General features: G+C 37.6%; 1 long non-coding RNA gene across 1 annotated transcript; it reads right to left on the bottom strand.

Annotated features, from left to right (window-relative positions):
- Positions 1-12508: 12508 nt before the first annotated feature.
- LOC135969513 (uncharacterized) lies at positions 12509-54477 on the bottom strand. Its single transcript, XR_010584776.1, has 3 exons — positions 54343-54477; positions 13044-13203; positions 12509-12720 (listed from the first exon to the last, which is right to left on the bottom strand). It is a non-coding gene; the product is annotated as an uncharacterized lncRNA (long non-coding RNA).
- Positions 54478-65727: the final 11250 nt, after the last annotated feature.

The raw sequence follows: 65727 nt of genomic DNA, 5'->3' as shown, positions 1-65727 counted from the left end.
ATTAGTGCATCCATTGTGGAAGAATGTGGCAATTCCTCAAGGATCTAGAACCAGAAATACTGTTTGATCTAGCAATCTTATTATTAGGTATATACACAAAAGATTATAAGTCATTCTACTATAAAGATAGATGCACGTGTATGTTTATTGCAGCACTATTTTCAATAGCAAAGATGGAACAAACCCAAATGCCCATTAGTGATAGGTTGGATAAAGAAAACGTGGCAGATGTACACCATGGAATACTATGCAGTCATAAAAAAGAATGAGTTCATGTCCTTTGCAGGGACATTGATGAAGCTGGAAACCATCATTGTCAGCAAACTAACACAGGAACAGAAGACCAAACACCGCATGTTCTCACTCATAAGTGGGAGTTGAACAACAGGAACACATGGACACAGGGAGGGGAACATTACATAGCGGGGCCTGTCAGGGAGTCGGGGGAAAGGAGAGGGAGAGCATTAGGACAAATACTTAATGCATGTAGGGCTTAAAATCTAGATGATGGGTTGATAGGTGCAGCAAACCACCATGGCACATGTACACTTATGTTAACAAACAGGCATGTTCTGCACATGTATCCCAGAACTTACAGTAAAAAATTAGTAATAATAATAAAAGAAATCTAGGTGGGTGGATCGTGGAGTCAAGAGATCGAGACCATCCTGGTCAACATGGTGAAACCCCGTCTCTACTAAAAATACAAAAATTAGCTGGTGGTGGCATATCCCAGCTGCTTGGGAGGCTGAGGCAGGAGAATCGCTTGAACCCGGGAGGTGGAGGTTGCAGTGAGCCGAGATCATGCCACTGCACTCTAGCCTGGCGACAGAGGAAGACTCCGTCTCAAAAAAAAAAAAAAAAAAAAAAAAGAAAAAAAGAGCTGATTTGCAAATTTTTAAGTTACATTTTTTAACTGTGGTAATATATGCATAACATAAAATTTACCGTCTTGTTACTAAGTTTACAGTTCCATGGCATTAAGTACATTCATATTGATGTGCCACAATCACCACTATTTGTCTCCATTTCATCATTCCAAACTGAAATTATGTGCCCATTAAACAATTATTCCTCATTCCCCCTCCCCCAGTCCCTGACAATCACCATTCTGGTTTTTGTCTCTATGAATTTCACTGTTCTGGGTACTTCATATGAATTACTTTGCATCTTTAACTCTCCACTCTCGAAGGGATCTGTAAACTTCTATTTTTGCTGCAGTATTGTGTAAATTCAGTCTAATATTATTTGATTAACTTTAATCTCAGAGGAGACTCCAACACTTAAAGTTACATCTTTATTTAATCAAAAACTAATCTTGCAATAGAAAGTGACATTTGAACTGAAAAGATTTACAAAGTAGTTAAAAATTATCCATGAGCAAACACCTCATCAATAATAATTATTCCCAGGACAGAATATGTACATACATGAGCACATTAGCTGGGTGTGTAAAAGAAAAAAGTTAATGCTGCATTAATCATCCAAATGAAGTAGTACTATATCACTTTTATGTCATCCAACAGCTTGCATTTGAACTTATTAAAACCAGACTATAAAGTTTAAATTATTAAACAGAATTACGTTGCCATTTTACACTTAAATCTCTTTCTTTACATTTTACTGTAAACAAACACATTTTAAATGTTTGTTTATTTAGCATGCATCAAAGTTTCTAGAGGCCTGTTAAAACTGCTCTCAAAATTAAAACCAGTAATAATTACTAAATGATGCTTTACATGGCCAATAAATTCCACCTTAGAAACTTATCTATCCGCATTTCAAGTAATACTGGGTTGACATACATTATCTAAATTTTAAGCAACCTGGTGAAGAGAGATTACTTCCACTTTACAGAGGAGGACAGGAAGATCCAGACATGTTGAATGACTTGCCCAAGTCATACATGTCCAGTTTGGGACTCAAATTCAAGTCTGGCCCAAAGTCCTGGACCTGCTACTCTCAAGGCTCCTGCGCTGCACAATTCCAGGGTCATCACTTTCTCTACACACCTGCCCCCTTTCTCTTTTCCATGTCATCATTTCTTTATGGCACTACTTCTTTCAGGTTACAGTATAGTGGTTTACCAATGTGTCTACTATATTCTACCAGTTTTTCATCTCTCTGGAGTCTGAAGTATTCTCAGTTATCTCAGTGTTTTCCACAGGACCTCACATGTCACTCACAAAGTGCTTTTGGAATTGAGGCAAGGATGTTGTAGTTGCAGAGTGTGTCATGTGAGGCTATCTTCCTGGTGCCAAAATGTTAAGCAAAAAATGTGAAAATTTTAGTCAATTATCTGGATGCTTTTCTCATAAACTTCTATTTGGCAGTAGACACATGGATGCATCTTTCATCTTTGAACAGTAAGATTAATGATGTGTGGCAGCATCTTTACTGTTATCAAAGTTGTCTTCATTGCTATGTAGACTAGGATGTCTTCATGATGTCCAATTAAATTATTTAAGGATGCCTATTGAACAATATCAGGAAGATGACTTGAAGTTGACTTGGGACAAATTCCATTGTCTCCTTAGTAATGGAGTTGATGCCCCATTATGGACCCATCCTGATATAATTGCTGATTTCTATAATTTAGCAATAAAAGATAGCCTATGAAACAGGTTATCAATAGTGTGCCCAAGTGGCAAAGTCATTATGAATTTAAGTTACAAATTAATTAAATCCTGGACATTTCAAGGTACTTAGGTCTAAAAATTGTTTTATATTTAGGACTCTCTTGAATATATATATATAGATCTATATATCTCATGTATATATGAAACTCTGAGAGTCTACATATTCTTAGAAGCCAAGAGCAAACTAAACCTACTCAAGAGCTCCTCCACACACACACACATATATATATATATATATTCAAGAGAGTCCTAAATATAAATATATGTATTTCATATATATGAGATATATATATCATATGTAATATGATATAACTGAATACTATATATACATATCATATATAACTGAATACTATATATAGTATATATATACTACATATATACTAACTGAATATTACATCTAGTATTCAGTTACATCATACAACTGAAGTTTCAGATTCATCTTTCCTGCAGAATGCAAAGCCATGTGAGGGCATCAGCATAATGTGTTGCATAGATGGCCCATCTGCCAAGTATTTCTCGTTTTGGCACCTCAAGAACAGAAAATTCACTGGAGATTAATTGAAAATCTGTATGTCTTGTGTCTGCTATATATTATTTGAGCCTATATGTTCATTTAATTAAAATTTCATAAAACCTAAGATTATTCTCTCTCCCTAGACTATGAAAAACATACTATCTGCTGAATTCTATGTCACTATAATTGTATCTCCTCTGCCAATAATAATGCTTTATATTCTTTGGGCTTTAGACAAGCATTAATGTGAACTTTCTCCCCAGATATTTTTACAGCACCATATAACACAATTAACAAGCTAAATTTTATAACAGTCTTAAAGAAAAGAATGTAGGAACTGCTAGCCACAAGGGAAAGTGATGTTTCTGGATGAGATCAGATGGAAGACCAGGAGTCAATGTAATGTCTGTGGCTCCAATATCTGCAGATCTCAGTACCAGCTCCAATTAGTGTTAACCTGGTGAAAGTACAACCTCCTAAAATCCTAAATGACCTTTGGAGAAGAGAAAGTTGTTAGCAATTCTCTAATCTGCAGAAATGGAATTCTAATTGCTTGAAACCAATTGGGACTGAGGAACTGAGCATTTCTCTGGAGGTCTTTGATTGAAACTGGATAACTGAGAAGTTACATTTGTTTTGGTTCTTTCTATATAACCCTACAAGATGGGTGCCTCGAATGAGCACTGCCCGTTAAAAAGTCCTGGTTATGGTTTGCTGAACATGAGGGCTGCAGGTGAGGAGGAGCTCTTGAGTAGGTTCAGTTCACTCTTGGCTTCTAAGAATATGTAGACTCTCAGAGTTTCATCATACATTTTATTCCTGGTTTCATTTACTTTTCTTCTCTTCTCCTCTTCGTACCTCTGTCAAACTTTCATCCTATATGGTCCCTTGAGGTACAGAGTAACATACAGGAGGGAAATGTGCTTATCATGACAAAGGTCAGGTTGAGTATAGAAGGGTAAAAGGGAACTATTTTGTTTTTGTTTTGTACTCCAGCCTGAGTCATGCAAATGTCTAACAGAGCCTTCTGAACACAGGCTTCTGAACACACTTCCTTCAGGCGGAAAATTCTCCCAGATAATAGAGGCAGAGCATGAGCATCTGAAAGGAATAAGCCATATGAAGAAATGTTCACTTGACAATCTTGGGACTATCTCAAGAAGGAAAACATATATCAATGCTTACTAAGTATTAGGTACTATATTAAGCCCCTCACGGGCATTACATCATGCATGTCTTACATCAACGTTCTCAAAGGAGGTGTTATTTTTATCCTCATTATACAGATGAGGAAACATAATTAGAAAGGTTAAGCTATGCAGTCATGTTTCTCTGAATTTGCTGCCTAAGCTCTTAACCCCTCCACTATACCAGCTGGTTGTGGGCCCCTTGACTTTGGTTTTTGTGACCTGGCACTCATCCCCAGCTTTTCCCACTTAGTGATCTCCCAACACTACTGAAATTCTAGCACAATGTTTTATTTACCATGCTATCTCTACTGCTCAGATCCAGCTTCGTGGCAACCAGCTCCTTCAGGGCTGCAGTGGATATCTGGGGGCTTGCAGACCAAGCAGCTCTTCCCCTTCACTTTCCAATGAAAGTGAAGGGAATCTCTTCTTGTCCAATGAGTATAGGCTAGTGGGATGATTAATCAAGCAGCTCTTTTTTTCCTTTAGCTGAAAAGTGGGAAAAAGACCCAACTAGGAACACTAGCCCTCTCTCCTTGGAATTAGCACATAAAGTAGAAAACCTAACACCCAAAAATGATGGAGTCCCAATAACAATGATTTATCCCTACCATGTAGATTTCAAGAGATCTTTGGGTTTTGCCTGTTTCAAAGACTGTTCTTCAGTTTTCTGCTCAGTGCTGTGAGTTACCCCATATCATACCTGTATAATTTTTTAAAGGTAGTTGACTCAATATTCATTGTTTAAAGGAAAAGAAACTCAAATGAAATAGGTTCAGCAGTAAAAACCCTGGAAACTTCAGTCATACTATTAGAGTACTTTTTAAGTTTCAACAAGGTAAGCCAAGCCATTCATGTGTGTCTTCTTCTCCTGCAGTGTTCATATTGAGACTGAGGAAGGTAAACTAGAAAAACGCTTTTTCACTAATCAGTTCTCTCTGGAGAATGGGCAAACTGAAGGTCAAACACACAGGAAAGGCATTCAAGAGGCCAAGATATAAGATATGAGAAAAATCACAACGGAGAGAAAATGAAATTCTAGAGAAAGAATCAAAGATGAGAAATCCATATTGAGATGCATATGTCTTCCATAAAACAGCTTCTCTGGTACAGTCATCACTGATATGTATGCCCTGTTCAGTGACATTACTAATGCTGTGCTGTGTGACACTTATAATCTTGTGCAAGTTGACTGGCCTGATCTATCAGAAATGACACATCAAAAATGGACCCCGTCAGCTTGAGTAATTGAAAAAGAAACAGCTCTTTGAAATTTCATTTTTAAATGAGCTTTGAGAATGTTAATAAACTTGATTACCAACATTGAAATAAAATTTCTTTTTAAAATATTGCTCTTTTCTGTCTCCGTTGAAAGCCTGGTACTCAGCAAACCAAACATTCAGAGTCAGTAATAAAGTCCCAGACAGACTGGTTGCTTCTGTGTTCAGTCTCATTGAATTCATATGCCTTAGATCACACTCTTCCAAGAAATTATCTTAATTTCATAGTTTGAAATTTTGATATTTAACACATTCATTTAGCTCTTTTCTTCTCCCAACCACTCCCTTTTTGGAGAAAAGAGTTACCAGGATAGGCATGAAGCTGTTCTTCCCAAACAATTTTTCCTTCTTTTAAGTCCATTGTGCAACACCTGTAACAGTTACACTCCTTTCACTGTCCTCCTTGACTTTTTGCTAAAATGCAGTTGACTGTTGTCTATCCTCTGTTTGAGCTTCAAAGTCAACATGGGTATAATGGTTTGCCTGCATTTTGTCTCCTCAAGCCTAGATCAACTGAGATCGCTGCAGGTATGGTTTTGTACAACTCTGGGGCCATTCTAGGGTAAGGCAGACAGTACATGGAAGTAGAAGGAAGCTGGATTTAATTTTGGCTGCGTAGCCACTGACGGGAGCTCTGGACATGTGCAAGCATATCGTGCCATGGCATTTTCTTGACCCAGCCACGTGAGCTCATCATGACTAGCTGCTCCTCTGCCTCAGTGCTGTATGTATTTTTAAGTTGGATATCTAAGTTCCTGCTGTAACCACAAAGCTGTCCTCACAGCCTCAGCCCACTTGGCTGAGACCTAGCCTTCTGTCTAGTCTCCCTTTTCAGGGATGACTTTTAAAAATCCCTAGTCACCAGATTTGGAACAGGACTAGTTTTTCTCTGAATAGCTCAGTCTACTCACAGTCTTTGCACCCTCTGCTGCCTGATTTCAAGGCTCACGCATTGTCTGCACCTATCAGGTTGTGCCCCACCAACTGAACTGGACCTTTTAATGCTGATAGCAGACCCCTCAGATTGACCAAAACTGGATGCTGACCCTCAGAGGGCAGTTCCATGTTCCAATCCAATATATTAGATCCAGACTCATCAACGTGCAGTTTCTCCCTACATTTTCCCACAACACAAATATTTTAAATGATTTTAGCATACCTATATTAGTCCATTTTCATGTTGCTGATAAAGACATTCCCAAGACTGGGAAGAAAAAGAGGTTTAATTGAAGTTACAGTTCCACGTGGTTGGGGAGGCCTCAGAATCATAGCTGGAAGTGAAAGACACTGCTTATGTGGCAGTGGCAAGAAAAAATGAGAGAGAAACAAAAACAGAAACCTCTTATAAAACCATCAGATCTTTTGAGACTTATTCACTATCACAAGAATAGCATGGGAAAGACTGGCCTCCATGATTCAGTTACCTCCCCCAGGTCCCTCCCACAACACCTGGGAATTCTGAGGATACAATTCAAGTTGAGATTTGGGTGGGGACACAGCCAAACCGTATCATTCTGCCCCTGGCCCCTCTAAATCTTATGTTGTCACATTTCAAAACCAAGCATGCCTTCCCAACAGTCCCCCAAGTCTTAACTCATTTCAGCATTAATCCCAAAAGTCCATAGTCCAAAGTCTCATCTGAGAAAAGGCAAGTCCCCTCTGCCTATGAGCCTGTAAAATCAAAATCAAGCTCGTTATTTCCTAGATACAATGGGGGTGCAGGTATTGGGTAAATACATCTGTTCCCAATGGGAGAAATTGGCCAAAACAAAAGAGCTACAGGGCCCACACCAGTCCAAAACCCAGTGGGGCAGTCAAATTTTAAAGTTCCAAAATTATCTCCTTTGACTCAAGGTCTCACATCCAGGTCACACTGATGCACGAGGTGGGTTCCCATGGTCTTGGGCAGCTCCATCCCTGTGGCTTTGCAGGGTACAGCCTCCCTCCTGGCTGCTTTCACAGGTTGGCATTGTCTGTGGCTTTTCCAGGTACACAGTGTAAGCTGTCAGTGTATCTACCATTCTGGGATCTGGAGGATGGTGGCCCTCTTCTCACAGCTCCACTAGGCAGTGCCGCAATAGGGATTCTGTGTGGGGGCTCTGACCCCACATTTCCCTTCCACACTGCCCTAGCAGATGTTCTCCATGAAGGCCCTGCTCCTGCAGCAAATTTTGCCTGGGCATCCAGGCATTTTCATACATCTTCTGAAATCTAGGTGGAGGTTCCCAAACCTCAATTCTTGACTTCTGTGTGCTCTCAGGCTCAACATCGTGTGGAAACTGCCAAGGTTTGGGGTGTCCACCCTCTAAAGTCACAGCCTGAGCTGTACGTTGGCCCCTTTAAGCCATAGCTGGAGCTGCTGGGACACAGAGCACCAAGTCCCTAGGCTGCACACAGCACAGGGACTCAGGGCCCAGCCCATGAAACCACTTTTTCCTCCTGGGTCTTTGGACCTTTGATGGGAGGGACTGCTGTGAAGGTCTCTGACATGACCTGGAGACATTTTCCCCATGGTTTTGGAAATTAACATTAGGCTCCTTGCTACTCATGCAAATTTCTGCAACTGGCTTGAATTTCTCCCCAGAAAATGAATTTTCCTTTTCTAACACATAGGCTGCAAATTTTTCAACCTTTTATGTTCTGCTTCCTTTATAAAACTGAATGCCTTTAACAGCACCCAAGTCACCTCTTGAATGCTTTGTTGCTTAGACATTTTTTTCCACCAGATACCCTAAATCATCTCTTTCAAGTTCAAAGTTCCACAAATCTCTAGGGCAAGCACAAAATGCTACCAGTCTCTTTGCTAAACACAAGAGTCACCCTTGCTCCAGTTCCCAACAAGTTCCTCATCTCCATCTGAGACCACCTCAGCATGGACCTTATTGTTCATATCACTATCAGCATTTTTGTCAAAGCCATTCAACAAGTCTCTAGGAAGTTTCAAACTTTCCCACATTTTCCTGTCTTCTTCTGAGACCTCCAAACTGTTCCAACCACTGCCTGTTACCCAGTTCCAAAGTCACTTCCACATTTCCAGGTATTTTTTCAGCAATGCCCCACTCCACTGGTACCAATGTACTGTATTAGTCCATTTTCATGCTGCTGATAGAGACATACCATGGACTGGTAAGAAAAAGAGGTTTAGTTGGATTTACAGGTCCACATGGTTGGGGAGGCCTCAGAATCATGATTGGCAGTGGCAAGAGAAAATGAGGGAGAAACAAAAGCAGGAACCCCTTAGATCACCCCATCAGATCTAGTGAGACTTATTCACAAACACGAGAATAGCATGGGAAAGGCCGGCCCCCATGATTCAATTACTTCCCTCTGGGTCCATCCCACAACATGTGGAAATTTTGGGAGATACATTTCAAGTTGAGATTTGGGTGGGGACACAGTCAAACCCTATCAATACCATATAGCCAAGTCTCACCCTGAGTTATGTTGGGCTCTTGTGCATCAGATCATGGAGACAGAATCATGCATTTCAAAAAATAAGTGTGGCAGAAAAGTTGTTCAGAGTGTCTGTAGAGAAAATTACAAATTACAATTATCAAAAGCACCCTAAAAACAGAAAAGCACAAATCTTGTAAAATAAGTGTTATAAATTACATTTTGCAGGTGAGAAAAATGAGGCTCTCTGGAGTTACACAGCTGTTACTCAAATATATTTATGTGTTGAAGATTTGAACAAAGGGTCTCTGATTCCAAATCTCCAAATTCTTGTGCGCTAGCTATGTTGTCTCTTTGTGAAGTGGTATTGGTATAGGAGTTAAGAAGCAATCACTTAGGCAGATAGCAAGAGTATGGGAGTTCTCAGTGAGGCTTTCTTTTTAATGAAAAGCAGCCCCAAATAATTTTCTAACAAAGAACAGCCTGTAGAGTCGACCTGCAGACATCCATAAGCAAGCCAGGAGCTTGCATGAATGAATGCCACCAGGAACTAGAGACTTCATCTTCAAGATGGTGGCTCCATCTTCCTTTCTGTGTCAGCCACTTGTACAGTAAGGAGCAGACAAGATGGTGCAGGCCAAAGAGAGAGTTCATTTGCATAGGGAGGGTTGACCAACCTTCCCCACACACTATGTAAACATCACACTTGATCAAACCAATCGGTGGACCCTATGTAAATCAGACACCACCATCTCAAGCTGGACTATAAAATCCGGCGCATCCACGGCCAGCCAGTCTTTGCACTCCGACGACCTCTCTATAGACAGAGAGCTGTTTTTCTCTGCTCCTAAATTCCTCGTGTGTGTCTGTGTTCTAAATTTTCCTGGTACCAGACTATGAACCCCAGGTATATACCACAGACAGCGTAGCCGCTTCAGCATCTTAGGCTGCAGCATTCTGTGTTACTTCCATCTTTCAGACATGCCCCATGATCCAGAATTATCCTGCTACCAGTCTCAACATTTTCATTCAAATAACCATCACTTTATAAAATAAGGAAGAAACATTAGTGCTCCTGCAGTTAAACCCTCTCATTTTACTGATGAAAACAACAACCACCACAAACGTAATCTCTAAGAGGTAGAGTGATTTGTCCATGAAAATGAGCTAATTCATAGCAGATTCAGAACTGGAGCCTATTTCCTGATTTCTAGTTCAGGGCTCTTTCTATTGGTCCCAATATTTCTCTGTCCAATTACAAGGATTACTTAGGAAAATTTTGTCACATAAGTTAATGTGATCTATAAACCAAAAGAGAGCCGCTGATGATTTCTGTTTGACAGACTCTCACAGGAATATCTGCAGTTGAGATAAGATTTAGGAAAGACTGACAGGAACCACTGGACTCAGAACTTTATCTTTTTCTCATCCTTCATGCCACTAAAACAATAGTAAAAAAAATTTTTGAATGCATAAATCCATGAGGGCAAATAAAACAAAAGAGGAAACAATAGTGGACTTGAGATTTTAATAAGAGTTTAGAAGATGGAAAGCAGACACCTGGAAGAACTGCAAAAATTTAGTATTTTGAGAATGGGATCCCCATGACAAGCACACTCATTCATCAGAAAGCATCATATGATTCCGGAATAGAGGCGCCAGGGACCATAGAGCAATAGAGTAAGGAGTGAACTAATCGAGACATTCGGTTAAAAGGCTCTAGGGGTAGTCAGGCCCCCAGCTCCCCACCTCTAATCTATGAAACCAGGTGAATGCCATCTCCCCAGCAGGGGATTGATGGGCTTATTTATACTCTGGGGAAATTTGACCAGAGATCTTTTTAACTCAGAGAACAGGCGGGTGTAAGGACCCAGGCTGAAAACAGAGGAATTAGTTAAAAGTCTGAAGGTTGAAAAGTGAAATCCCAAGCTCACTTCCCTTGACAGCCTTCCAGAATATCTGTGAAAAGCTTCCACCTCACCAATTCTCTCAGGCAGAGGCAGATTGTTTTCTGGAAAAGCTGGGGAGTTTCAGGGAAAAGACTTACAGATACTAATATGTTGGGGTCCCTCAAGGAAGAATCAGCTCTCCATCAGACCTCTCAATGAAGTCTGCTGTTTGGCAAGTCCTATCTCTGCACCCAGAGTTTTAAATATGGATTTAAATGCTTCACTTTTAAATAAGAACAGCCAAGTGGGAACCGGTTTTACTGGAAGTATGCCACATGGAAGACAGAAGAAAACAAATAGAAAAACACATAACCTGACTTGCAAAATATATATGGAAGAGTGAGGACAGATATCTCTATGAAAAGCTTCTACAAGCAAATATGCAAAGATAAAGCATTGTGTTTTAGAGCTCAGCCTCATGGAAGAGTCAAGTACATGTTATGGGTTGGCAATCTGTAGAACACACATGTGAAAATGGCCTGCAAATGAAAGAATGTTCAATTTTAATAGTGATTGGGAAATGTTATTGAAGACACTAAAAATGCTTCTTAAGGCTGACATGGGAGGATTGTTTGAGTCCAGGAGTTCAAGATTGCAGTGAGCACTTAAACCCCTGCCACTGCACTCCATCCAGGGCAACAGAGTGAGACCCCATCTCTTACATCAAAAACAAAATAAACTTCTTAACTGATGCATTTAAAAAAGATTTAGACTGGCAAAAATGTAATAAGATTGCTAATCTCCAATATTGACAGGGGTGTGAGGAATTGCGATCCCAAACACACAAGGATATAAATATAAGGGTGCTCATGGATAACCAGCTTATTGTCATGGGGAAAATTTGGAAAAAAACTTAATATTCATTGATAGGAGAAATAAGGTAAATTAATTTTGTATAACATTATATAGCTGTTAAAAGAATAAAAACGATATGTATGATTCATGGAGGAATGTCCACAATACATTACTGAATTTAAAAATTATGTCAAAAAACTGTATGTGTAGCATTATGACTTTTTTTCAAAAGAAAAAACACTATTAAACAGTTTATATTTAAACACACACACACACATTGCACACAGAGAGAAAAATGACTGCAGAATTAACAACAGATTATTGATAGTAGGATGGGAATGGTGCTCATGGGAAAGGCATTTGCTTTTCATGTTGTCCTCAAGCATTTTTAACTTATTTTTTACAAGCATGTATTAATCATTTACTTTTAAACAATTCTTTTAAGCTTAATCCATATGAACAACTATCAAATAGTGTTAGTGTAAAGGTTAGAACAGTGCCTAGCTCAAAATAGCAATCAATAGTTACTATCTGAACAAATGATTTCTAAAAATCATTACCGTTTGTGAATAATTCAAACTTCTGCTCAAAAAGCCATTGTTTTTGAACCTTTTACTAAGACATTTTCTTATGAAAATTGCAAGCTTAATCTGGTTTTCTTGTGGCTTGTAAAAGCAATTTAATTCAGAGTTTGGTCATACACACTTATCTGTGTTAGCAGTATCTTTAAAACCAAGAGACTAATAGGAGTGCGACAGCAAAAAAGCTTTAATTACTGCAGAACCAGTGGCAGGAGAAGGAAACTGTCAGTTTTCACACCTCAGTGAAGGCTGTGCAAGGGTCTTACAGGTTCAGATGTATGTGGTCAAGTGATAAATGGCAGGCTCTGGTTTCGGTTGTGGTCTGAGCTCAGCATGGGGGCAGGAAACAAACAGTGCCTTTAGCTCTTGTCTGACACCATCCCTGGCAGGAAACAACCCCAGAAGGAGCTATGCACAGTAAATGATTTTCCTTTTCATCCCTGTCTATCCTACAGCAGCTGGAGTAGCTGCTCTAGGAGGTTGTAATTGATAGCTTTGATTTACTGAAGAAAAATAACTCTGGGCAGTTATCTAGTCCAGGGACAAGCCCTTCTGAATGTGAAAACGGTGCCCTCTCAGGAACAAGGGACTGTTACATAGATCTTTAAACTGTCATTTCTGCTATGAACCAACCTCGACCACGTATGGGCTTCCCTCTGTGTATTCCTGTCCCTGATTTAGTCCCAGAACACTTTGGAAACTTACCAGGTCTGCATATCAGCTTAATATTGCCCACCACATGCACTCTCTTTCTTTGCCACCCTTACGGATTGTGATTCCATTTGTGTTGTATGACTTTGCAATTGTGATTTGTTGTTTTGTATTGTTTTCAAGTTGTGTCAAGCATGCACATGTAGTTTCCCACCTTAGAGACAATTTGTCAGAGGAAAGAAAGAAACTATTAATGACAAGCAAAATATTTCCTTTCCAAAACTCTTTTCACTGAATAACGCTGCCACTTCTCAAGAGTGTGAGTTTTGTTTTTGTTTGTGTTTGTGAAGTAGAGAAAATATATTTGAAGGCATAGGCAAAGGAACTTGCTACAACCTTCAATTTTTTGAAAATCATGTAATGTACATTAAATTTCTTAACATTTTGCATTCTTTCCTATTATCTGTGTCTTTATTTGAATAAAAAATTAATAATTAAAATTATTTAATATAGAACTAAATAAGTCCTCCAGGAAGAGGGAGATTTCTCTTTTGTGGCTTCTGATTTTATACCCAGGCAGTATTGAGATAGCCAGGTGGGAGGGAGTCCTCAGAGAATCTCCAGGCAGCCTGCCCACTGAGGTGGAGCCTTGGGAAGTTTATGATGTTTGTAGCAGGGAGGAGTCTGGCTCTTTCTCTTCCTGTGTGGAACCTGGGATTCTAACAATGGGCATGAAGTGCTCTAGAAGGGACTCTGACCTAGCAAGAGTCCCTGTTTCCCCCCTTTTCTTCCTCTTCATTCAATAAAACCCTTTCTCACTCATCATTCAAATTGTCTGTGAGCCTGAATTTTCATGGCCGTGGGACAAAGAACCCCATCTTTAGCTGAATTAAGGAAAAGTCCTGCAATAGTGTGGTGTAGGATGTGCACAATCCTGGAGATCTGGAGAAGCCAACAACATCCCTAATAGGAAAGCACTAACATGTTCATTTTAGTAACAAACAGAACCCCAGGAGTATTTCTCAAGTTCATGGACTAACACCTAACTCCAGATGCAGTCATTTCCATAAGACCATGCTATAGAAATTCTCTTCTATTAATTTTATTTCTCCTCTTTCATCTCTCTTAGCATTACACTAAATAAAGTGTTTTTTTACATTAAGTATAACATGCATTTAAAAATTATTAAATGATAAGTTCTCTGATAACTTGTTTAATTTTTAGGAGCAGAAATAGGGTTGGGGTAAAGCAAAGGCTTCATCAAAATACCTATATAAAATTTTGGGAAGTGTGTAGTTACAGACACCATAGTGGCTGCATTCTTTCTCATTGACATTTTTGGCAGAGTGACTGAGTGGCAAATCACCAGATCCAAGTTCTAACTTGTGATGCCACCAAATAATTTCCTGTGCATGGGAGAGTCATAAACTCTCTTATACCTTTCTATCACGCATATTATCGAGGAAGTGAGGGCTGAAATCAGTGATCTTTGAGGTCTCCACACTGTTGTTTTACTCCAGTGGAAGATTCAATTGAGGATGGAGAAAATTCGCACCCCCTAGTCTGGCCTTTTCATAATGTTGCTTGGGCTCATTCAAGGGACAGTGCACTTTTTTTCAGCTAATGTTTTTACTTCACAGTAACACCATGATATGTATTCCATATTTTATTTTCTTCTTTCAGTTTTTCTTGATGTCTACTGCTCTACTATGACCGTTTAAATAGAGAACAAGATTAGTTCATCTTTCATGAAGCTTCCAAATGCTGGCAGGCCCATGTCCACTCTTTGGCTCCAGCTTCCTTTGACTGTCAGCTGCTCTGGCCATGCAGCAATCTTCATTCCCAGCTGCAGCAAGAGATGCAGTGGAGTGCTGGCCTGGCTCAGATGCAACCTACAGTGTTATTTTTATAATCTGGAAGTTCTAGGCAAAGAAAGCAACTCTTCTTCCATCAGCTACTAGCTACCCCCTACTGTCCAAGAACCTATGGTTCTTCAATGACTCAGAAGGCAGCAAAGTCTAATCTCTTGACCTTGCTATTCAGCTTCCTTCACTGTAGTGAAGGTGATTACAAAGGATCAACCATTTAATTAGCCTCTGGGGCCTACAGTTTGCAGTTTTACATTTCTCTTTCTCCTCATTGAATATTTTATTTAGTACTCTTTGGGAGAGCAAACACCCAGCCACTGCCAGCATTTCCTGGTGAATGATATGGAATTGGCTTTCAAGACTTATTTATTTATTTTACAAGAAGGAGGTAAAAACTAATTGAAGTTTATCTGTTTTTACAAATGCAGAAAATTTCTAGGAAGCATTATTAAGCTATCCAGTTCTATGTATTTTAGGTTTGGGTGCAAACTATTGAATTGTAATAATTAATTAGGCTCAGGAACAGCCATCTTTGGTCATGCTTTCTAAATCCTTTAGCTAAACTCTGTTAATCAATATTCACTTAAAAGTGTGGTGTGCTCCTCAACCCCATCTTTCCCTTTCCCTAGCAATGTCCAATTATTTCAGGTGAAGGCAACTTTGTTTTTCTAAATATCTTTAATATAAGTTTGCTTATAAATTCATCAAATACTTATTTCGATGGCAAGATATTTTAACATGTCAATCATATATAAATAAGAATATGAAAAGATGTTTAACATGACTAGTCTTTAGGAAAATGCAAACTAAAACCATAATAAGGTACTACTGGATACCTATTAGAATAACTTTAAACAATGACAATCTCAAGTACATGAAAGGATGCAGAGTAACTTAAGCTATAATACATTGTTTTTGGAAAACAGTTTCCAGTATGTTATTAACTTAATCATTTCTTATAATATGACCCAGTGCCAATACAGTTAGGTGTTTGCCCAAATGAAATAAAAATTATGTTGGCACAAACATATGGATGATTTATTTTCCATCAAATGAGAAACAAGTCTGATATCTTTCAACTGGGGCCTCGATAAATGCTGGTATATTTGTACCATGGAATACTGCTAACGAAAAAACAGAAATGTACCACAGTACTGATACAACCACAATAAGGATGAACTTCAAACACACTATGATAAATGAAAGAAGTCAGACTCTAAAGGTTACATACTGTGTGTATGTGGTTGCCAGGGGCTGGAGTTGTGAGACTGACTACTAAAGGGCAACATGAAGAAATTCAGGGGGTGATGGAATTGTTCTATATCTTGATTGTGGTAGTGGTTACATTATGAACAACAATGTTCAGAATTCACATACAAGGTGAAATTTATTGTATGTAAATGACTCCTTAACAATAAAAACAAAAATAATTGAGGAACTGCTATGTGCTGTTGTCCCAGAAGTGAAAAGACAGTCCAGGTTCTTGCTTCCTATGATCTCATTTTCTTGTTTTGTGTTCACTCTTACGTGTCCATTGTCAGCACTAAAGTCCATGTTCTTTTCGTCTCTTGCCTGCTCTAACCTTCTATATTTATCACCTTGTCTTCCAACTCTCCTCTTCTCCAATCCATTTTCAATAATGCTACCAAATGAATCTTTTTATGATGTCAATTTGATTATGCATCTTCCATGTGGCAGTGGATAGTTTCTATGATTTGTAGCCTTTTAGCTTCTTTAGAATACCTTTTCTATGCTTGAAATTTCTCACATCATGGGTTCCTACATAGAAGCTAGAAATTCACTTTCCAGTCTCCCTTGCAGCGATGGTGCTGGCATATGACCCGGGCCAATCAGAAGAATATGAGCATGACTTTGATTTGGAGAAAAGCAATGGGAGGAAGGAGGTGCTGTGTGAAATTCATTTCTGTTGAGGGAGACAGGAATGGCTTTCTTAGAGCACTGGTGGAGGTTTTGCTGACTAGTGCCCAGGGTCTTGATGTGACTGCTAGAGTATGTGCTCAGTGGTCTTTGCTGGAGCCTCTAAGTCTGGACTCACAGTCTCTCCCAGAGTGTCTCTGAACTACTTAATATTCTTTAATAAATTCTTCTTTTTCTCCTTAAGCTAGAGTGGTTACTGTTTTTCACTTACTTTGCCTCTGAATCTCAATGCATACACCTGTGTATAAGCCTTCACAGACTTCCCATCACCTTAGGAAAAAAATTAGTACTCTTAACTATGGCATCTAAGGCCTTCAACATAGGGTTCATACATACTTTCCAGTTTAAACTGTTCTCAACGTGCTCTATGTTTTAGTCACCCTAAACTTGCTGTTTGTCCAACAATTCATTCTCATGTATACCTTCATGACTTTGCAGATTATATTCCCTTTGTTTAGTATAATTTTTCCTCTTTTCTCATCACTTTGTAACCCTCTCTTCATGTTGTCCTTATTTATCCTTCAATTCCATTCAAAATATATCTTAAATACCAGGAGCTCAAATGCCCTTTGTGAAGCCTTCCTTGATAGCCTTACCATGGTCCCAGTGCTCAAGGGCTGTTTGCTTCCTCCTGTATCTGAGAACTTCTCGTATTATATTATGATGTTTTGTTTATTTAGTGATTCATTCAATAATAATTATCGAGCAAATACCATGTGCTAGGCACAGAGCTAAAATCTGAATGATAAGTAGGAGTTAATTAGGTAAAAATGGAGTAGAGTGTGTTCCCACAGAGATCAGCATGGAAAGCAGGCAGGCAGCTCATGGAGAATGTGAACCTCCAAGTGAGGGCAGCTGTAGTGGCTAGGGCTGGGGAGCAGGTATGCCCCCTTCAGTCTTCTGCAAGTACTTTGAGGCACGAGCCCAGTTTTATTCATCTTTGTGCCTCTAGTGAAGCCAAATCAGGCATGGAGTTGATATTCAGTGAAGGGTTGTTGAATTAATAAATACATCACCAGATCCTGTCTTTCCCTAAAACTTTTATCACACAGCTTGAACCAGAGGAGATAATTTAGGCTTAATTTCCTGTGCATCAAATCATTGTCAGGACATAAGAAATACCTTTAATTAGGAAGCAAAGTCTCCCACTTCCTCACACTAATAATCCAATGTTGCATTGATGTAATAGTGGCAGATCAACTTCAAAAGTGTTTTCTTGGATAATTGTTTGCGTGTCATCGGTTTACTTATCTTTAAAAGCCGATTAACACAGCTAATATCTCCAATCTGCTTTTTCATGTGATTCTGTCATCATAGCAACCTCACAAATCAACTCTCTGATGTGTCTTAACATTATAGCTTGGGCAAAAAGAGGCAAAATAATTTTCTAGTCATTACACAGAAAATCAGTGTCATAATATGAGCCATTTCTTCCCAGACCTTTCTTTCATGGCCAAGGGTCATCTTTTAATAGAAGTGGTGTTAAATGAGGCAAGAGCTGCATGTTTATATCAATCTGTGTGCAGTAGTGTCAATACCTTCTTTAGCCCTATATCCACAGGATACAGAGCATCAGCTTCCTGGTGAGTGTGAAACTGGAGGCACCAAGCTTCAATGTCATCCACAGGGCTTGGAATTTAAATGCATGTTATTGCTGCTTTGGATAGTTTTGAAACCCTCTCCTACCATCAGACAGCAATATCTTTCCTTTGATTTGGCACCAAAGAATTTTAATCACCTCCTTAACGCTTAACTTCACAGAGAAACAGACTAAGCATTAGGGATATCTTTCTGATGTTTTCAATGAACCAGAGGCACAGACTTTGCTGTCATCTTCAGCCAAGGACAAATTGTAATTGGCAAGGCTGGCAAATTGCTTCTTCTTATTGGAAACTGCCATTGGCACATTAGATTGAAAATAAGATCCTTCCTGTATGGATGTGATGTGGTTCTTCACCATGCAGTTGTAAGTGAAAAGTTGTTTTTCTAAACTAATGTTTATAGAGGTAATTCAGTTTGTGACACTAAGGGATATAAATTTGGGATATTACTGAGAATGATTCAGCTTTCATTTTTCACTTGAACTCCTGCAGTTGCCCTTTCTTCTTCCTCCTTAAAGGCATGATGGTACATCCGTCTTGTTAGGAACATCCTAACAAGGGGATAAAAATGAGCAGTCTTCCTTAAGAGGAAAGTGAGAATTGAAAGGAGGAATATGCCATCATCACAAACATTGCCCCCAGATTACAGACATGGGACTTCATATTGACACCATTAATAATGGTGGGGCCCTGTGGCTGGCTGCTACACAGCTCTCAACTAGACTTACTTTGATGTGTCCATGAGGCTCATTTTTGAATGTTAAAAGTGGTTGACTCTGTGCTCTGTTTTAGTGGAGACTCAGGGCAATGGGAGTCTCTTTCTTAGCCTGAATCCAAGGCACCCAGACTATTTTTAAATTAATAAGCAAGGTATCAACAAGTTTCTGAAACAGAATATAAAATGTTCTTCAGATGCAACCAGCATTGTACTCACTCCTAGCTAAATAAGTAAGTAAGTAAGTAAATAAATAAATAAATGGCTAAATTTAATAAGACAGAGATGGTAAAACTTGAAAATCTATTTTTTATAGTCCTATCGATCCTTTCAGAACTTCTTATTGTCTTTTATATCTGTACCAGAGATAAGCTTTATAAACAGCCATTGTGATACAGCAGAAACAGTAAAATTTGGAAGCAGATGGCTGTGCAAATCAGGCTCTACTGAGATGAGACAAAATTGTGTGGTTAATGGACTTTTGCCATGGCACTTGGTGTTCATCAAAATCTAAGGATAATTTTGTCCTCAAAGAAAATATGAAGAGTTAAAGTCAGCGTTCAGATGTCTTAATAGTGCCACCCTAAGATCTGGGGTTCCAGTTTCTTTAACTATGTCCTCCTATTCAGTGGGCTTTGAAGTCAGCATGCTGGACTTTCCATCAGGGCCTCACCACTTACTGCTATGTAGCTTTCAGCAAGTTATTTGACCTCAATTGCTTTATCTCTAAAATGGGGATAATAGCAGTATGGTATGGTTTGGCTCTGTGTCCCCACCCAAATGTCATCTTGTAGCTCCCATAATTCCACGTGCTGTGTGGTGGACCCAGTGAGGGATGACTGAATTATGTGGGCGGGTCTTTCCTACACTGTTCTTGTGATAGTGAAGGGGTCTCACGAGATCTGATAGCTTTAAAAAACAGGAGTTGCCCTGCACAAGCTCTCTCTTTGCCTGCAGCCATCCATGTAAGACATGACTTGCTCCTCCTTGCCCTCCACCATGATTGTGAGGCCACCCCAGCCATGTGGAACTGTAAGTCTGATTAAACCTCTTTCTTTTGTAAATTGCCCAGTTTTGAGTATGTCTTTATCAGCAGCATGAAAATGGGCTAATACACAGTATCTACCTCATTTTTGTGAGGATTAAATAATACCTGCTAAACACTTAACACACAGTACCTAGCTTATGATAAGGACTGAATAATAGTGACTATTTTCTTGATCTTGTAACATCTGTACAAGTAGAAAATTCATGTCTCTAAACTCCAGTCCTATAACTAGGATTTGGTTTAACTGTCAGTCTTCCTGATGTCAAGAGCTACCTACCTGATGTTCCTGAAGTGTTTTGGGGTATCAGGTGGTAAGTGGACTCACTGCCTGTCACTGTAATTGAACGGTATCTATAGGCCAAGGGAGGCTGGAAAAGCACTCAGGAATTAACTCACTGTGAGACAAACGCTTTGTGTGTGTATGTGTATGGGGAGGAAGGGAGTGGGGAATTAAATTCCTGAAAGATGCGAAATTACGTGGTTAATAACTTTGGGCATCTTTGTGGTCAGGTATTGATTATTTTAGTCAAAGGCAAAGCATTGTTGAAAGAATCATCTAAAGTATGAAATTGTTAGTCTTTGAGGGGATATGCAGAGATACTAATACCAATTCAGTAAGTACAGAAAGGGTTGAAGCTTGATCTGTGCCATCTGCTCATGAATTACACAAGCATTTACTTTAGATATCAGCCTGAATGGAGCACTGTAATTATTTGCTAACATGGCTAATTAATGATGAGCTCCCTGAGAGAAGGAACATAGCTTATTTGATTTTGAATTTCTGGTGTTGGCCTAGCACCCGGCATATAGTAGGTGCTCAGCAAATATTGGCCAAATTAATGAATGAATAAATGAGACCTGAGAGAAAAGATTCTTTATAAATCAGATGGGGGCTGCATGGTGTCAAGTTTTGTTTCATTATTGGGTGAACTCATCCTCCTATCCCTACCCTTGAGGAATCAAGATCAAAGTAAGGCTTTCTGTCTTTGATGTTTCTATTCTCTTGGGAAACTAACTTTAATTTTCTGAGCAGAGATAATCTTCTGATTTGGAAGTAAGTCATATAACAAACCTGGAAATGGAATAAATTTATACAAAAGTCTGGAATATCATTATATCATTGTTAGTTATACCCTATCCAGTATTGTGGGTGAGATTGTGTTTCATCTGGTGGTGATTAATCCACCGAATCAAAGATTGGAATACTTGCCACAAATGGTGTGACTGGATCCCTCTGTCATTCTTTAGAGTCATCAACTCATTTTTAAGTAAATAATTGTTCTTAGCATGGATGTGTAAGATTAAGTGAGTATATGTAAGTGTCTGAATTTCAGAATTAATGGGACAGAATTTCTTCAGGAAAGAAATTACAAGCAGGATGTCAACACTTGCGAGCAACAGTTAAAGAAGTGAAAGCTGTTTTTGCTATTGATGAGGTGATTCTGGACAGTGAATCAGTGGTTGTTCCATGTTACATTGTCGAGGAGACAGTTATAGACATATTTTTCTACACAAACATCTTAAATTGCCTGAATCTTTCTTATTAATGTTGAAACAATTATGCTAATGAACCAATCTGAAATTGCACAGAACTTTCTCACTCTCAGAAACTTTCCATGTCTTCTAGAAATGTATGTACTTTAGGAACTCTGTGCTAGGTCTGAGATCATAATGAAAGCCACTTCCAATAGAGTGTGCTGACATAGATCGCAGAGGTATAATTAAGATTTACAAATGCATAATTGTACAAAAATTCATGGACAATGAGCTGGAAAATTTTCCATGTATTTCTCCTTGTGAGATCATATAGCTTTCTTTGTTATTTTCGAGATTAAGTTAAAAATTAATGACAATCTTAACTTATTGGAACTGGTCCAATAATTCAGAGATCAAGAGCAAGGGATATTTTAAAAGAATTATCATCACATTCAAAACCTATAATTTTCTACATCTCTTCTTTGTGGTAATGAAAAGTTATAATCCTGAAACCCTGTTGGAGAGGTGAAGTCCTGTCTGGATAAACCTGTGCTTCACAATTTGAACTATTCTCTCATCTGAAAAATGAGAGAGCTGGACTAGATGACTCGTTAATATCCTCAGGTCTAACATCCTAAGGATGCAGGATTTTATATCCCATGAAGTTTCATTTCTGGGAATATCCAAAGAACAGATGCTCACAACAAGAAAAACATGCATTGGCGTGATGGTGATATATTCACCTTCATGGGACCAAGAAGTCTTTAATTAAAGGATCGATTGATTTATAATAAGACAATATTCTTTCATTAGGTAAGTCCTTTTTGTTGCCTCTGGTATTCCTGATAGTATATTAGCAATTGTGCTGGGCAAGTAATGCTGACACAGTCAATGTTTCCTTCGAACATGTCAAAGGAAAGTGCCTTGAAGTTCTTCTCTCTTTTTCCACCCTCAAGCTCCTGCCATCTCTATCCCCACTATGTGGTTTCCTGATTGACTTTTCCAGAAACCAGAACCTCCCATTCCAGCATCATAGATCTATTCTTCACCATGAGTATATGGTAATTTATATAGTTCAAGTCCATTCATTTTAAATCGCAAAGTCATAAAACCCAAAGGTTGGAGGTTATTAGAGAGATCATCTATAGTAATACCTTAATTATTTGAGTGTTCCTGTTTAATCATGGCATGTGGATCAGGGATCCAGATGCAGATGCCTCCCCAGCTGAACTAGCAAATACTCTATCTCCAGCTCTCTCTTTGGACTGGGCCTATGCAGCCAACCTGAGAATAGGCCTAGATATTGTGTAGATAGGTGAATCTCTCCCACAGAGTTAAGAGGGGACTACAGCTTTTGGGGATCCATCTTGTATCCCTCTCTCTGAGAAGGATTCAAAAATGGGCTAGAACAGGAAGAAGGAAGTCTACTGAGTAATAACCTGAGAACTTCATTTAAGCCGTGGGAAGAAGGTAGACTTTAGCTACACAGAAATCTGCATGAACAATTATCTAAAATGGCTCTCCTGTACAAATAAGCCATTCAGTTGTTTAATAAGACATTTTAGATAAGAAGATAATGGACAAAATATAGATATTACTGCCCTATAGTATTGATTTTACTTAAAATGACAAAGTCTAAAAATTTAGTGACAGTATCCTATGAAGAGGAAATATAAACCCCGAGTATCTCTTTAGAAGATAGAAATAAAGCACACTATTTTCAGTTGTAGACTCTTGGTTATGATTTCCTGAGTAGTAGATAACATATAGCCAGAAAGTGTTGGCAAGCTTTCCTAAGTGAGGCAATATGTACAGATAGTTTTAATGTGTTTGAACATAAACACAAGTGTACAGAAGATGGAAAAAGAAAATAGAGCAGGCACCACTTCTAGCCATGTTTTCCTTTTCTTGCTGCAGAGAAAAATAATGTTATTTTATAAAATAAAACAGAATCTAATTATGTATATGATTTTTTATAAAGTGGTAAAATGCAATATTTATAATGATGAAGATATACATGTCAAAGTGTAGTCAAACATAACAGCCATTAAATGCCTGGCTGGAGAAAGATCATTAATTACACAGGACATTAGATGCAGTTGAATTGAGACGGATTATTGGCCAAGTAAACAAAATTATTTTTGAGGCTAGATTCATGTTATTATACCTGTGAATAGAATCAGGGTGTACATTTTCAGCCACATTCAGATTTTAGGCACCACCAGGCTCAGGCTTTCCCTCCTGGGCCCGTGATCACTGGCTTTGCCTTTTTAGAGGGACATTCTCATGGTCACTGAGGCTTTTGGGAGTGTGAACTGTCAAAATGGTTACCGATGCTTAAAAACAAAGAGCTCCCAGAGGCTTGTTAAGTAGGAGAGTTGATAGCGTAGGAACAAGAAAAATGAAAAAGCAAGGGTAGATAGAGGGCAGGAAGGGCCCCCATTTTTTATCTTGGGCTCTAGGGCAGGACTTCCCTTTCTTGGAAATGATTGGCAAGAACAAAGCAGTCTTCCAGTCCTAGGAGCTCTGGAAGAATGATAGGCTGAGTGAGTACTGGTGGGCTAAGAGTAATAATATTATTAACTAAAATGTATTGCATGCTTATTCTATGCTAAGCCCTGTATGCATTTCTCATCTAATCTTCACAAGGATGTGATAAAGTAAATATTAGTATTTTGCCTATTTTACATATCAGGCCTTGAGAGTTTAGGTGACTTGCTCAAGGTTGAGCAGTTAGGAAGCGAACTTTGGGTGACTCACCATCTCCATTTCCCTGTGACTGAGGAATTTCATGGGATCCTGGACTTTTTGGTGCCGAAACCAGGACAATCCTAGGCAAACCAGGATGGTTGGTCACCCTAAAAGTGATGGTACTGGGACTCAAACTCAGAGCCAGAGATATTAATCCTCATGCTAGCTGTTGCCTTCCCAAGGCAGGGATTCAAGTTCAGCACAACAAAGCAATGGGTCCAAATGACAAGAGCCTGGGACAGAGAGGGGATTGTCTAAGGTTCAACTACCATGTTGCCCAGAACAACCAGCAGTAAGCTTAATATTAAATCACCTTCTAAATAAGAGAAGAATGGCCCCAGAGCTTCAGAAGGCAAAGGGCTGAATTTGTAGGTCTGGTCAAGAAACTATGGTTATAGAGGAGGCTCCTGAGAGCAGAAATTCCTGCCGTTGTGATTTCCCAATCAGAAACATCTGAAGCAACAGTAATATTAACGCTTATGATTTCCACCAAACATTACTTTGAAACTTATACAATACTAGATAACAACAATAATAGATGATGATAAAAACCAATGGTATTGAAATGCCCTTTTGCAGGGTTCTATATCCTGGGAGTTGCTCTGGCAGGTGGCCCTACTGTGCTCAAAAACCCAGGAGACAGGAGCTGCTGGGTTGATGCTTATTAGGTCCAGTGTGACGGTCCAGCACCCTTAGCTGCCGTAGAATAGAGCCTGGACAGGAGACAGTCCCAGAGTTTGTTTTATATCCATTCTTGAACGCTTTTTACTGCTTTGTTTATTTGAGGCCTTGAGGCAGTATGGCAGAAATTGCACAGGATTTGGGTTCAGATAGTTTTGTCTTTGAGTATTTATTCTGGCTGTATGCCTTGGGAAATTGACTTAACACTCATTAACCTTATTTTTTCATTTGTAAAATGGGGATTAAAATCAATAGAGATATCTCAGTCCATTTGGGCACCTGTAACAGAATACTATAGACTGGGTGGTTTATAAACAAGAAAAATTTATTTCTCACAGTTCTGGAGTCTGGGAAGTCGAAGATCGAGGTGCATGAAGATTCGGTGTCTGGAGAGGGCATGCTTCCCCATAAATGGTGCCTTCTAGCTGTGTCCTCACAAGGTGGAAGGGGCAAACAAGCTCCCCTGTGCCTTTTTTGTTAAGGATGCTAATTCCATTCATAAGGGCTCTGCCCCATGACTTAATCTCCTCCCAAAGGCCCCACCTCTTGAAAACATCACGATGGGCTTAGGATTTCAATATACGAATTTTGGGGGAACATAAACATTCATACCATAGCACAGGGTTATTTTAAAGACTAGAAATAATGTATGGTAAGTGCCTAGCATATAGGAGGCACCCAAAAAATAGGGGCTGCTATATTACTATAGGCCCCAGACACAGAATTCAAAATGGAGACTTCAAATCTTCATTTCTTAAAATTAAAACTATTTCCCAGCATTGAATTTATCATTTTAGCTTGAGGCTGACACCTTGTGGAATTCTCTGATAATTATGAACTTATTTCATGGTCTGTGTACAATAATAAATTCTTTCTGGAAGCTGAAACAACAATGCAGATTTAAGTAAATATACTGGCTATATAAATCAGAGAAAACAGGCAAAGCCTAAGCAGAGTAACTTATTTTTTTGAAACCATTTTGGGAGATTAATTTTAGGCTTTAATTTAATTTTATTATTATTACCATTTTTTTTTTTTTTTTTGCTCTTTTCCCAGGAAGAATATTATTTAAGTCTCCCCCTCCCCTTGCCTAAATTATCTACCTCCTATATTTTATTCAAAGTCTGGATTAAGTCTTTCTTTTTCATTTGCTCCTTGACCAGCTGTGCATGCAATGCCTGCCCATCTGAAGACTCCCATATCACAGGCAAGAGTAGAGACATACTTTGTGGAGTCCAATACAAAATGAAAACATGAGACCCTTTGCTTAAAAATCATTAAGAATTTCAAGATGGCAGCAGCAGAGCATTAAACCAAAGGGGCTTGTCTAACTGTCTCTTATTAATTGCTTTTTAAAATAATTATCTATTTAGTTATAATATAACTTGTTCGCTAGCAGAAACATAATGTCTTTTTATTCATTCCTACCTTTGTTCTAATTTCTGACACAACTTTTCTCTTTCTCAAAACTCCTCCCTTAAAAATATTATGTAGAAATTCTACTTAGGTCACATTTCTATATAAAGAAGTCTAGAGAAGACACTGGTTTTTGGGGAGATGCTAAGTGATGGGCAACCCACCTGAAAGTTGTATCAAAATAAAAAGCATTCTGTTTTTACTTATATTTGTATGGCTATTTAGGTGAGGCTTTAGGAGTTACTGATGTAGATTGTGGAAAGGGTAATTATCCACAAACAACTGCTTGTGCAAACTCACATTCATCCATGTAGAGTTTAGCCTTATCTTCAACTGCATTGATCTAGATGCTTTTTGGATTTAGACTTCATGGGAGAGAATAAGAAACCAACTCTTGGGAGAGACACTGGTGATGGAAACTGCTCAATAGATGCATTGACCTTGGTTCATAATGACCACTTAATTTGAATCAAATTACTTAGGATTTTGATAGAATCACTTGTCACGGTGCTTAGACACACAGCAAGTGCTCAAGAACTATTAATGGAAATAGGGCTCTCAAATAGTTAATCATGATTGTTTGGTCAATTGAGAATCTGAGTGTTTTTGATCTTGGCTATTCTCCAGCCCAGTGCTGGCAGGCATTTATGGTGAGAAAACCTGGCTGTGTGGCTAGAAACACATAATTTTAAATGGTGGCATTCACCTTTCTCTCCTCTGTTTTCCCTCAATTCTAGCTGATGCTCCTATAACTCTGACCTGCTTATAGCTCCCTGGATACATCAATTTCTTTCTCCCTTTCAGGCCTTTGCCTAGGTTGCCTGCTCTGCTTGAGCTGACCTTGCACAGTCTCATCCTCCTGGCCCACACCTGCTCATCCTTTGAGACCTAGCATGAGCATCACAGTCTCATTGTCGTAATTATTGTCAACAAAAGGTTTCTGTTCAGATGTACTACTGGGATAATATACTTTTCTATTATTTTGGAATTTTAGAACTGTTCTTGTAATTTCTTCTGGTGCGTCATAGGAATGATACTTAAAAAAGGGAAAATGTGATGATTTTGACAGGGACTAAAAGAACTCATGTAATTTCAGTTTTCCAAAAATCAAATGAACTGTACAATGATAGAGTTTTATTAAAAATCTTTAAAGATCTCTTCCAACTACAAACTGTGGTTCTGAGTTCACTTGAAGTTTCCTCAAATGATCTAAGTTTATGTAGAAAGTTTTTATGCTGTGGTCCTTATTTAATTTTCTATACATTTATTTAACTATACCAAGACTTAAAGTGTATTATTTGCACACTGGGAACCATAACTATCTGCGAGAAGAGGTGCAGTGAGATGCATACTGACGAAGAGGGCATCTTTGTGTTTTTTTTGTTTTTTGTTTTTTGTTTTTTTGAGACAGAGTCTCACTATGTCACCCAGGCTGAAGTTCAGTAGCACGATTTTGGCTGACTACAAGCTCTGTCTCCCGGGTTCACGCCATTCTCCTGCCTCAGCCTCCCGAGTAGCTGGGACTACAGGTGCCCGCCACCACGCCCTGCTAATTTTTTGTATTTTTAGTAGAGACAGGGTTTCACCGTGTTAGTCAGGATGGTCTCGATATTCTGACCTCGTGATCCGCCTGCCTCGGCTTCCCAAAGTGCTGGGATTACAGGCATGAGCCATTACGCCAGCCCAAAGAAGGCATCTTTAACATGTCCACTAACATGCCCACCCACAGGACTTCTATAGGCATCAAAACAAATGGCCAGGAGCAGGTGAAAATGCATTTGTAACATGGTCCAGTCAGACACTTCCCTAGAGTACCATAAATTAAGACAAGTATCTTTGCCTTATGGAGGTCCTAGGTAGCTGCAATGACTCAGTACAATGAGGACGAGAGGTAATTTATGGTTTTAAAAGCAGTCTTGTATGTATATGTGTATAACCTGTTTCATACATGTAAGAGACTGCCTTAACTTATTTTTAAAAACAAGGTGGCACATCCAAAATAGTTTACTGTAGATAGCTTTGTGAAAGCTGTTTATAGAGATTCATAAAGCTGTTTATAGAGTGAAAGTTTTTATTTATTTTTTATTTTTATTTTTTTTTTTGAGATGGAGTCTCGCTCTGTCACCCAGGCTGGAGTGTAGTGGCATGATCTTGGCTGACTGCAAGCTCTGCCTCCCAGGTTCACTCCATTCTCCTGTCTCAGCCTCCCAAGTAGCTGGGACTACAGGTGCCCGCCACCACACCTGGCTAATTTTTTGTAGTTTTAGTAGAGACGGGGTTTCACCGTGTTAGCCAAGATGGTCTCAATCTCCTGACCTCGTGATCCTCCCACCTCAGCCTCCCAAAGTGCTGGAATTACAGGCGTGAGCCACCGCGCCCAGCCGGTGAAAGTTTTTAATAAGCGATAGTGATGTACCCAAAGTCTAGCAAGAATGACATAATATTTTTACCAGAGTATGGCTGTGAAAGAGAGACTACGAGCAGGAGCTGTAGCCACAGGGGCAGAGAAGGAACAAGAAGAATAAATATCCTGACGTCTCACTCTTCCTATTTTCCCATCTTCCCAGACACCTCCCATTATGCCAATTCTAACCAGGAAGCCAGAGGCAAGGAAGCCCAGGCTCAGAACAAGACAGGGAAGTGTGGAGAAGGGATGGGATGCAGGAGCTGATGATGATCTCAAGTAGTCCTTAAACAGCATCAGGAAGGGTTTAGGTCAGCTCTGCAGAAGTCCATAGGTTTGACTGGTAAGGAGACAATGAACACAAATTGATTTGCTCAGTTGATTGCTGGTGGGACAACAGGCAGATGAGCTTCATGTTGGCTTCAGCTCCCCTTACTCTCCAGTTTCCATGGCGCCCATGCGAAGTCAGGTCCTGGTGGATACTGCACTCACTGTGAGTTGTGTCACAGCTGAGGAACACTGAACTTAGGAAGCCACTCAAGAGGGATGCTAGAAAACATCTTTGTCCCCTGGGGAAGAAGTTATCTATATTATCCTGGTCAGGAAACAAATCTTCCCTATCTCTATCCTAGAGAGGTACGCTACAGACTATATCTACTTTCCAAGGCTGTTTGCTATGCACACGTCCTTGAAAAGATCATCCTAAACAAAAGCTGTCATGAGACTCACAGAAATGCTGTGGAGAGTTACCTCCCATCAGGTGCAAATGGAGATTAACGAACACTCGTTTAAACACTTTTAATATTTACATAATCAGTAGGCCTGGCTGGCTGACTTTGCTCTGAGCTCCACCCTGCTCCATGCTTGAACCTAATATTGCCCATTTGCCACAGTCATCGCCTTTTCCTTCCAAGTCTGCTTTTTTTTCATTTGTTTTTTTATCACATTGTATGTGGAGTAAGGAAGTAGTACATCTTAGTGAACAGAAAACTGACTTTGGCTTTTGACAGATCTGTTAGATTCCCCTTGACATTGGTTCGCTGATTGACTTTGTGTTTTCTTTTCCTCTGTCAAAATGAGATAATCACACATATCTTTATGTAAATTTGTAAGGATGAAAACCCAAAATGTTAAGTATCAGCCCAGAACGGGGTACTTGCTACTGTGGTTAATAGCCTGTGTAGGAAGGATAGGCAGACCGGTGATTTGTTCTTAGGTTTCTTAGGACAGTCGTGGATTTTTCCATACAGTGGGTGAAACCCAAAAGGTTCCACTGATGTTGAAAAACCTGGACAGCACAGCACAAAATGACTGCAAAATTCCCCTATGACTTAGCATAAACCAGGGCTACTGCCTACTCCTGCTATATAGACACACATACTGACTCATCCCTGCCTTGTAGTTGCTTTCCACAGAGCAAATGAAAGAGGAAAGGCTTGAGCTATTCTTATTCAAGTGCTTGAGCTTGGATTCTTGTTTGGAGGATAAGTATACATTTTAATAACCCTGTGGATTCAGTGAAAAAATGCAACATGCATTGACTTGTTCACTGTCCAAAATGGAGACTGTTTATAAGGGATTTATGAAAAATAGAACCTTGGGGTTCAAGACCAAATAAATCACTAAAACTCTTTTCATAATGTGAACTTCTGTGGGCCAAATAGTAAGAGAGATGGATTTATATATTTTTATTATGATTAATGATTTGGAAGTCCCCAACTTCTTAAGTACCATGGTTAATAGTTAGTGAAGTACCTTTTTCTAAGCCATGTGCAAATTAATGTCAGAGAGAAAAAAATATGGAAAATGCATATGTATTAAAGCAGAAAGACTTTCCAGTTACTTAAAACCAGACAGATGGAAATGAATTACTTTTCCTTAATTGTGGCTAGAGGCAAGGCAGTGGCTAGATAGTAAGTCTAAGAATAGAGAATGCAGAGATTTTCTAATCAGATCCCCCAGCCTGGCTTCCCGATGTTGTATCCAGCCTCTCTTCACCAACACCATACATACACACACGCGTGCACAAACACATACACACACACACACACGTCTCTCTCTCTCTCCATTTCAAGGTTCTGTCCTGGATAGTACTATCATTCCTAGTCCTCTGGATCATGGCACATGATGGTATTTCCTTGCCCCTTTTTTCTTACATATACGCCCATTCTTTAAAGCCTGGAACATACTAGGAAATGAATACATGTCTGCTAAATGAACTGCCCATACGTTTATTTGAGCTGTAATGATTTTTGTAGGCATGGCAGGAGGAACTGTTGGATGTCACTCTTTTTTTTGTTTTGTTTTGTTTTGTTGAGATGGAGTCTCACCCTGTCGACCAGGCTGGAGTGCAATGGTGAGATCTCAGCTCACTGCAACCTCTGCCTCCCAGGTTCAAGTGATTCTTCTGCTTCAGCCTTTTAAGTAGCTGGGACTACAGGCGTGTGCCACCATGCCTAGCTGTATTTTTAGTAGAGACGGGGGTTGCACCATATTGGCCAGGCTGGTCTCAAACTCCTGATCTCATAGTCTGCCTGCCTTGGCCTCTCAAAATGCTGGGATTACAGGCGTGAGCCACCGTGCGTAGCCTGGATGTCATTCTTGTCTTAGCAACTTGAAGCAGTTTCCCGGAACAGACCATTTATTTAAAGTTTTGCATAAAGGGGTGACATAACATCCCCATGAATTGCACATGTTTATCATAACACATCTTCACATTTCACCTCCCCCAGGGCTTCAATAAACATGGAATCAACAAGCACATGGATCATTTGGGAAACTATTTTACTCTCTCTGCATCTCATACTTGATGTGATGGATTTAAGCAAAAGTATTCTTACTTATAAAATGAGTAGCATTATTTCTGCTGTAACTATTCTGTTTGTGACTTGAAGAAGAGAGTTGAAATCCAATATTAAAGATGTTTCTTGTGATGCTTTACAAAAGAATTGTAAAATTCTGCTTAATTTTGTTCCTATCCTCAAAAACCTATTCAAGTATTGTAATTCTATACATAAAATATTTACTGATTTTTAAATGTTTTTATTGCCTCATATGGAGTTGTATCAGAATTTTAAGTAAGTGCAAAAAATAGTAAACTGTTATTCTGTCTCACATTCACTTCCTTCACAGATTCATAGACTCTCAGGTCTAGAGGGGTCTTTAAATTTTGTCGCTAGCTCTAGACCACAGTCATTCTGGATTGTACACATTCTAAGGGCATTGCTCCTTGAACAGTAATGTGCATACAAATCACCTGGGACTGATGTTAAACTGCAGCTTCTGGAGTGAGGCCCAAGCTCAGATTTACTCCTAAGAACAGTTAAGAAAGATTATTTTCTAGCTCCTTTTTCTGCAACTGATTGGAATGCAAACAGATAGAGACAATGGCATAGGGTTGTCAGATAAAATTACTCTTAATCAAATCACGTTTCAGATAAATAGCAAATACATTTTCAGTATAAGTATGTTTCAAATATTGCATGGGATATATACTAAAAAAAAGTGTTGTTTATCTAAAATTAAAATTTAACTGGGTATTTTTATTCACTAAAATACAGCCCTACATGGGCATAAAGAAAAAAGCAAGGGCTTTGGTGTCAAGACCTCGCTGATATTGAGTACTGTCTTCTCATTTACTTGTTGCATAATACGAGTCAGTCTTGTGACATCAAAGCCTCTGTTTCTTCATCTGTAAAAAGAGAGGTAAGAGCACTGGGCATGCTGGGTTGTTATAAAGAGTAAATGAGTTGATACTGGTGAAATACTAGGCCCATAGTAAGTAATTAATAAGGCCAACCGAAATCATATTGATGATTGAGGTTTGTCCATGCTGACTCTGAAAAAAGAACATTGCATTCATTAGGAAATAACGTTTGCAATGTATATTATCATGTTGCCTCAGCGTGAAAAACTATTGTCTGATTTTCATGCAAACTTGATTTTCTATCTCAGTGGTTCTCACCTTTTAGCATGCAACATAATCACTTATTAAAACACGATTGTTGGGACCCCCTCCCTAGAGATTATGATTCAATAGGTCTGAGGTAGCGTCTAAGAATCTGCATTTTGAGCAAGTTCCAAAGTGATGGTGATATTGCTAGTCTGAAGACCAACATTTGAGAGCTTCTGATCTGTGTCAGAATTACTCTGGCTTTTTCATGGTTTTCTTGCTTTGTGTGGTTAAAGTAATGCCACCTACTGGACATAATTGAGAAGAACTCTCAATAGAAACAAAACATTTTTTTTAAATGATTAAATTCTGAGGGTCCTGTCAAGAGCTTGAAAATTCTTGTGCTTTTGACAAATTGGGAATAGACAAAGGATTTTTACTGTGCCACAAGAATATCAACTTGTTTGTAGGATTTCTTTTTTAAGTAAAGAAAATATTAAAAATATCTCCCTTCTGCTTATAGCTAAATGCATAAGAGCAATACTGACACGAATTGCTGCCAATTACTTGTTGATTTCTAGTTCTCTCAATTTCATGAAAGAGAGAACCATATCTTGGTACAATAAGCACAAAAAGTCTTTCTCGGTCCTATGTATTCATCTAGACAATGAGAAGAGGTGAGATAATCTCAACAAGTAGTCTCTAATATTCTGTGATTCTGTCCACAAGACATTTTACTTAGCTTAATCTCAGAAGGAGAAAGAATCTCATTTAGAATGAAAGCCTGTTCCCTGGCATTATACGACCCTTTCGTTTCATAAAAACTAACCTAAATGTGACTCTTACCCCAAATGCAGTCATATTCTGAGGTACTAGGGAATAGAGGTTCAATATATGAATTTTGGAGAGGCATAATTCAGTCCATAACAGTATTGTGCAAATATTGTTTTAAAATAGAATCTTATCCCCTTGGGGTTCATTTTCCACATTTGTAAAACAAGGAAGTTTTCCTGAGGGAGTTCTGAGTAACTTGAAACTCAGTATTCTGTTGTGCTCTCATTTCTTTAGCCCCTCAGAGCTAAGGAGAAGCTTCTCCAGGAGCCACTGTATACCAGGTTTCAGGAGAGGAGACCATTTGCATTCATGTAGTGTTGTGAAAAGAGCATGGCATCAGCTGGCTGAGTTTCATTTCGGCTCAGTAATTTTCTTATTAAGAAAGCTTGGATATAATACTCAATCTTTCTGGGTCTCAGTTTCCTTCTGGGCAAAGTGGAGCTTGTAAAACCTGTCTAGAGTTGCTCTGAAGGTAAGGCGTATAACATTCATAAAGCACCTGACACGAAGATTGCTTAACAATGGAGGCTCAGTAAATGGTAATTACACAGTGCACACTCAGCCTTGTCTTGCCTCCCCTAAGGTGGAATGAATCTTGCAGCGGTGATGCCTCAGTGGTGTTTAGAGACTGTGCCTCATACTTCCTTGGGGTGACTGCGGCTATGGTGCTTCCTTCTGAGCCATACTGCTGACATGGAAAGCAAGGAGCAACCTGTCTTTCTCCCCATTGCAGAGCCACAGATCCCTTTCTTGGGGCCAGTGAGAACAATGGTAATTCCAACAACTATCCATCATTACAGCCTCATGTACTTTTTGGATGCGAGCTCTGGAATTGTAACACTAGAGCCTCACTTTCGAGTAGCCAGTTCTTAACAGCTTCCTCAAGGAAGGTAAGAAATGCTGCATCAGGTCCAATAGCAACTCTAGAGAAAGCTAGCTCTAGACACTATGCTAGGTCAATTTTCCCATTGCCTGACAACTTGCTTTGGTGAGTCTTTGACTACTTTAACTTTCTTTCCCTATTTCAAAATTACCTAAAGCACAGATTACCCTGGTGCTTCCTGGGTAAGTCTCTCTTAGGAGGGGAAGCTATGCTGTCATATTTAGGCAATTACTTAGATACTACTTGAAATGTGAAAAACGAGGGCATTAATAATACCAGCACCCTTAAACAACTACGTTTATTTTTGTATCAAAAATTTCAGTCTAACATTCATGTGTGTATATACGTACATGTATAATACATATAATTTTTATGTATTTACAGATCAAAGATTGTTTTATATAAATACCATTTTTACTGTATCTAGCCAAGAAGCATTTTTCAACTGCTATCATTTTTATGGTTATATTATATTATATTATTATATTGTATTATATTATATTAACTACATGGACAAAAACTTCCCCATATCGTATCTCTGAGTATTTATATTGCTTTTAATTTTACAAACGGTGCTGCAATGCCCATTATTGGATGGGCATTGCATGCTTTCCATGCCCTCCTTCTCTCAAATCATTTCCTTAGAATAAATTTGTAGAACTTGGCATGAAAATTTCTGTGTAGATTAGACTTCAGAACCAAGCATCCCTCACTTTCCTGAAAAGTGCTGCAGTCTTTTAAATTTTTGATTCTCTATAGCAGACAGAGCTTCTTTCATTGAAACTTTTAGTACTGAAGCATAGAAAAGAGTGCCATCTGCTGCCTTGAAAACATTACTTCCTTCAGTTTTCTGCTTGTTCCTGGAGAGTATGACCAGTTGTCTGCCAAGATAAGGTCTATTCCCAAGGTGGGTATTAAATGATAGGAAGAGTGTTCATTAAGTAAAGTCACATTGCCAAGTTAGGAGGCCCAGTGTAACCTGCAGTTACACTGTCTAAAGTGCAGCCAGGCGCTATTTCCTGCTTCCGTTGGGAAATACAAAGTCCTAATAATTGGATGATGAGGATGATGAGAACTTGTGATGCAAGCCACTGTAAAACCATGTGTGCTATGCTCTGGGCTGTGATCACTCCGTCCAACTAATCTTCCTCTTCTCATCATGCAGATCTACCCACCTAAGTGGTGATTACCTTTGTGCTCTTGCCTCAATCCTCTCCTTTTTGCCTTCCTAGGAGTTTTGCAAGATTTTCCTACCCTGCAATGTCCCTATCACACTACCTCCCATGACTGCTCTTTGATTATTACACGAGATTTTTCTGGAGAGCAAGTGGAGACTATCTTTCACGTCACGAAAGGCTCTTCAGAGGGAGTTTCCCTCTGTCCCCCAGGCTGGAGTGCAGTGGCCGATCTCGGCTCACTGCAAGCTCCGCCTCCCGGGTTCACACCATTCTCCTGCCTCAGCCTCCCGAGTAGCTGGGACTACAGGCGCCGCCATCATGCCCGGCTAATTTGTATTTTTAGTAGAGACGGGGTTTCACTGTGTTAGCCAGGACGGTCTTGATCTCCTGACCTCGTGATCCACCCACCTTGGCCTCCCAAAGTGCGGGGATTACAGGCGTGAGCCACCGCGCTCAGCCAGTTCTTCGTTTTCTACACTCTGGGATAGCATTGTTCAATAAAAATATAATTCAAGTTACATATGTAATTTAAAATTATCTAGTAGCCACATTATGAGAGGAAAAACCAACTAACCAAATAAAAGAAATACGTCCAAACAACAACAGGTTACCCAGAATATTATCACGTTAATTAACTTTTGATACCACACACATTTCAAGTGTTCAATAGACACGTGTATTCTCAGCTCCAGGAATCTCAAGCTAAATGTAAGTTCCCCAAATACACTAGTTATGTTTCAAACCATGGACCTTTGCACAGTCTTTTTTCTGCCTGGAATGAGCTTTCTCTCATCTGGTAAACTCCTACTCATCTTTACATGCTTAGAAGAAATATTACCATTTCCGATGACTCTTTCTTGAGTCTTTGAAAATGTTATTAATCTCTTTCTTCTCTGTTCTGTGACTCTACATTTGTACAGGCTTCTACTTTATATTTATCACTTTCTTTGTTAATATATTGATTCCAATTTATAAATAATTTATTCATAGCTTTATACCTGATTTTGAGCTTCTTTAGGGCAGAGATGTCCCTGTATCCCAAGCATTAAGAACAGACCACATTCTCACTAACAATGTGCAATAAATAGGTGAATGAATGAATGTCTATTAATTGAGCTACCATCCACTGTCACTGTTGATGCTTACTCTGTAATCCTGTGTAATATTACAGGGCTTCAATACAAGCCTGATGGAAAGATGTATCCAGACAAGTCATAATTTCTGTTATTGCTCCATTTCTTGGTCAGAGTCAGAAACAAAAAAGAAATAACTGAGAATTTCAGTCATTAAAAGAAATAACTGGCCGGGCGCGGTGGCTCAAGCCTGTAATCCCAGCACTTTGGGAGGCCGAGACGGGCGGATCACGAGGTCAGGAGATCGAGACCATCTTGGCTAACACGGTGAAACCCCGTCTCTACTAAAAAATACAAAAAACTAGCCGGGCGAGGTGGCGGCGCCTATAGTCCCAGCTACTCGGGAGGCTGAGGCAGGAGAATGGCGGGAACCCGGGAGGCTGAGCTTGCAGTGAGCCAAGATCCGGCCACTGCACTCCTGCCTGGGCGACAGAGCGAGACTCCGTCTCAAAAAAAAAAAAAAAAAAAAAAAAAAAAAGAAATAACTGAGAATAGGAGAAACATTGGTAGCTTAATTTCGATGCCTGTCTTCACTCTGATTTCCTGGGTGTTTTCTGGGATAATTGACTTTTCAGGTTAAACTTAGAACATGATTTTAAAGTACTCAAGCTGGAATGTCTTCATACTTTGAATAAGGTGTTTCCCCCACAAAAACCACTTCTTCACAAAATCTGCTTAGATGTGTGGATGAAGGGGGACTTAATCTCATTTATAGTTAAATCAAATTCCCTTCTTGTTAAAGACTCCTAGTATATGCTTCTGATAGAAAGCTTTTGGGGAAGGCCGGATGGCAAAATTATTGACATCTAGTATTAGGTTCTTCTTGATTTGCTATGAAGAAATATCTGAGACTGGGTAATTTATAAATAAAAGAGGTTTAATTGCTCAAGACTCTGCAAGCTGTACAAGCATGGCTCCAGCATCCTGCTTCTGTTGAGGGCCTCAGGAAGCTTACAATCACGGCAAAAGGCAAAAGGGGAGCAGGCATGTCACATGACAGGAGAGGGAGCAAGAAAAAGAGAGAAGGGGGAAGTCCCAGACTCTTTTTTTTTTTTTTTTCCTTTTTCTTTTTGAGATGAAGTCTGGCTCTGTCACCCAGGCTGGAGAGTAGTGGTGCCGTCTCTGCTCACTGCAACTTCTGTCTCCTGGGTTCAAGTGATTCTCCTGCCTCAGCCTCCTGAGTAGCTGGGATTACAGGTGCCTGCCACAACATCCAGCTAATTTTTGTATTTTTAGTAGAGATGGGGTTTCACCATGTTGGCCAGGGTGGTCTCAAACTCCTGACTTCAGGTCATCTGCCTGCTCTGGCCTCCCAAAGTGCTGGAATTACAGGCGTGAGCCACTGCACCCGGCCCCAGACTCTTAAATAACTACATCCCCTGTGAACTGTGTCAGAACTCGCTTGTCACCAAGGGGATATTGTTAAACCATTCATGGAGGAACCACCCCCTCCCCCCCACATGATCCAAACCTCCCACCAGGCCCACTTCCAACACTGGGAATCACATTTCAACATGACTTTTGGAGGGGCAGACATCCAAACCACATCACATAGTTTTTGGGGGAAAAAAATGGTTGCCTTTCTTGTTTTATTTTATGTCACTTAGTTTCAACTCATTGAGCATTTTTAAAGTGTGCACTTTTAACACTGTTTAATTCCTGACAGCTTGTGCAGGAAAGCAGCACTGTGACAGGTCTCATTGTATGTATCCTACTATCTCTAAGTAGACTTGTATGTAAATGACAAAAGGTCAGCTCTGCATTTGAAAATGTTGTAAGCCATAGGGAAAGAAACTGCAATAGTCTACCTGGATGCTATTCTTCTTGAGATTAGAAATCTGTTACCAAAATCAGGTAAAATATCAAAATAAAATATAAATATTTTAAAAATAGAAGAGTACACCTGACCCTGTAACTTAGATTCATTACTTTAAATCTGCACACATCATATGTACATATATAAATTTTTAAGTAGGTCCTTTATTATACACTGGCCAATGTGGACATACAGATACAATGCCAGGGATTTATGGCTTTTTTAGTAGATGTGAAAGATACAATTTATCGGCCCCTAAATATGAAAAATCATGGTAATATTAATTTGAAAATACCTAGTAGCCTTAAAATGAAATATTATATAAGCTTGATTAATAGTTAATGTTTACAAACATTTTATAATATTTGAAAACAATTTTTAGGTTAAGTTTCCTCACTTACAAGAATTCTGAAGCATGTACCATGAATGCTGGATACTTGATGATCATAAATTAAATAAACTAGTCAGATCCAAAGCACTTAAAAAGGAAAATTATAAAAATATTTTCACATTTTTATAGCAAAAACGATGTTTACTGTGGGATGTGAGGACCTTTTAATAGGTTTTATATAAAGATTTTTTACAATAGTTATTAACTTAGTGTGGTTTTTAAAAAATAAAATATTTTCCTTTTAGTGGATTCATACTTGGTCTGTTTTCATGATGACTTATTTAATCTTCTCCTGGGGTGTATTCCAAAGTTGGATACTCACAGTGATTTATTTTCAGGATTAGTATTGTTATTATGTTTATTCAGGGCACCTATTAGGTGTTTGATTTCCTTCAGCTGGTTGCCTCTGATGCTGTGTCCTTATTTCCTGTTGCTGTCTAGATTTATTTTCACAGATTATTACTTATCTTTGAATTTTCTTCTTTATAGATTTTACTGTAGTGACCCAACAAGTTATTTCTGAGGAAGCCTGCAGCTGTTTTTTCAGTTCCTGTCTTTCAGGGTATACCAACTGATTGGCTAATACTAAATGAACTAGAAGGATAATATAATGTAGTGAAATAATGCAGGACTTAAAAATCAGAAGTAGATTCAAGTCCTACCTATCACTCACTAACTGGGTTTTAAGCCTTTAATAAATGGGAATAATGATGCCTGATCTGCCTTTGAACATGCTAGTCCTTCTATCTGGAATGTCTATCCTGCTCAGGCCCACCTGAAAGCAATCTATTTTTCCTTCAAAACTCAATTTGTAGGTCAACACTTGCAGGATGCCTTCCCAGATAGAGTCCATGATTCCTTCCTCTGTGTCTTATACACACTGCCACTCACTACGATGTAATGTGTTTACTTTCATGTCAGTCACAAGGCTATCGCAAGAATGAAATAAAATGCTGTTCATAAAAATACATTGTGAATCATAAAGGTTCCTATAGAAATTTTTTTGTACACATTGCACTGCTTTACCAAGTTGTAGTTCTTGTCTTCAGAGAGGCTACCGTTTAAGAAGTTTTTGACAGCACAAGTATGATTACTCATTTATTCCTCCATTCAAAAATGTTTATGGAAGCACCAACTATATCCCAAGAACTATGTATGAAATGCATCACCAAGAGCATAAAATGTTTTAAAAATATGATAAAATATAACACTTAAAACACAAAAAGCAAGCAAACAAGACCAATAATTAGTAAGGAGGGCTCTGAAGTCAAGTATAAGCATCTCAGTTGCTGACAATTGAAGCAAACAATAGCTTGGGAGCTATCAGAGGATAATAGCTACTCCCCTGCTTCACCAGTTATGGGTTATTATATGTGCAAAAGAATCTAGAGTTTGATAGCATAACCCACTGAATATCCTTAAGTTATCTTTTAGAGCTTATCATGTATATGTAAATGTGATTATCTTCTCATTAAAAAAGTATGGCTTTGATTATTCTTAACAAATTCATTTGTCATAAAACTCCTGGTCAAAAATTATTTTAAGTTATATTTGCTTAGTTATGCAAAATTGGGTTGGATGGTTCCTACATGACTATTAGGATCAGGATTTTGGGACTACAGATATGTGCCACAATGCCTGATACACAGTTAATATTTTTGTAGAGATGTGGTCTTGCTTTATTGCCCAAGACGGTCTCAAAATCATCCCACCTCAGTCTTCAAAAATGCTGAGATTATAAGTGTGAGCCATCATGCCTTGCCCCATCCAATTTTTACTGAGTGTCACCCCTATGCTAAACTCTGGGAATACAGATGAGTGGGTTCCAGCACTGCCCTCCTGGAGTTCACAGTCTTATATGGATCAGGTAAACACTTGTGATTCTATCTGGAGTTTTTTTAACTTAGTGCAAATAACTGGGATGAGTGTGTTTGCCTTCCCTTTCTCTTTGATCGTTGGTTTGCCTCATGGCTTTTTATGGTTCCTTAACTAACATGTCTAAGGGATCTGAAGTATATACTAGGCTGAGTGGTAATTTCTGAGGTGACACCAGCTCCTTCTAACTGTGTGTGGGTGTGTAGTTCTTAGAGAGATACATAGGACTGGAGGTTGGAGACAGCATTAGAGAGACTGAAGGTAGTTGATGCTTTGTGGAAATATTTTATTGACTACTTACAATGTAATTTCTCATTTGTGGTATATGGTTCACAAGTGGCTTCAGTATTACCTTTATTGATTGCTTTATAGACATAATCTCAAAGTGTCTATGGCCATACCACCCTGAGCACACCCAATCTCATCTGATCTCAGAAGCTAAGCAGGATCTAGCATGGTTAGTACTTGGAGGGGAGACATAATTTCAAAGTAACAATATGTGAGTTAAATAATATAAATAACTTTCAATGCACTTTGTAAAGCCAAACAAATATTTTTTTGTGTTGTTTGCATTCTCAGTGTTTACTTTTTGGGATCATGATGGAAAAAAAAAAACCTCATATTAGTAATGCAGCAAAACATATCTTGAATCCTCATTGATTATAAGGCTTTTAATGAAGCCAACTAGACATCTGTTTGACAACTTATTTGGGTATTATGGTCTCTCTTCTTTGTAAGAGAGTTTTCAGTCATTTCTAAATCTCTCTTGGACACGATTCTTATCACAGAAGAACTGTTCTGGCTGTAAATTTCAAAAAATTCAGCACTATCAGTAGTGGTCTCATGTTTAGAACAGCTTGAAAGTCTCAGATCCTGCCATGATTCTTCTTAATGGGAAATACCATGAAATAAAATGGGGTACAGCTGGTGAAACAATATATGTCTCCTTGCTTGCTTGTTTGGCTTAAAGCTCATTGGACCATACTCCAAATCTAACTGATTGTGGTACCAAGTATTAGAGAAACAATGACACCCCTGAAACTGGGATTTATAAATCAGTTTTCTTTTGGGAGGTGGTATTGTGTATTGATTGAAAGCAAAAAAGGATTCATAGCTATCAATTATAATACTTCATCAATTAACAAGATGCATTTTTTTCCTGTATATGTAACATTTCTGAAATTGAGGCACAAATTGAAATTGATGGCATGTTATAGTCTAATTGGCCATATTTTTGTCCCCGTGAGTGGTAAATGAAACAATAATGTTACTATCATCCTAGATTAGAGGATGATATGGCATTACCTATGTGAACCATAGAAAAGTTACCTAAATGCTTACATATCACACTGACATAACAGGATAATTTCTACTTTATAGAGTTGCTACGAAGATTAAATTAAATAATGCATATAACTCTAATTGCACAATGCTTAGCACTTACTAAACTGCAGAAACAAGATTGCTTTTCTATATTTTATCTTATATTACTCTAGATTTCTTCATCTCTGTGATACAGAGTAGAACATAAATTAAATTTATTTGCATATTAAGAAGTATGTGTTATGTGATTACTTAGTTGTTAATGTTATTACTCTAATTATCATATGATGATTTATTTTTATTACGAAAGATGATCATGGGTGGGGCAGGGAAATAAATATGGAGAAGAATAACAATATATATTTGCAAAATGTCTTATGCTTCCTAGCCTGCCTGCTGCTGCCAGCGCCTGTGTGCACCATCCAGAAGCCTAAAGATAGGCCTGGCCCATATGCTGCTGGCTCTGCTGGCACCTGGACGCATCTTCTAGAGACCTGGAGATTCATCTCTGCCACTTGCCACCACCAGTGCCTGCATGCACTATCCAGGAGCCTGAGGACAGGTCTGCCCTGCTCCCAGTGCCTGTGTACATCTTCCAAGGAGCTGCCATACCTGCCATTGTGGGCACCCATGAACACTGTCTGGGGCCTGAGGGTGGTCTATCCCACCTACTGCCGCTGTCCATGCACGCTGTGTAGGGGGCCTACCAATTGACCAGCTCTGCCTGCCACTACTGGTGCACATGCAAGCCATCCAGGGGCCTAAAGATGGGTCTAACCCAACTGGTCACTCATCCTTGCACATACCTCCTGAGAGCCCAAAGAGCAGCCTGCTAAGCTTACTGCCAATACCACTGGTACCCACTCATGCATGCCACCCAGGGACCTGGGGACTGACTTACCCAGTTGGCTGTTACCACTGCTGGCCCCCATGTATGCCACTCGGAATCCAAAGGTTAATCTTCCTTCACTATTGCCACTCCAATGTCATGCACACCACCTAACGGTCTGAGGACCTGCCCACCTGACCCACTGCTGCCACTGCTGGCACCTGAGCATGCTTCCTGGAGGCTTAAGGACCAACTCACCTGAATCCTCCACTGCTGGTACTTACATATGTCACCTAGTGGCCCAAATTCTCAATTCTTGCAAGAGACATAGACAGTCTGAGATAGGAAGCTCAAAATTCCCAAATAGACTCAATTCAAAAAGGTCTTCTCCAAAGCACATTATAGGCAAACTATCAAAATTCAAAGAGAGACAATTCTAAAAACAAGAGAAAAGAGTCCAGTCATATATATGGAGATTCCCATCAGACTAACAGCTGGTTTCTCAATGGAAAACTTATAGGTCAGGAGAGAATAAGATGATATATCCAAATTGCTGAGAAAAAAATGCTGCCAACCAAGAAAACTTTTACCCAGGAAAGCCATCCTTAAAAAATGCAATGAAATATTTTCCATATAAACAAAGACTGAGAGAATTCATCATCACTAGACTGGCCCTGCATGAAATGCTCACAGAGGTACTATATTTGGAAGTGAAAGGATGATATTTGCCATAATGAAAACACACAAAGATGAAACTCGCTGATATAGGGGTCAAACGTTATCAAGTGGGGTTTATCCCAGGGATGCCAGAATGGTTCAAAACACACAAACTAATAAAGGTAATACATCACATCAACAAAATGAAGGACAAAAAATATGATTATTTTAACAGATACAGAAAAAGCATTTGATAAAATTCAACATCCTTTCATGATAAAAATTCTCAACAAATTATGCCTAGAAGGAACACATTTCAATATAATAAAGTCCATTTTTGATAAACCCACACCTAACATCATACTGAATGGGGAAAAGATGAAAGCCTTTCATCTAAAAATTGGAACGAGACAAAGATCCCCACTTTCATCACTCTAAAACTTAATACTGGAAGCCCGCACCAGAGCAATCAGGCAAGAGAAGAAAAATGAAAGACATACACATTGAAAAAAGAGGAAGCCAAATTGTCCTTCTTGGTAGAGAGCACAATTTTATATGTAGAAAAAACTAAAAACCCCAGCAAAAACCTCTTAGAACTGACAAATTTGGTCAAGTTGCGGGATGCAAAACTAACATACACAATTCAGTAACAGTTCTATACACCAATAACAAATTAGCTGGAAAAAAAAAATCAAGAAAGTTGAACCTGGGAGGCAGAGGTTGCAGTGAGCTGAGATCGTACCACTGCACTCCAGCCTGGCCACAGAGTAAGACTCCATCTCAAAAAAAAAAAAAAAAGAAAGAAAAATCAAGAAAGTGATTTCACCTAAAATAGCTACAAAAAAACTCTAGGAACAAATTGAACCAAGGAGGTGAAAGAATTCTACTATGAAAACTATGAAACACTGATGAAAGAAATTGAAGAGGCCACACACAAAGAATATAAATACATCCCATGATCATGAATTATAAGAATTAATTTAATGAAAATGGCTAAACCACCCAAGTCAGTCTAGAGATTTAATGTAATCCCTATCAAAATACTAATGCCACTGTTCACAGAAATAGAAAATACAATCCTAAAATTTTTGTGAAACCACAGAAAACCACTAACACTCAAAGCAATTCTGAGCAAAAAGAATAAAGGTGGAAGTATCAAATTATCTGGCACCAAAATATAATATAAAGCTATCATAATCAAAAGTATGATATTGATATAAAACAGACACATTGACCAATGGAACAGAATAGAAAATCCAGAAATAAATTTCTACGTTTACAGTCAACTGATTTTTAACAAAGGTACCAAGAACATACATTGTGGGAAGGACACTCTTTTTAATAAATGGTCCTGGGAAAAGTGGATATCCATATGCAGAAGAATAAAACTAGATCTCTGTCTCTCGTCATATACAAAAATCAATTCAAAATGAATTAGAGACTAAAATGTAAGACCAAAACGTATAAAACTACTAGAAGAAATCATAAAACACTTCAGGACATTGGTCTAGGCAAAGATTTTATGGCTAAGACTTCACAAGCACAAGCAACTAAAGCAAAACTGGACACATGGGATTATATTACAGTAAAAAACTTCGGCATAGCAGAGGAAACAATCAACAGAGTGAAAAGACGACCTGTAGAATGGAAGATAATATTTGCTAACTATGTATCCAACAAGCTGCTAATATTCAGAATGTACACGAAAGTCCAACAACTCAACAGTAAAAAAAAAAAATCTCATCAAAAAGTGGGCAAAGGATCTGAATAGACTTTTCTCCAAAAACACACAAATGACTAACAAGAATATGTAAAAATGCTCAATATCACATTATCAGAGAAATGCAAATAGAAACTACAATGGAATATCACCTTACCTCGGTTAGAGTGGCTATTATCAAAAACATGACAAATGCCAGTGAGGATACAGAGAAAAAAGAGTTCTTGTCAGCTTTGTCAAAGATGACAAAGTATCAGATGGTTGTAGATGTGCAGCCTTATTTTTGAGCTTATATCAGAATACAGTGTCTTCTCCTTAATTTTTTAGAATAGTTTCTGTAGGAATAGCACCAGCTCTTCTTTGTATACCTAGTGCCTGTTTTTGTACCAGTACCATGCTCTTTTGGTTACTGCAGCCCTGTAATATAGTTTGAAGTTGGGTAACATCAGACCTCCAGCTTTGTTCTTTTTGCTTAGGATAGGCTTGGCTATTTGGACTCTTTTTTGGTTCCATACGAATTTTAAAATAGTTTTTTCTAGTTCTGGAGGAATGTCACTAGTAGTTTCATAGAATAGCATTGAATCTGTAAATTGTTTTGGGCAGCATACCCATTTTAATGATATTGATTCTTCCTATCTATGGGCATGGAATATTTTTCCATTTGTTTGTGTCTTCTCTATTTGAGCAGTGTTTTGTAGTTCACACTGTAAAGATTTTTCACCTCCCTGGTTAGTTGTATTCCTAGGTATTATTTTTTTGTGTGGTGATTGTGACTGGGATTGCCTTTCTGATTTGACTCTCAATTTTTCTGCTGTTGGTGTATAGGAATGCTAGTAATTTTTGTACATTGATTTTGTATCCTGAAATTTTACTGAAGTTATTTATCAACCGGAGGAGCTTTCAGGATGAGACTAGGGGGTTCTCTGGGTATAGATTTAGGTTATCTGCAAATAGACATAATTTGACTTCCTGTCTTCCTATTTGGATGTCTTTTATTTCTTTCTCTTGCCTGATTGCTCTGGCCAGGACTTTCAATACTATGTTGAATAGGAGTGATGATAGAGGGCATCCTTGTCTTTTGCAGGTTTTCAAGGGGAATGCTTCCAGCTTTTGCCCATTCAGTTGATGTTGGTTGTGGGGGTTGTGGGTTTGTCATTGATGGCTCTTGTTATTTTGAGGTATGTTCCTTCAATAATTAGTTTATTGAAAGTTTTTAACATAAAGCAGTGTTGAATTTTATTGAAAGACGTTTCTGTGTCTATTGAGATAATCATGCAGTGTCTGTCTTTAGTTCTGTTTACGTAATGAATCACATTTATTGATTTGTGTATGTTGAACTAACCTTGTATCCCAGGAATGAAGCCTACTTGATTATGGTGGATTAGCTTTTCAATGTGCTGCTGGATTTAGTTTGCCAGTAGTGTGGTGACGATTTTAGCATCAATGTTCATCAAGGATATTGGCCTCAAGTTCTGTTTTTCTGTTGTGCCTATATCAGTTTTGGTATCAAGATGATGCTGGCCACATAGAATGAGTTGGGTTGGAGTGTCTTCTCCTAAATTTTTTAGAATAGTTTCTGTAGGAATAGTATCAGCTCTTCTTTGTACATCTGGTAGAATTCAGCTGTAAATCCATCAGGTCCAGGCATTTTTTGACTGGTAGACTATTTATTACTGATTCAATTTCAGGACCTCATTATTGTTCTATTCAGGGAATCAATTTCTTCCTGGCTCAGTCTTGGAAAGTGTATATATCCAGGAATTTGTCCATCTCTCTTAGATTTTTTAGTTTGTGTGCGTAGAGGTGTGTGTAGCAGTTTGGGATGGTTGTTTTTATTTCTTTGGGTCAGTAGTAACATTCCCTTCATCATTTCCAATTGTGCTTATTTGGGTCTTCTGTCTTTTCTTATTTATTAGTCTAGCCAGTGGCCTACCTACTTTATTAATTTTTTCAAAAAACAACTCCTGGATTCATGGATCTTTTGAATGGTTTTGCATGTCTCCATTTCCCTTCGTTCAGCTCTGATTTGTGTTATTTCTCAACTTCTGTTAGCTTTAGGGTTGATTTGTTCTTGCTTCTTTAATTTTTTCAGTCATAAAGTTAGGTTATTAACTTGAGATCTTTCTAACTTTTTGATGTGGGTATTTCGCACTATGAATTTCCCTCTTAATACTGCCTTAACTGGGTCCCAGAGATTATGGTACATGTATCTTTGTTCTCATTATTTTCAAAAAGTTCTTGATTTCCCCCTTAATTTTATTATTTACCCAAAAGCCATTGACAAAAACAAGTAATGAGGAAAAGACTCCCTATTCAATAAATGATGCTGGGAAAACTAGCTAGCCATATACAGAAAATTGAAGCTGGACATCTTTCTTACGCCATATGCAAAAATCAACTCAAGATATTAAAGACTCAAACCGTAAAAGCCAAAACTATAGAAAGCCTGGAGGACAACCTAGGCAATACCATTCTGGACACAGGAACAGGCAAATATTTAATGATGAACATGCCAAAAGCAATCACAACAAAAGATTGACAAGTGACATCTAATTAAACTTAAGAGCTGTTTCACAGCAAAAGAAACTATCGACAGAGTAAACAATGTACAGAATGACAAAAAATATTTGCAAATTACGCATCTGACACAGGTGCAAGATCCAGCATCTATAAATAACTTAAACAAATTTACAAGAGAAAAACAAACAACCCCATTAAAATTGGGCAAAGGACATGAAGAGACACTTCTTAAAAGAAGACATGCATGCAGCCAACAAGCATATGAAAAAAAAAAATCACTGATCATTAGAGAAATATACATCAAAACCATGATGTGATACCATCTCACGCCAGTCAGAATGTCTATTACTACAAAGTCAAAAGCTGACAGATGCTGGCAAGGTTGTGAAAAAAAAGGGAAAGTTATATATTAATACTATTGGTGGGAGTGCAAATTAGTTCAACCAAAAGGGAACACTTATATACTACTGATGGAAGTGTAAATTAGTTCAACCATTGTGGAAAGCAGTATGGTGAGTCCTCAAAGAGCTAAAAGCAGAGCTACCACTTGATCCAGCAATCCCATTGCTGGATATGTACCCAGGGGAATATAAATCATGCTACCATAAAGGCACATGCACATGAATGTTCATTGCATCACTATTCACAATAGCAAATACATGGAATCAACCTAAATGTCCTTCAATGATAGATTAGATAAAGAAAATGTGGTACATATACACTATGGAATACTATGCAGCCATAAAAAGAATGAGATTATATCTTTGCAGGAACATAGATGGAGTTGGAGGCTATTATTCTTAGCAAACTAATGCAGGAACAGAAAACCAAATACCATATTTTCTCACTCATGAGGTAGGAGTTAAATAATAAGAACTTATGAACATAAAGAAAGAAACAACAGACACTGGGATCTACTTGAGTGGGGAGGCTGGGAGGAGGGAGAGGAGCAAAAAAGATAACTATCGGGTACTGGGCTTAATACCTTGGTGATAAAATAATCTGTACAATAAACCCCCATGGCACATGTTTACTGACATAACAAATCTTCACATGTACCCCAAAGCTGAAATAAAAGTAGAAAACAAAAGGAACTCTTATGCATTGTTGATGAAAATGCAAATTAGTATAGGCATTGTGGAAAACACTTTGGAGATTTCTAAGAGAACTAAAAATAGAACTGCCATATGACTCAACAATCCTACTACTGAGTATTTATTAAAATGAGAAGAAATCAATATATCAAAAAGATACCTGTACCCCTCACCCTATGTTTGTTGAATCACGATTCATAATAGCCAAGATATAGAATCAACCTAAATCTATCAATGGATGAATGGATTTTAAAAATGTAGTATATGTACATTATTCATCCATTAAAAAAAATGAAGTGCTCTGATTTTCAGCAACATGGGTGGAGCTGAAGGTCACTATGTCAAGCAAAATAAGCCGGGACTAGAAAGACAAATATTGCATTTTCTCACTCATACATGGGAGCTGACAAAGTTGATCTCCTGGAGTCAGAGAATAGAATGATGGTCACCAGAGGTTGGGAAAGACGAGGGCTTGGGGATGAACAAGAGTTGGTTAACGAATACAAACAGAGTTAGATAGAAGAAATAAGTTCTAATGTTCAATAGCACAGTTGGGTTCCTATAGTTAATAATGATATGTAATAATTCATAATAGCTAAAAGAGAATATTTGAAGGATTTCTAACACAAAGAGAAGATAAATGTTTGAGGTGCTGGATATCCTAGTAACCCTGATTTAATCGTTACACCTTGTATGCATTTATCAAAACATCACATGTACCCCCATGAAATGTATAATTAGTATGTATTAATAAAAAGTTTTAAAAAATCAGCTTAGAATTTCTACTACATAACATTAAAATGTATCACTTAAAAAGGTTCGTATTTCTACTAATTTTATGTGCATTTAAAATTTATGTATTGTTAATATTTAGCTACTTACTCAAATATTTAAAATTTTTGAAGAAATGCAAAAATTGCCTAAGTGTTAAGATCTCTGAGAAATTGTAGGAAAAATGCTAATGAGACATTAGAGATGAGCTCACACAGGCTGGGAGATTGAAATGGAGCTCTAGAACAAAAGAAGTCAGAGAAGGAAGAAGAAAGGGAACTTCTGAAAATGAGAAGAGTAAAATGTCAAAGGGCTCATCAAAGAGAAGTTCCAGATATAAATACTTAACTAGCTGTAAACAATGAGGGTATGTGTAACATATAAGATGAGAGTACTATTCTGTGGACTACATTTCATGACACTGGGAACAAAAGTTAAGTGCATCAAAGAAATATATTAAATGTGGCCATGGTAGGATATTTCACTGAAACATCTACTTAGTTATGAGCACCATTTTCACTGCTACATGAGAAGTAAAAATGAATCTAGACAATTTATATACAACAGAGCAAATGAATTACTGTCTACACTTACTAACAAACCACGTGACTTTCTTGAGTTTAGCAATTGTTCCAATTAAGTGTTGTTGCTATGATTATTGTTTCCCACAAAATATTAAATAAAAATAAAATAATAAAAAATGCATTATGTTATTAAATAGTCTTACCCCCATTTCACTTTTACATCTTCCCCATAAGGTAAAGAGAAGAGGTATTATCCTCGATCTACAGAGAAGAGATTGAGCAACTTAAAGACACTTAGATCATTCAGATACTTTTAAAATTCCTGGTCCAGAGCTCTCTTCCATGTTTAAAATCTTACCCATACTCGCAGCATCAACTTTCACTATATTTAGATTGTCATTTCTATTTCCACGTGTACCTCCTCATATTTCTAAGATATTTCCACTATGTGTCATTGCATCATCCCCAACTCCACATGCCTTACACAAACTTGCCATCTTTTCCTTGTAGCAGATCCATTAGCATTTTCTTCCTTCATTTACATCTGTCAAAAGCACAGTTACACTCTCACAGAAATTTGGAGTCTATTTAATTGCTCCCCTTTCTTTGATATCCTGTATTACAGTTTATCAATACCCGTTTCTTTCGATTATTCCTCTCTGGTGGTTTCCTTAAAACTTTCTCCAGTATTGTCCTCTAGACAAGTCTTTCACAATAGCTCTTAGTTCTCTCATTCATTCTGTACTTGGCCAGATTAATCTTTAGAAAATTCACTTTCTATATGTCACAGATAGGGGGCAGAATGAAGCCTAAGGATTGATACCGAAGGAGGATCTCAGATCTCATTAGTGTTATCTTTTGGTCACAGAAGGTTGGGAGATAATGGGACTGGGTTGACCAAGAGAAATTATAATCATGAATCAAGCAAAGAGAAGATAATGCTCATCTGGACAAGCAAGGTCCTCAAATATCTGACTTCTCCTGAGCTATTTTGACTTATCTTTTATTACCTGCAATATAAAATTCTTTCTTCTGCACAGCTAGTTCTTTCAGTAAAATCAGAACATGCTGTGCTTATTTCTGCCCTGTGCTTTTGCTTGTATTGCTTTGTAATCATTCAAGAATGCACTCAACAAATATTTATTGAGCACCTTCAAGACTCTGGAAATACAAAAATGAAGATCCTGCTCTGCCCTTTAGTAGTTCATAAGGATGTAAGGAGAGTGTGTTGGGAGTGGGAGGGAAGGGGAGAAGGAGTAAGCAATTTAGCAACAAGTGCCATTGCTTGGAAAGCATTAGATGGGAACCTAAAGAAGCTAGTAGCTCTAGAGTGACATTTGAACTGATCCTCTTCTTCCCCTCAATTTTTTTCAGATCCTATTCGAGTGTCCACATAATGCTACTATTCCTCTCAAATGCCCATGACCTTTATTGAGTTGTTAACCTACATTTTTCACCTTCTGAAACTCCTTTGGAAATTACTGTTATTATCTCTGGTTTTGCCATTAATCATCATCTGTTTCCTGTGTAGTCTCCTGGATTCCTCCAACCATATCGTCAACTGCTAAGTGCCAGGGATCATGTTTTACACTTTTTAGTATCCACCTGCAGACATAGAAACTAAATTCATGTTTTAAAAGATTTCTTTCAATCCTTTGTGTACATACAAACTTTCATGTTTAAGAACTCTTACATTTGCAGTCACATGTTAGTGTCTACAAGCTCTAGTGATCAAAATAAAATTTTCAGAGAGAAGAATGTAGTTTAGTACAGTTATAATTCCTAAAGAAATGTGTCATTAAATAATTTTACTTACATATCTGCTGATCCTAAGCTGATTATTATGTTGGTAATGATTCTGTTATTCAGTGCTCAGGGAGAAATGTGCAAATGTTTGAAAGAAGCACTGCAGGCAAGAGAAAAGTGATGATGTATGGTCAGCAATATATGCTATGTTATTACAACCAACATGTTGGGTACAATGTTTATTGATTTTTTTAATCCTTAAGTAGGACTTCTGGTCTATAAAATATTTAATATTGTTTCCCAGGATCAACTTTCCTTGAACAAACATAGATGACTGCTCTTCCCTGACACTTTTTCATCAATGATTACCAGACTGGCACCACGGCGTACCCTCTTTCCTTCTTCCCTGAGTAGGTAAGGAAAGCTTGAACTGTGATTATTTTTATTTCAGTCACTTAAAACAAACAAGAAAGACAGATGCAACTGGATCAAATTGAGGGATTTTATAGCAGAGGAAGTGTGTATGCCTGAAAATAAATTAACCATTCAAAATAGACTCCATTTGCTACTTAGGGACCATTCAATCCATATATCTAGATTTGAATTTTCCAGATTAAATGCCCAATTTAATAACCATCCTTTTTTTAAAAAAAAAAAGTGAAGCTAATAATATTTTAAATTTTTAACATTGAGGAATTCCCTGTTTCTTCAGGTTAAAAAAATCATACACTAAAATTTAAGCAGAACACTATTGTTACATTCTACATAATACTTTTAAGGCATTTGAGAATATATGAATTTCCTCTCTGCAAACAGTTATATCTCAAGATCATTATGCATGAACACTAGTAAAACTTGAACTCATTAAAGTAGAATGAGTTTATACTTTACTGGTTACCAATTTAGGGATTTAAATTTATAAATGATTTTCTTAATAGACTTTCTATTTGACTTAAGGAACAGATGAAAAAATAATGAAATAGTTCATGTAGCACTTTTAAATTATTAGAGAAAATAACATCATGTTTTATAGAAGACATTTATAAGTTGTAAAAAAGCTCATAGAGGAAAAAATGAAAATATTTATAAAATCTCAATAGATGATATTCTAGTTTTATTGTGCATCACATTATTTTAAGATTACTCAAATAATTTGTATGTCAGAATAATTTGTATGTCAGAGAAGTTGCTTTGCATATGGGTTATAAAAGGTGTAATTTCAAACACTTTATTCTGGTAATATGCGTTAAACAAAGGATTCAAAATGTAACATTACAAATATTGAAGTCTAGTGTTATGACTCACTTGGCATTGTTCCATTTCATAAGAAAACGCATACAAATATAATCAGTGGTATATTAGATATGACTTAGCAGATTGGAGACAACTTCAAAATATATATTTTCATTTCAGTATGTATATACATTTCATAAATATACATATTCATCTAGCATTTGCTTCTCCACAACAATCATTGTATTTGTTCCCCTGCTGCCTTTTTATGGTGAAGTTAATAACAAGTGCTCTTCTCTGTTGCCTTGGATTACTTGAATAAAAGCCTTTTATACAATCAGGGTCGGCCCCTCAGTTTAAGCTAATATTGTTGTATGATTTCAGAGAAATAATTTTGGTTTGGGGGGTTATTTAGCTGAATTTTTATGGTGATTTTTAACAAAATACATTCGTTTCTTTAGCTTTTGAATATGGATTCAAATATCAGCTAAATATTCAAGATAAATCAGAGGGCAATAATTTTAAAGAATGGGAAAGCAAGATTGCTCAAATAAACCTATTCTGAAATGTATTTGTCATGTGTTGACACTTCTACTAGAAGAGGTGATCAATTCCTTAATAACATGGGTTTATTATTGGTTCTAGTCCCTGATTGTTACAGATAGTAAACAATGGGATGCTCAAGAAACATCTTGGAATAAAAATTTAACTTTTATTGTCAAACGCATTTTTACCTAATGCAACAGGAAGTAAAAGATTAAAGGACTAACATCTGTTTGAGGGTCTCAGTAATTAACACATTTGATTGCCTTTAGCTTTTCTTATGCTTTTTATTACATGTATGTATATATGGCAAAAACACTTTTGGATACTTTACCAATTGCTCATATGCCATTTCTTGTTTTGATACTATAGCTAAGTCATATTTCCCTATTGAGAAGTGGGAAAAGTTAGGCCAATATGCCAATAGAAATATCTGTGATAACACTACTCCTTTAAAAATCATTCTACTGATTTTTTTTTAAAAATGACTTACCTCACTATGTCTGTGTGATATTCAAAGTTAAAGCTCATTTCTTTTTCCAGGTTGTGGGGAGGCTTCTGTGCTGACTCTCTTCTGGCTTATTCATGAAAACGTCCTAAGCAGAGGAACGAGAGGCAGTGAGTAAAATAAACATAGAAACCCAGGAGAGAAGATATGCCCTGGAGACCTGTGCTAATGGCAACGAAGGGAAGGAAAGGCTCCTCCTCTGACACTTTCCCCATGTTAGCATGGATAGCTCGCAGATCCCCCTTTCAGATACCGAAATTGTACTTTAACCCAGAAATGTTTAGTCCAGAAATGTACTGAAACTAAATTTCCCTCTGCATAAACAAGGCGTGTCATACACTTGCATATCAATATAGCATATAATATGCAAAGATAATGTCGCTTCTTGACATCTCTGATCCATAGAGTTATACCACGGCATAGAAATTTAATCTGCTGTTATTTTAGTAACTGTTTAAAATGGTTTTCAACTCAAGTAATAGAACAGAGTTGTTTTTAAAAAAGCCCATTTTTATAGCAATTTCTGGCTAAAAGGCCTGAAAAAAAAATCATGCTAGCAATGTAGAGCTGGTTCTGAGGGGAGATTAACCAGTCAGGAAAACATGAATAGTTTCGCTGCTTTGAAATGATTGGCATTTTTGATGTCTCTATCCATGCGCAATAAGATGAAAAATTAATATTTTCAGAATAGAATGCCCAGAAATAAATTCACATAAATATACTCAACTGATCTTTGACAAAGGAACAAAGGCAATACAATGAAGAAATGATAGTCTTTTCAACACATAGTGCTGGAACAACTGCATATCCACATACAAAAAAAAAAAAAAAAGGATCTAGATACAAACCTTACATCTTCTAAAAAAATTAACTCAAAATCAATCACAGACCTAAATGTATAATATTTAATTCCAAAACTTCTAGAAGATAACATAAAAAACAATCTAGTGACCTAAGGTTTGGCAAGGACTCTTTAGAGACAAGACCAAAGATGCAATCCATGAAAGAAAGAATTGATAATCTGGACTTTATTAAAATTAAATATTTCTGCTCTATGAAAGACACTAACAAGAGAGTGGAAAGAGAAGCCACCTAGTGGGAAAAATATTTGTAAAAGAAATATCTGTTATAGAATTGTTACCCAAATTGTACAAAGAATTATTTAAATCAACAATAAAAATAATATGATTAACAAAAGAGACCAAAGACCTTAACAGACACCTCACCAAAGAAGATATACTTACGACAAGCATATGAAAAGATGCTCCACATCATATATCATCAGAGAAACACAAATTAAAACATCAGTGAGCTACCACTACAAACCTATTAGAATGGCCAAAATCCAGAACGCTGACAACAGCAAATATTGGTGGGAATGTGGAGCAACAGGAACTCTCACTTACTGCTGATGGTAATGCAAAATAGCACAGCCATGTGGGAAAACAGTTGGGTAGTTTCTCACAAAACTAAATATATTCTTACCATGTGACTCACAAATTGTGCTTCTTGATATTTACCCCAAGGAGTTGAATCTTATGTCTACACAAAAACCTGCACATGGATGATTACAGCAGCTTCATTTATAATTGCCAAAAACTTGAAAGCAACCAAGATGTCCTTTACTAGGCAAATGGATAAACTGTGGTACATCCAAACAATAGAATATTATTCAGCATTAAAAGGAATTCAGCTGTCAAGCCGTGAAAACATGTGGAGGAACCTTAAATGCATATTACTAAGTTTAAAAATCCAATCGACAAAGACCACATACTGTTTGATTCCAACTATATGACATTCTGGAAAAGGCAAAACTATGCAGGCAGCCAAAAGATCAGTGGTTGCCAGGGGTCAATGGGGAGGGTGGGATGAATAGGCAGATCCCAGAGGAATTTAAGGCAGTGAAACTACTCTGCGTGACAGCTTGATTGTGAATACATTTCATTATTAATGTGCCCAAACCCATAGAATGTACAACGCTAAGAGTGAACTTTAATGTAACTACAGATTTGGGATAATAATGAGTTCTCATTTAAGCCTTTTTTTTTTTTTTCTTTGTGGCTCACTAAAATGTCTCGGGTTCACCTTGTATCTTACCTGTTCAAGATTTGGAGTCGGTCATTATTTTTAGACACTATTCCTTTTAGAGAGGAGTGGCAGTTTGAAATGAAGTTCTGAGTGCTAGGTATTTTCACTCCTACGAGGATAGTATTGCTTCTAGGCCACTTCAGTAGACAGAGCCAGGAAATAAATTGCTAAAAATTATAAATTTCTGTTGATATTTAGGGGTTAAAGTTAATATATGGAGATTTTTATTACTTTTTAATTTTATATTTGTATCTATTTTTAACATGGAAAAATCATTTTATAGTAACAATATATTTATTTTAAATTACTTATTCTACAATATTCACAAGTGGTTTCAAATTATAATACCAGTATATTACTATTATAAATTTAAGTATAGATTTTGAAGTTTTCTCTGTAGTTTAAATTTTTTTGTTAAATTTTTTTGTCTGTAGAAAGTATTCTATAAAGGATAGAAATTTAGAACACTGTACTCAAAACTTATTTGAAATAATACTTCTCTCTGTGTAGCTATATTATAAATTTGATGTATTGACTTATCTGTATCTGTATTATTAATTGTTATTGTTCTTTTCTCCTTTAGTTTTACATTAGCATATATAGTCTTGATTAAAATCAAAAGTAAGTAAAAATTATACTCAAAGTAATATGGTTTTCATTCCTATCTGCTCCACCCCATTTCTACATCCATACATAGGTAACGAATTTCATTACTTTCTGGTTTATCTTTCCTTTGTTTATTTTAGAAACACTAGGCAAATATGTATGTAGGTAGATTAATTCATATTTCATTTTCATGCCAAATTTCACATTTTATATAAAATCCAGAGTCACTAAATTTTGTGTAAGAATAAAACAATGTCTTGATTTTTTCTACATATTTCCTATAAATCATTTTATCTTAATACATAGAAATTTTCCTTATTCTTTTTCATGACTCTATAGCATTGACCTATTATTGCACCACTGTCTATTCAATATATCCCTTATAAATTAATTTTGCACCTACAAATGAGGTCTAATGCATATGTTGTATGTATTTGAGGAGTTAAGTTCTAGCATCCATTTATAAGAAGTTCTGTCTGCAACATTACCAACAAAGTGTTTTTTCAAACTTTTGAATTTCTGCTAATCTTAAAAATACCAATGACATAGTAATACGAATTTGAATTTCTCTCATTATCAGTAATATTAATCCTTTCTTGTTTAGTGGCCATTTTCCTTTTTCTTTCGGTTTCTGTGATTGGTTTATTAATGTCTTTTTTTTTTTTTTTTTTTTTTTTTGGAGATAGAGTCTCGCTTTGTCACCCAGGCTGGAATGCAGTGGTGCGATCTTGGCTTACTGCAACCTCTGCCTGCTGGGTTCAAGCAATTCTCCTGCCTCAGCCTCCCGAGTAGCTGGGACTACAGGTACCTGCCATTACGCACGGCTAATTTTTGTTTATTAGTAGAAATGGGGTTTCACCATGTTGGCCAGGCTGGTCTTCAGCTCCTGACCTAAAGTAATCGCCTGCCTTGGCCTCCAAAGTGTTCGAATTACAGGCGTGAGCCACCGCGCCTGGCCTATTAATGTCTTTTGAGTTAGGTACTGAAACTTTTTTTTCAATTTTGAAAACATTTAAGAAAATTACACTCTACTTCTTGAAGGGAGAGCATCAAGGAATTGGTGGATATATGTTAAAACCACCATATTAATTTTTAAAAATTTCATAAATACACGTTTCAGACATGAAAATATCCTCTTTCTCTTTAAAGTTTTAACCACTTATTTTAGCATTTGCCAGTGGATCTTGCCTGTACCAATTATCATGTGATGTTCTAAGGTACTTTTTCTTTTTCCCATTCCTTCTACATTTATTCTTGGAGATTCTTCTGTAAAAAAATATTTGTTCCTTGAAACTCATTTAGTTATTTATTGGGACGTTTACTTTTATAAACATAGACTAACAGGTTTCTCTTTTATTATTTTACTTATAATCTGACATTATTTTTATTTATTTGGTTGCTCAAATAGTTTCAGACCATTGGGAGTTCTTTCACACTGGCTCCTGTATTTTTTCATTTACTATGTATTTTCTAGCAGTACAGAATACATTGCTCTACTTGTGTTTTGCCTGCCATGTTTCATGAGCACATAGACGTGCAAAAAACTTTTTTTATTTTGAAATATTTGTATGCTTACAGAATATTTACAAAGATAGTGTGAAGTTTTGTTCTGTTTTTGTTATGTTTTGTTTTGTTTTTTGAGGCAGGGTCTCACACTGCCTCGTACAGTGTCAGGGTCTCACGCTGTGGTCATAGGGTGGCACGACCACAGATCACTGCAGCCTCGGCCTCCTGGGCTCAAGTGATCCTCTCACCACAACGTTTCGAAGAGTTAGGATTACAAGCATGAGCCACCGTGCCCAGCCTCGAGTTTTAATATATCTGTCATTCGGCTCTTCCTAATGGTAACATCTTATGTAACCATAGTATAATTGTCAAAGCAAAGCAAATAGTTCCTCCATCTTTTCTTTTTTCTTTTTTTTTTTTTTTTTTTTTTGAGACGGAGTCTCCGTCGCGCCCAGGCTGGAGTGCAGTGGCCGGATCTCAGCTCACTGCAAGCTCCGCCTCCTGGGTTTACGCCATTCTCCTGCCTCAGCCTCCCAAGTAGCTGGGACTACAGGCGCCCGCCACCTCGCCCGGCTAGTTTTTTTTGTATTTTTAGTAGAGACAGGGTTTCACCGTGTTAGCCAGGATGGTCTCGATCTCCTGACCTCGTGATCCGCCCGTCTCGGCCTCCCAAAGTACTGGGATTACAGGCTTGAGCCACCGCGCCCGGCCCATCTTTTCTTATCATTTATGAACTGGACACTTTTGAAGAGTACTGGCAAGGTGGTTAGTTCACAGAACCACTACCCTCAATGGGGTTTATATGTTTTCTCTTCTTCAACTGAGGTTAAGTGTTTTGAGGAAAAATACTATAGGAGTACTGAGTTGCATTTTTTAAAACCTGTTTAAGTCCCAGTTTTCTTATCTATAAAATGAAATAAGTGCCTTCCTCATAGGTGTGCTGTGATAATTAAATGAGGCAGTAAACATAGTGCTTAGCACAGGACTTGATGCAAAGTAAGGCTTTGATAACATGTTAGGCATACAATCTCCATCGTCATCATCACAGTTACCATTGTCATTATTATTATCACTATTATCTTCATTTCCACCATTATTGTGTCAAGAGATAGGTATTGAACACCCAATAGTTTGGTCTTCTGGACTCAAGTGTCACACCTTGCCCTCCTCATATACTTCCTACACACACCCACTATGGTAATCCATAAACAAACCAAATACATATTTGATCCATTTGATCAAGTTATCTCACTTCTTAAAATCTTTCTCTTATATCACGTAACTATCCATCACCTACAGAATTAAGTTTAAACTTCTTCATGTAACACCAAAGTCCTTTATGACCTAGATTCTGCCTGCTTCTTTAGGCTTATCTCCAACTAGTGCTTTGAAAATCTGCTTGCAGGTCCTCACATTAAAGACACTCTGTCTCCTCTTTGTGTCTTAACTCATAGTTTTCTCTGCCTGGTTATTTTTCCACAGCATTCCACATCTACCACCAACAAGCTTCCATTATCATGTGAGATTCAACTCCAATTTAATCTCTCTCCAAAAGCTTTTTTTTTTTCCTTTTATAACTTGTGATAATACCTGTTTCCTTTTCTTCCTATAACACCCATTCATGCATTCATTCATAGATTAAATAGCTATTTCTTGAACGTTTACTATTTTCCAGGCTGGATATTAACTAGCAGCCTCAATAAGAGCAATCCTATAAGAATTAGGGTTGCAGGTGTCCAACCAGAGAGCTATGGCAAGAATGGTGACCAACTGTATACATTCTAGTTTATTCTATATTCAGATTGCTGGCAGAGGTAGCAAAAAATAAATGTTTTGAGTCACTGAAGTTTTTAAAGGCAAACCCATATTAGAACTTTCTGAACACTTATACTCACTATTAATACTTACTTGAAGAGAGTCAGAAACTTAAGGCGTAAGCTTCCTTTAGAAAACTTTATCCCTTCAAGGATTAAAAAAAGGGAAGTCTTAAATTTATGTCACAGCATTAACTGCACTCTTCCCTACCAAATGGATACTTGTAGAACAAGGGCAAAAATATAACTTCAGGAGAAAAATTACTTGGAACACTTCATAGAAAGGAGAAATAAAATTTAAGGCTAAGAAAATAGGTTATGATTTATTAACCTCTCCACCTATTCTTGCTTTTCAGAAGTTGCTCAGAGTGACTTTTGGCTATTTCAAAATATGCACCTCAAAAGATCATATTTGGAAAGAATAAGATTAAAACTAGATGGTGAAATTTTAATAGATTCTTTCAATCATTCAATTTCCTTTCTTTTTATAAAGTACAGTAAATTATTGTTTAATGATTCTGTTTTTGTCCTGTCTGAGCAAAAATATTCTAATTTTTCTTGACAATATCTGACCATTTTATTGGACCAAGTTCACTTAGATGTTAGCCACTGTTTATGAGAAAAATGAGAAGAGCTTGAAACTCTCTATGGATACCTATGGTGCCCTTAAATTCAGCTATAATTTAATAAATTATTAAAGAAATGTGGTCATATGTGGAGTTGAGTAGCAATGATAAATTGACAATAATTGCTTTTTAAAAATTGAACTCCTAAGTGCCAATGACTATGCTAGGTGCTTTACATACATGATCTAATTTAACTTTTAAAATAGCCCTTTAGATTAACTATTAATATATCCCTTTTCAGCAGCATCTCAAAGAGATTTTCACTTGCCTAGGGTCAGTTAGTTAACAGGGGATCTGGAATTTAAATCTGTATATGCAGGATTTGAAACTGTGTACTTTTTCCCTGTATTTATTTGTTGTCATGCAGATGCTGGGATGAGGGCAAAAGAATGGAATAAGATGATAGCAGAGAGGCACCCTCACTTGGCCAACCATCACAATAATTATAAGTAGCTTTTTCAGAATATAGAACTCCAGGATCCATTGAGATGTAGTGAATCCTTGATGATTTTTAAAGGCCTTGGGTGATTGAGATACATCCTGTCCATGGAAAAGGGTTGCACAACCACTGAAAGGGCATCATAACAAAACATCTGAATTATATTGTATAAAAAGACAAGGACATTTGTCCTTGCAGAGAGAAAAAACGCAGCTTAGTGAGATAATTACTTGTGAATCTTTACAGAAAGAAGAAATAATTTATGGCTAAGAAATTAGGTTATGATTTATTAACCTGATCTCCTAATCTTACTTTTCAGAAGTTGCTTTGAATGACTTTTGGCTATTTCAAAATGTGCACCTCAGAAAATTGTAATTTACTACTTCTGAAGTTATTCAAAAGAATTTGCTGCAGGCTCTCAAAGGCAATTCCAAAATAGGAGTTTCAGAAATTATTAATGGAAGTTTTGTATAGTTTCTCAAAGGAAGAGGCCAGGGCTTACTTGTATAGGTCTGACACAAGTTTCAAGAGCTTTTTCTATTTTTCAAACAACATATTGAAAACAATCACATAATTTTGTGTTAAAAAGCGAGTTTCCATTATTGCTCAATTCACAATTTAAAATGTGCCCCTATAGTGTAAAATAACAATATAAGATTAGACAGTCTATTGAAAGAAAATAAAAGAAATTTGGCACTATAATTAAGAGATAATAAACATGTTTAAAAATGAGAGTTTGGGTTTTTGTATTTTATTTATATATATATATAAAATACATGTATATATATATTATATATATATATAATATAGTTTAATACATAAGGAACAATTTATAGAATCCCAGGTCTGGGAGAATCTTTACCCTCTAGCCCCACTGCCCATTCTTTAGTTAAAACCCTTTTTCAATATTGTTGCAGAGATGAGACAATATGTGATCAGACACATCTAGTGATAAAAATTTAATCTCTTGAGTATACTTTTTAATTTTTTTTAATATACTTTAAGTTCTAGGGTACATGTGCACAACGTGCAGGTTTGTTACATATGTATACATGTGCCATGTTGGTGTGCTACACCCATTAACTTGTCATTTACATTAGGTATATCTCCTAATGCTATCCCTTCCCACCCCCCACAATAGGACCCGATATGTGATGTTCCCCTTCCTGTGTCCAAGTGATCTCATTGTTCAATTCCCACCTATAAGTGAGAACATGCGGTATTTGGTTTTCTGTTCTTGCTATAGTTTGCTAAGAACGATGGTTTCCAGCTGCATCCATGTCCCTAGAAAGGACATGAACTCATCCTTTTTTATGGCTGCATAGTATTCCATGGCATATATGTGCCACATTTTCTTAATCCAGTCTGTCACTGATGAACATTTGGGTTGATTCCAAGTCTTTGCTATTGTGAATAGTGCCACAATAAACATATGTGTGCATGTGTCTTTATAGCAGCATTACTTATAATCCTTTGGGTATATCCCCAGTAATGGGATGGCTGGGTCAAATGGTATTTCTAGTCCTAGATCCTTCAGAAATTGTCACACTGTTTTCCACAATGGTTGAACTAGTTTACAGTCCCACCAACAGTGTAAAAGTGTTCGTATTTCTCCACATCCTCTCCAGCACTTGTTCTTTCCTGATTTTTTAATGATTGCCATTCTAACTGGTGTGAGATGGTATCTCATTGTGGTTTTGATTTGCATTTCTCTGACGGCAAGTGATGATGAGAATTTTTTCATGTGTCTGGCTGTATGAATGTCTTCTTTTGAGAAGTGTCTGTTCATATCCTGTACCCACTTTTTGATGGGTTGTTTGTTTTTTTCTTGTAAATTTGATTGAGTTCTTTAAAGGTTCTGGATATTAGCCCTTTGTCAGATGAGTAGATTGCAAAAATGTTCTCCCATTCTGTACGTTGGTACTTTCTTTTGCTGTGCAGAAGCTCTTTAGTTTAATGAGATCCCATTTGTCAATTTTGGCTTTTGTTGCCATTGCTTTTGGTGTTTTAGACATGAAGTTCTTGCCCATGCCTATGTCCTGAATGGTATTACCTAGGTTTTCTTCTAGGGTTTTCATGGTATTAGGTCTAACACTTAAGTCTCTAATGCATCTTGAATTAATTTTCATATAAAGAGTAAGGAAAGGATCCAGTTTCAGCTTCCTACTTATGGCTACCTAATTTTCCCAGCACCATTTATTACATAGGGAATCCTTTCCCTATTTCTTGTTTTTCTCAGGTTTGTCCAAGACAAGATGGCTGTAGATGTGTGGTATTATTTCTGAGGGCTCTGTTCTCCTCCATTGGTCTGTATCTCTGTGTTGGTGCCAGTACCATGCTGTTTTGGTTACTGTAGCCTTGTAGTGTAGTTTAAAGTCAGGTAGCGTGATGCCTCCAGCTTTGTTCTTTTGGCTTAGGATTGTCTTGGCAATGCAGGGTCTTTTTTGGTTCCATATGAACTTTAAAGCAGGTTTTTCCAATTCTGTGAAGAAAGTCATTGGTAGCTTGATGGGGATGGCATTGAATCTATAAATTACCTTGGGCAGTATGGCCATTTTCACAATATTGATTCTACCTATCCATGAGCATGGTATGTTCTTCCATTTGTTTGTGTCCTCTTTTATTTCACTGAGCAGTGGTTTGTAGTTCTCCTTGAAGAGGTCCTTTACATCCCTTGTAAGTTGGATTCCTAGGTATTTTATTCTCTTTGAAGCTATTGTGAATGGGAGCTCATTCATGATTTGGCTCTCTGTTTGTCTGTTACTGGTGTGTAAGAATGCTTGTGATTTTTGCACATTGATTTTGTATCCTGAGACTTTGCTGAAGTTGCTTATCAGCTTAAGGAGATTTTGGGCTGAGACAATGGGGTTTTCTAAATATACAATCATGTCATCTGCAAACAGGGACAATTTGACTTCTTCTTTTCCTAATTGAATACCCTTGATTTCTTTCTCTTGCCTGATTGCCCTAGCCAGAGCTTCCAACACTATGTTGAATAGGAGTGGTGAGAGAGGGCATCCCTGTCTTGTGCCAGTTTTCAAAGGGAATGCTTCCAGCTTTTGCCCATTCAGTATAATATTGGCTGTGGGTTTGTCATAAATAGCTCTTATTATTTTGAGATACGTTTCATCAACACCGAATTTATTGAGAGTTTTTAGCATGAAGTGCTGTTGAATTTTGTCAAAGGCCTTTTCTGCATCTACTGAGATAATCATGTGGTTTTTGTCTTTGGTTCTGTTTATATGCTGGATTACATTTATTGATTTGAATATGTTGAACCAGCCTTGCATCCCAGGGATGAAGACCACTTGATCATGGTGGATAAGCTTTTTTGATGTGCTGCTGGATTCAGTTTGCCAGTATTTTATTGAGGATTTTTGCATGGATGTTCATCAGGGATATTGGTCTAAAATTCTCTTTTTTTGTTGTGTCTCTGTCAGGCTTTGGTATCAGGATGATGTTGGCCTCATAAAATGAGTTAGGGAGGATTCCCTCTTTTTCTATTAATTGGAATAGTTTCAGAAGGAATGATACCAAATCCTCCTTGTACCTCCGGTAGAATTCGGCTGTGAATCCGTCTGGTCCTGGACTTGTTTTCATTGGTAGGCTATTAATTATTGCTTCAATTTCAGAGCTGCTATTGGTCTATTCAGAGATTCAACTTCTTCCTGGTTTAGTCTTGGGAGAGTGTAAGTGTCCAGGAAATTATCCATTTCTTCTAGGTTTTCTAGTTTATTTGCATAGAGGTGTTTATAGTATTCTCTGATGGTAGTTTGTATTTCTGTGGGGTCGGTGGTGATATCCCCTTTATCATTTTTTATTGTGTCTATTTGAGTCTTCTCTCTTTTCTTCTTTATTAGTCTTGCTAGCAGTCTATCAATTTTGTTGATCTTTTCAAAAAAACAGCTCCTGGATTCATTGATTTTTTGGAGGGTTTTTTGTGTCTCTATCTCCTTCAGTTCTGTTCTGATCTTAGTTATTTCTTGCCTTCTGCTAGCTTTTGAATGTGTTTGCTCTTGCTTCTCTCATTCTTTTAATTGTGATGTTAGGGTGTCAATTTTAGATCTTTCCTGCTTTCTCTTGTGGGCATTTAGTGCTATAAATTTCCCTCTACACACTGCTTTAAATGTGTCCCAGAGATTCTGGTACGTTGTGCCTTTGTTCTCATTGGTTTCAAAGAACATCTTTGTTTCTGCCTTCATTTTGTTATGTACCCAGTAGTCATTCAGAAGCAGGTTTTTCAGTTTCCATGTAGTTGAGCGGTTTTGATTAATTTTCTTAGTCCTGAGTT

Source organism: Macaca fascicularis, chromosome 2 (genome assembly GCF_037993035.2).
Source record: "Macaca fascicularis isolate 582-1 chromosome 2, T2T-MFA8v1.1".
Lineage (NCBI taxonomy): Eukaryota > Metazoa > Chordata > Mammalia > Primates > Cercopithecidae > Macaca > Macaca fascicularis.
This window is presented reverse-complemented; position numbering and strand designations above follow the sequence as displayed.